The 66894-nt window shown below is 55.2% G+C and overlaps 6 protein-coding genes across 8 annotated transcripts; 3 read left to right on the forward strand and 3 right to left on the reverse strand.

The window, feature by feature from the left end:
• The first annotated feature begins 917 nt into the window (after window positions 1-917).
• Window positions 918-12251, forward strand: KHSRP (KH-type splicing regulatory protein). 2 transcript variants are annotated; one of them, XM_058281991.2, is made up of 20 exons: window positions 918-1294; window positions 3059-3155; window positions 3804-3842; window positions 4177-4216; window positions 5092-5141; window positions 5436-5507; window positions 6424-6481; window positions 6772-6946; window positions 7130-7228; window positions 7609-7707; window positions 7818-7920; window positions 8521-8621; window positions 8706-8850; window positions 8929-9089; window positions 9175-9284; window positions 9549-9637; window positions 9747-9947; window positions 10041-10118; window positions 10212-10372; window positions 11471-12251. In XM_058281991.2, the coding sequence occupies exons 1-20, from the start codon at window positions 1037-1039 to the stop codon at window positions 11477-11479; spliced, it is 2145 nt and encodes a 714-aa protein (XP_058137974.1). In that variant the 5' UTR covers window positions 918-1036; the 3' UTR covers window positions 11480-12251. The 2 variants fall into 2 exon arrangements, with proteins under 2 accessions (XP_058137974.1, XP_058137973.1); XM_058281990.2 differs by having other exon boundaries at window positions 10212-12251.
• LOC105746089 (adenylate kinase isoenzyme 1-like) lies at window positions 11496-33580 on the reverse strand. The gene is made up of 6 exons (XM_058281995.2): window positions 33296-33580; window positions 32049-32247; window positions 31463-31576; window positions 14167-14358; window positions 13255-13324; window positions 11496-11753 (listed from the first exon to the last, which is right to left on the reverse strand). The coding sequence occupies exons 1-5, from the start codon at window positions 33388-33390 to the stop codon at window positions 13256-13258; spliced, it is 669 nt and encodes a 222-aa protein (XP_058137978.1). The 5' UTR covers window positions 33391-33580; the 3' UTR covers window positions 11496-11753; window position 13255.
• Window positions 33581-33884: 304 nt separating this feature from the next.
• GTF2F1 (general transcription factor IIF subunit 1) lies at window positions 33885-46869 on the forward strand. 2 transcript variants are annotated; one of them, XM_058281993.2, is made up of 13 exons: window positions 33885-34131; window positions 34211-34257; window positions 34507-34579; window positions 41301-41494; window positions 42819-42989; window positions 44894-45078; window positions 45172-45325; window positions 45400-45461; window positions 45539-45658; window positions 45749-45822; window positions 45905-46043; window positions 46291-46381; window positions 46528-46869. In XM_058281993.2, exons 1-13 carry the CDS (start codon window positions 34120-34122, stop codon window positions 46730-46732), a joined length of 1527 nt encoding a protein of 508 aa, XP_058137976.1. In that variant the 5' UTR covers window positions 33885-34119; the 3' UTR covers window positions 46733-46869. The 2 variants fall into 2 exon arrangements, with proteins under 2 accessions (XP_058137976.1, XP_058137975.1); XM_058281992.2 differs by having other exon boundaries at window positions 33886-34131; window positions 46288-46381.
• Window positions 46870-49680: 2811 nt separating this feature from the next.
• Window positions 49681-50220, forward strand: PSPN (persephin). Its single transcript, XM_058281065.1, has 2 exons — window positions 49681-49795; window positions 49845-50220. Exons 1-2 carry the CDS (start codon window positions 49681-49683, stop codon window positions 50186-50188), a joined length of 459 nt encoding a protein of 152 aa, XP_058137048.1. The 3' UTR covers window positions 50189-50220.
• Window positions 50221-50240: 20 nt separating this feature from the next.
• On the reverse strand, window positions 50241-52079 carry ALKBH7 (alkB homolog 7). The gene is made up of 4 exons (XM_004450543.5): window positions 51789-52079; window positions 51080-51253; window positions 50867-50991; window positions 50241-50678 (listed from the first exon to the last, which is right to left on the reverse strand). The coding sequence occupies exons 1-4, from the start codon at window positions 52062-52064 to the stop codon at window positions 50516-50518; spliced, it is 738 nt and encodes a 245-aa protein (XP_004450600.2). The 5' UTR covers window positions 52065-52079; the 3' UTR covers window positions 50241-50515.
• A 2867-nt stretch (window positions 52080-54946) lies between these two features.
• CLPP (caseinolytic mitochondrial matrix peptidase proteolytic subunit) lies at window positions 54947-60835 on the reverse strand. Its single transcript, XM_058281996.2, has 6 exons — window positions 60594-60835; window positions 60421-60492; window positions 59745-59841; window positions 56969-57156; window positions 56654-56759; window positions 54947-55305 (listed from the first exon to the last, which is right to left on the reverse strand). Exons 1-6 carry the CDS (start codon window positions 60792-60794, stop codon window positions 55145-55147), a joined length of 825 nt encoding a protein of 274 aa, XP_058137979.1. The 5' UTR covers window positions 60795-60835; the 3' UTR covers window positions 54947-55144.
• Between the last annotated feature and the right edge of the window lie 6059 nt (window positions 60836-66894).

Consider the following 66894-nt stretch of genomic DNA (forward strand, 5'->3'; position numbering starts at 1 on the left):
GAGACGGGGTGGAGATCCTTAGGTTTCCTCCCGCTCTCAGGCCATCCTCCCCCCTTCCCTCCAGAAAAACCCGAACTCCAAGGCCTCAAGTAGGCCACGTGCCGGGCTTGTCCAGCCAAGCTCCTGGGGCGCCAACCCAGACAGTCAGGCCACAATTCGGGGCCCGGGTGACCATTGCCCACGCCGGCTGCCATTCACACCCGCTCGGACTAATCCCCATTGGCCATCTGGGGGCCTGCCCCGCCCCCCACGCAGCTGTGCCGCCACTGGCTCCCACCAAAACGGGGCCCTTTTATTTTCCCCATTACCACTGGTCCGCAGTGGTGTCAGTCACCTAAGGCCCGCCTCCGCCATTCAGCCATTGGTTAGGTTTGGAAGTCCGGGCTGGAAAAGGATTCTGGTTAACTGGGAAGCGATCAAGGCCAATCAACCTCATCACCCACTCGTCGGGAACTGGTTAAGTCGCCTGACAATCTTCACAAGAACCGCCTCCCGCCCGTATTCATTGGCCTGGGGAGCACGACCATCGCACCGGGTGCCCACCATCCCGTTCAAAGGGGCTTTTCGGTCGGCCCACCCTTCCAGTCCATTTGACTCTTCGGGGGTCTTCGATCTGGTCCCGAAAGCCGCCCGGCGGTTCTGGAACTCCCGCTTCATTGGGCCTCGCGCTCTCTCGAGCCGCCTCGATTTGCCCGCCCAGCGTCGGCAGCCCGCCGCCCATTGCTCCCGACAGCTGTCGCTCACCGAGCCCTTCCCGCCTACTTCCTCTCGCGGCACTCCGATTGGCTGGTGGCCTCCGGAGCCCGCGATTAGTGGCCGGGCAGCAGCGGCCGCCTTCCATTGGCCGGGCGCCGCCGTCCGTCACGCCGGCGGCTGGAGGGGGCGTCCCCCTCCCCCGTCGTCGTCTTCCCAGCCGCTGGGTTCCCAGAGTGCTCCGCGGCCGTGTGGAGCGAGGCCTTGTTCCCGCGTTGAGCCGCTGCCGCCGCCGCCGCCTCCTCAGCTTCAGCCTCCGCGCCAGGCCCGGCCCCGCCGCGCCATGTCGGACTACAGCACGGGAGGACCCCCGCCCGGGCCGCCGCCGCCTGCTGGCGGGGGCGGGGGCGCTGGGGGAGCCGGGGGCGCCGGGGGAGGCCCTCCGCCGGGCCCGCCGGGCGCTGGGGACCGGGGCGGCGGCGGCCCCGGCGGCGGCGGCCCGGGCGGGGGTTCGGCCGGGGGCCCCTCGCAGCCGCCCGGCGGGGGCGGGCCAGGGATCCGCAAGGACGCCTTCGCCGACGCCGTGCAGCGGGCCCGCCAGGTGAGGGAGGCCGCGGGCCTGAGGGGCGCGCGCGCGGGCGGGGGAGGGGGCGGGGGTCACGTGCGCGCGCGCGGGGTCGCGGGCGGCGGGGGAGGAGGTCGGGGCCGCGACGGGGTCACGTGGGGCAGCAGGCGGGGGCCCGGCGGCGCCTCGAGTGGGCTCCCCGTGGGTGAACTCTCCCTACCCCCACGAGGGGCAGGGGGCGTGCGGGGGACTCCCGCGAACGGCCCCGGGGTGTGCAGGAGCCCCGGGGCTTGGAGACCTACTTTGGGACCCTCTTGCGCTCTCCTGGAAGCAAAGGGTCTTCCTTTCCGGGCGGAGGGGCTTGCTTCCCCTCCCCCGTCATCAAGCCCCTGGGGCTACATTTGCCCCGCCAACCCAGTCCTATTTCCGCCCCATCTCTAGAAAGAAAAGATTGGGGCTGATGCTGTTGCTAAAAAGTCCTTCCTCTTGAGGCTGGAAAGTGGAGAGGGCTCCCCCCCTCCCCTTTTTTTTTTTCTTCCTGCCAAAGTAGCCAAGCGCTTTGTGAAATGGGAAAGGTGGGCTTAGGGGCTGCCTCCTTTGGATGCTTGGGTGCCCGGGGGAGGGTCCCGGCACAGTGTTTTGAGGCGTGATGACAACAGGGACGTGTCTGTCATAGGCTGGCGTGGCTGACCTCCTCAGCTCCATTCTCAGCCGCCCCGCGGCCTGGGGGTAAGAAGCGGAGGACTTTGCCGCTCTTTCAGGAAGCAAACCGGGCTCAGGGAGAAAGAGAGAGTGCCCCGGGGTTGTCCGATTGCCTGGGGCTGGACTAGCTCCTCCCAAGGTGGGAGGTCCCGTTAAGTTCACGCCCGGGTTCTTGCCTAGGGTGGCCTGTAGCTGCCGCACCTCTGGAGTGGGGCAGAATTCCCAGGTGCCTTCGTCTGGGTGCCTGCCTACTTGTCTTGATTCTGAGGCAGCTCTTCCTGCCCCTGTCTGTGTAGTGCTTTGTGTTTGGGGTGGTTTGAGGTCCCCTCTGGGCATCCCAAGAGCCTTGGCTCAAGGTAAGCCTTTTTTTAAATTAAGGGATAAAGAGAAAAGATAGATCCTTAGCTCAGGGTCTGTTTCTTTGGGAAATGTGTAAAGTCCCACAAACAGGCCATGCTCTTAAGTGTGCTGGATTGGGGTGTTTTTGAAGTTGTCCTTAACATGACTAGTATGTAACATATAATTGCAAGAGGGGCCTTTGTTTTGGCCCACATGAGGATTTCAACTACCTTGAAGCAAAAACTTCCCTAAGGTTAAATAAATCCAAAGATTTTGAGAGCGAGGTAGAGAAAAGGCAAGTCGTGTAGTCTTCAGCATTGCAGAAGAATCACACTTTCTCATTCTCTGCACTGGGGCTGCTCTGATGAGGGATGGAAATATCTGGAAGCCCCGCCCCCCGTGACCTTAGGACCCTCCCTGGCATCAGAACGTCTGTTCCTCTTACCTCCAAAGTCAAGCCATTGCAGCTTATCCTCAGAGCTGCAAACGGTTTTCAGGCACAGATTCCAGCAAGAGCAGGAAAAGGGGAATTTTGAGATTGCTAGATGCCTCTTGAACCTTGAAGCCTTGGGTAAAAACTTCTTCTAGGACAACTTAATCAACAGGCTGCTCCGGAAGTTGATAGGAGAAACTGCTCTCAGGCCCGCCAGCAAGACTGACGGGGGTCTCATAAATGGCAGGTGCTCTTGAGTTGACCTGCGCGCTGAGGAGGGTTGTTTTTGGTAGTGGTTCTCTTAAACTTAACTACTCTATTTCTAGATTGCAGCCAAAATTGGAGGCGATGCTGCTACAACAGTGAATAACAGCACTCCTGATTTTGGTTTTGGGGGCCAAAAGAGACAATTAGAAGATGGAGGTAACCACCTGCTGCTGCTATTAGCTGGGAAAGAGGGTAGAAAGTTTGTTTGAGTGTGTTTCGGGGCAAGAGAGAGGAAAAAAAAACCTTGTTGCTATTCGGTCTTTTAAAACCTCAGCAATCCCAGCTTTGTTAATTCTTTTTGTTTGGTTCAGCCATCCCGAGGTATCAGGTGGCTGAGAGGCGGGCAGATGGGTTGTGACTAGGTCTAGTTTAAGGTCTCAGGACCATTCTTCCTTTCTGGTTGGCTGGGAAAATGTGGGCGGTTTTATGGAGGCCTGATCTGAAGTTTGGCTGGCCCTAGGGCATGCAGCATTGTCCACAGTCGCCAAAATAATGGATTCGGTGATGGGCTCTGGCTTCTTTCAGCCAGATCCCCCCTGACGAGGCAGGTCTGGTCCTAAGCTGGAAGGCTCGGTTGCCGCCTTCTTTGTTCACTTATTATAAAGGGCTTTTTCACTCTGGGTGTTGGTGGCAGGATTGATTTAGTCTGGCCCTGCTCTGGGGTTGGTCTCTTCTGGTCTCTCAGCTCTGGTGTTGGGGGTGGGGGAAGGGGGATTGTTTGCCCAGGACATGTGGTACCAGCATCAGGGCTGAGGCAGCCGTGGGTGGGTAAGTGCTGCATCTGACATCCTTTCTCTTCCACAGACCAACCGGAGAGCAAGAAGCTGGCTGCCCAGGGAGACTGTAAGTCCACTGGGTGCCTTGGGGTCTTTGGAGGATTTTAGAAGTTAGGAGCTAGAAACACTGAGCAGGTGGCAGCTCTCTTACGGGAACTCTGCATGTTCATAATCTGAGTACCTTGCTATAGGGGTCCCAGAGCACCCCCCGTGATTGAGGCAGAAATGCTGTGTACGTGAGCTTTTCTGAGGAGGGTGTTGATAGGGCTCATCAAGCACACGGGAATGTTTAGAACCACTGTGGCAAGTGCTCAGTGTCCCCTGGTGGGGTCATCTGGGAAGGGTTTTCAGGTTCCCCGAAGGAGCCATCGCAACTGTTCGTTTGAATTTTCTCCTTGCAGCAATCAGTTCTCAACTTGGACCCATCCATCCTCCCCCGAGGTGAGTTGTGATTTGGAAAGCATGTCAGTTGCCAGCTGTCTCCAGCCTTTCTTACTGAGTTGAGGGAGAGTTTTTTTCTGTCTGGGGGCCGCACCATTCAGGGACTGATTCCTCGTATTCGCATGTCGGGTTACGGTCGGGAGAGGGTGGGATCAGCCGTCAGGAGGGCAGGTCCTCCCTCTCTGCACCCTGTTGCATCCTTCACTGGGGTGGGGATACTCAGCAGCACAGGCGTCTGTCTTCCTAGTAAAGGCTGGGAAGGGACTTGAGTTTTCTCTCCTCCTTTTTCTTGAAATACTTGTCCACTGAGTGTTGCTTGAGTCTGGAGCTCTTTTCTACCTTTTTTCCACCCCCTGTAGCCTTTGGTGACCCTGATATTCACTTGTTTGCAAAGGACCCCATTCCTTATTCCTCTTTTTTAAGATGGGCCGATGGTTTTGTAAAATACAATAAAATAGATTTACTAGAAAGATGAAACAGGAAAGACTTCAGACCGAGTTTAGCATCAGGAGATGTAGCGTTACTTTCAGAGTGCTTTGGAAGTGCCTGGCTCTTGCTCTTGGCCTCTGGATCAGTGGAACAGCACCAGTCCACAGACTACACTGACCCAGGGCCACCCTCGCGAGGCACAGGTGGGGAAACCGAGGCCTTGAAGCAGAGCAACTTGCTGTGAAGAAGGGGAGCCCTGTGCTCCTTTTGGGCACTGCAGCCTTGGAGTCTTGACCCCCGTGTTGTAGAAAGCAGGTCCGAGGCCAGAAATACCAAGGGCTGTCCTGCAGGGCCAGGGCCTTTCCTCTAGGGGGCCGTGTAAAGCTCTCATCTGCTCCTTCCCTCTCACCCCCACTTGAGACTGACTTCTGTGTCTCTCCTTGCAGGACGTCAATGACAGAAGAGTACAGGGTCCCTGACGGCATGGTGGGGCTAAGTGAGTGTGGACTGGGGGCCCATTCACCCTTACCTTGGCCAGGGATGCCCAGTGTCCCCTGTTCTTGGATGGTATCCTGTTAGTGCCAGCCCAGAAGTGTTTGGCCTGAAAGAGCCTCTTGTGTGCCACTCTTGCTGGTCACCCCTTTGTCCTCTCTGGACAGAGGTGCACAGTGGAGCTCCTGAGATGACTTCCGCTCTCCTCAGTATCAGTGGGGCAAGGGACCCCCGCCACAGTCCCCTGAGCTCTGGGTTCCCTCCATCACCCTCTGTCTTTCTCCTTTTTCTCCCCCAGTCATTGGCAGAGGAGGTGAACAGATTAACAAAATCCAGCAGGACTCGGGCTGCAAAGTACAGATCTCTCCAGGTATGGGAGAGCTGGGTTCATGCCAGAATGGGGCTGGGAGGTGGGGTGGATTTTGGCTGTTTACGCTTCTGTGCTCCCTTAACTCCCCTGGTGACGGTGTAGAAGTGGAATGACTTGATATTTATTGAGCGCTCACTGTGTACCAGGTTCAGTACAGTATCTCAGCTAGTACAGTTCTGTGAGGTATAGCTGTGACTGCTTTTTTTTTTTTTAAATTATTTATTTATTTTTTTAAATTACATTATGAAAATGTGACTGCTTTTTTCCCTCTTTTCGCTTTGCAAAGCTGGGGGAGGCAGAACTGAGGTGAAAGCTCTGTAGAGTTGGACATGGAGAACCTCATTCCAGACACTTCTGAATCCTTCGTTGCCCCCTAAATTAAATTCCACGTGGAAAACAAACAGCTAGATGAGGCAGGGTGGGGAGTTAGATGCAGTTGTGGTAGCTTTGAGGCCAGGCCTAAGTTTGCATCCCCACTCTGTCTGGTTGTTGATCTGATCTTGCACAAGTTGCTGACCTCCCTGGACCTTAGATTCCTGAGCTGCAAAGTGCCTGCTTTGCAGGGGGTTCTGGAGGATGCACCCTATTCAAGGTGAAGTTTCGCAGCCATAGAGGAGGCTCCTGTGGGCATCACTGGTAGTGGGGGCCCAGGCCGGTGGCTCAGCCTTTGGGTTCTTCCTCCTTCCACCCCTCTTCTCCCCTAGAAACTCTTCCTTCCTTATTGGGCTCTAAGTGCCTTGGCCTTGGCTTTGCATAGAGCAGCCTTCCAGGCATTTGGAGAAAACTTATTTGCCAGACTGCTGAAGGGTGGCAGAGTTGGCTGTCGGTTGTTCTGACAGGTGCCCCTGTCCGTGGAGGGCTGTGCTGCGCTCTGCAGACCAGAGCGAGTGTTGACCCTGTCTCCTCTTCTCTCCAGATAGTGGTGGCCTCCCTGAGCGCAGCGTGTCCTTGACCGGAGCCCCAGAATCTGTGCAGTAAGTCCCAGCTGGCCCTGTCTTTGTGCTGAAGGGATGGGCAGAGGCCCTCTTAGGCCTGGGCTTCTGAGTTTCATCTCTTGGAGGACGTACCATGTCCTCAGCTCCTGGCTATACTGACATGTCAATTCCCCAGAAGCCTCTGGGATTGAATAGCCACAGCAGTCACCCTATTTTGGGTCGTCTCTCAGAAACCATGTTGGGGTCTCTTTTTCTTCCCTTTGAGCTGGGTGGGGACACCAGATCAGTACCTTTTTCAAGTGGTGGCACCCCTTTCTTCCCCTTCCCAGAAAAGCAAAGATGATGTTGGATGACATCGTCTCCAGGGGCCGTGGTGGCCCGCCAGGACAGTTCCACGACAACGCCAATGGAGGCCAGAACGGCACCGTGCAGGAGATCATGATCCCAGCAGGGAAGGCCGGCCTTGTCATCGGCAAAGGCGGGGAGACAATTAAGCAGCTGCAGGTGAGGGGGTGGGGAGAGCGGGAGGCTCCTCCTATCCCAGGAAAGTTTCCTCCTTGTGCCTGTGTGCATGCGCAGGCTGCCGCTAGTGCCTCCTATCCTTTTTTATCGTGCCTGCGCCCTACCTGCATTAGGCCCCAACACTTGCTGAAAGTCTGGCACTAACAGTTAACCTTGATTGTAAAGGAACGAGCCGGAGTGAAGATGATTTTAATTCAGGATGGTTCACAGAATACAAACGTGGACAAACCTCTCAGGATCATCGGGGATCCTTATAAAGTGCAGGTGCGTGCACCCTGAGGTGGTGGTTGATGTGAGGGAGGGGAGGGCCATCGGGTGGCCTGGGGCCAGGTGTAAAGGGGAGCATTTTCAAGAGCACGGCTGTGAAGTTGGCCTTGGATCCATATTCTCAGGCTAGACTACATCCCTGCTGCTCCTTTGTATTTGAGCAAGTGGCCTAGACCCTCTGACCTTGCATTTTCTTCACATTCTCATCTGGAAAGTGGGTGTGCTCTTCAGTACAGGTTTCCAGGCACGTACTTGCAGGTTCTCTTAGGCCGGCAACTCAGGCAAAGCAGCACCGCTGGGTGCTCGGTTGGCCTCAGCTGAGGCCTGCAAGGGTGCGGCAGGGGCAGGGTGTGCTCACACTGACCTTGTGTGTGCAGCAAGCTTGCGAGATGGTGATGGATATTCTCCGGGAGCGCGACCAAGGCGGCTTTGGGGACCGGAATGAGTACGGCTCCCGGATTGGTGGGGGCATTGATGTGAGTGCAGATCCTCCCTGGGGTGGGCGGGGGGCTGTGGGAGGGGCTGGCGGGCAGCGGAGCTGTGGGAACAGAACCAGCACTGACCCAAGGGCTCGCTCCCTCCCCAGGTGCCAGTGCCCAGGCATTCTGTCGGGGTGGTCATCGGTCGGAGTGGAGAGATGATCAAGAAGATCCAGAACGATGCCGGTGTGCGGATACAGTTTAAGCAAGGTCAGGGGCCTCACCCGAGAGGAGAGATTGGTCGGGCTCCTCCCCCGCCACCCACCCAGTACCCCACCAGCTGCCCACCTCTGGGAGGCCTGCTCTGAGGCGGCTGGCACCACTTTTAGCCCATGGGGGGCCTCGATGCTCCTCAGACGGCCATCAGAACATTCCTTGTCTCTTCCTTTTCCCTGTAACAGCTGGAGAGATTTGACGACTTGGGGTCTTTCAAGTCTCTCGGGATTTGTTTTCCCCTCCCCATCAGCTCTTGCCCACCAAACAGCTCGTCCTGACAGGGCAGGCCGGGCTCTTGCCAACCCTCAGCAAAGCATATCTCAGCAGCAAGTCTGCTGGGAGGAGGGTCCCCTTTTACTGTCAGGGATCGTTCCTGTCATCCTCAGTTCCGTAAAATATGTGGGTTGGCTCTGGCGGGTGCCTCCTTCCCGGCTCCTCAGTGAATTGAGTGTGGAGAGCGGCACTTCGAGCCTGAGATTTCACAGCCCTCGGGTGGCACGGCCTCTGCCTTGCAGAGGCTACGTGTAGGGTTTGGAGTTCTGCTTCTGCTTTTCTTCTAAATGGGTCTCTCTGCCTTCTTGGTGCTGGTCCTAGATGATGGGACGGGTCCTGAGAAGATAGCGCACATAATGGGGCCCCCGGACAGGTGTGAGCACGCAGCCCGGATTATCAACGACCTCCTCCAAAGCCTCAGAGTAGGTGGCCTTGGGCCCCAGAGGAGGGCTTGGGCGGGGGGAGGGCAGGCCCCGTGCTCATGCTCCCTCCTCCCTGTCTTGCAGAGCGGTCCTCCAGGCCCTCCGGGGGGCCCTGGCATGCCCCCAGGGGGCCGGGGCCGGGGCCGAGGCCAAGGCAACTGGGGCCCGCCTGGCGGGGAGATGACCTTCTCCATCCCCACCCACAAGTGTGGGCTGGTCATCGGGCGAGGTGCGTGCAGCCTGCTCTTCCCCCTGCTCTCCCTGTCCCCTACCCTTGCCCTTCCCTCACCCCCTGTCACTCCTGCAGGTGGTGAGAATGTGAAAGCCATAAACCAGCAGACAGGCGCCTTTGTTGAGATTTCACGGCAACTGCCGCCCAACGGGGACCCCAACTTCAAGTTGTTCATCATCCGGGGCTCGCCCCAGCAGATCGACCACGCCAAGCAGCTCATCGAGGAGAAGATTGAGGTGGGCCCAGGAGGGTGCTGGGGAGCTCGGGTCCATGCTCCTGTCTCCCAGCCCCTTACCTTGGCCTTGTTCTCCTTCTCTCCAGGGTCCTCTCTGCCCAGTCGGACCAGGACCGGGGGGACCAGGCCCTGCCGGCCCCATGGGGCCCTTCAACCCGGGGCCTTTCAACCAGGGGCCACCAGGGGCTCCCCCTCAGTGAGTATTCCTTTCAGCTCCCCGGACTTGGCGTGGGGGCAGCAGGACAGGACCTCTGAGGCCGGCCCCACCTTTCCCCTGAGGGCTCTGCTCCAGCCTCCTGGGTTCGTTGGCTCTGCTGAGAAAACACCCCACCAGTGTTGCCTGATCCCACCCCCTAAATGTATACACACCATGTAGAAGACCAGCCTCTGGCCCACAGCTGCCCTCGGCCGGCCGTGACAGCACCTGAGCTCACCTGTTCCCCTCTTCCTCCTCCTGCAGCGCCGGAGGTCCCCCTCCTCACCAGTACCCACCCCAGGGCTGGGGCAATACCTACCCCCAGTGGCAGCCACCTGCTCCTCACGACCCAAGTGAGTAACCGACGGTCTGGGTGAGGGGGTGGCCTGGGGGTCTGGGGGGAGGGCAGGCCCAGCACCCGGACTCCTCTGAGAACGGAATGCCCCCCCCTTCGTCCTGCAGATAAAGCAGCCGCGGCAGCGGCGGACCCCAACGCAGCCTGGGCTGCCTACTACTCACACTACTACCAGCAGCCCCCGGGCCCCGTGCCGGGCCCTGCGCCCGCCCCCACGGCTCCGCCTGCTCAGGGCGAGCCCCCTCAGCCCCCACCTACCGGACAGTCGGACTATACCAAGGCCTGGGAAGAGTATTACAAAAAGATTGGTGAGTGTGGTACAGGCGGGGGTGTTGGAGCCCTGTCAGAAGGGGTGGGGCCACGAAGCCGCCCTTTGACCTTGCTCTCCCGCCCCACTGCAGGCCAGCAGCCCCAGCAACCCGGAGCACCCCCGCAGCAGGACTACACGAAAGCCTGGGAGGAGTACTACAAAAAGCAGGGTGAGTGGGGCGGGGCGGGGCGCAGCCGTCGGGGGAGGCGTGGGCGGCCCGTGCCTGCAGTCCCGCCTAACGCACCTTCTGCTCCATCCCCAGCTCAAGTGGCCACTGGAGGGGGGCCGGGAGCACCCCCAGGCTCCCAGCCGGACTACAGCGCTGCCTGGGCTGAATATTACAGACAGCAGGCCGCTTACTACGGACAGACTCCAGGTCCTGGCGGCCCCCAGCCACCACCCACACAGCAGGGACAGCAGCAGGCAAGTGGGAACTGCCACCCTCCTCCTCCTCCTTTTTCCTTCCAACCCCCGGCCACCGTCCATCCTGCCTTAGTGGGTAGCGCCGGAAACCCCTTCCCCTGCGGGGTGTGTCCTTGATGCCTGCAGCGGGGGCCGTGTGGCCAGAGGTCTCCGGGAGTCCCCAGGAGCCGGGGACGTGTGCGCTGGGTCCAGAGGTTAAACGAAGAGGCCTCCCTCCGCCGGCCTGCTTGTTCCTGTGTAACGCTGTCGTGATATTGGGGGAGCACGAAAAAATAAAAGGCGGAACTTGTGAACTGGTGGGTAGTCCTGGGGTGGGGGGTAGGCAAGTAGCTCAAGTGTTGGTCGCCATCCTGGCTGCTAACTCACTCAAAATCTGGCCACTTGGGGAAAAAAAAAAATGTATTTTTTCCTCTGCATTACTTTCTTGGTTTTTCTTCTTTTTCTTCTTTTATTTTTAAACCCATGGTATTTTCCCGTGTCCAAGTGACTGTGTGTTGCAGGCGGCCCCAGTGTGGGGTCAGCAGTGGCTCAACGGGGATGAGGGGAGTTCACCAAGGGGCTCGGCCCGGCCGCCCCCCGCTTGGGCTCCCCTCTCCTCCTGCCAGCCGCCACCTCCGCTCGCGCGCGCCTCTGTGTCCTGGGCTTGTCTGTGAAGTGGGCATGACGATCGTTGCCACCTTCCAACCTACCTCACAGGGGTGTTGTGGGGACACCGTGATCTTTGGAAATTGTTTGTGTTGTGCTGCGCCGGGAGCCGCCCGCCTTCCTGAAGACAGAGGGCACCCCCTCCTCCCCTCCAAAGCCTGAGCGCGCTTCTCTTCCTCTGCAGTCCCGCTTCTCTCTCTCTCCCTCGCTCTCGTGCCGCTTTCTCCTCCTCCACCACCCAGGAGCCAGCCTCGACTTCTGCGAGGCCCCTCGAGCACTGGCCTAGGCAGTCCACACACACGTCCTTCCAGCCTGAGCTGGCCGCAGCCTGGGAGAGGGCCTCCTTGCGCCCGCCCCACTCGGGGCTGCTCTGGCCCTCCTTTCCACGCCCCTCTAGCCCCCACTCCCTCCCCTCCCGGTAGTGACCAATTCCTATCTCTTCCCTCTCCGCAGGCTCAATGAATCGAATGAATGTGAACCTCTTCATCTGTGAAAATCTTTATTTTTTTTCCATTTTGTTCTGTTTGGGGGCTTTTTTTTTTCCGTTTGTTTTTTTGTTTTTTTTTTTTTTTTTTGGGTTTGGCGAGAGCGCGATGGCTCCGGAGTTTGTGGCCCCAGCTGGTCCTGCTCTGTGCTCTCGCACTCTCGCTCATTCTGTGTGTCTCACATGCTTTTTCTTTCAAAATTGGGATCCTTCATGTTGAGCCAGCCATAGAAGATAGCAAGAACTAAATCTCTGCCAAAAAAAAAAAAAAACCACAAAAAACAAAACAAACTTATAAAATTATATATATATAAATATATATAAATCTTTATACCCCCAGCCTTCCTGAAACTGCCTCTTTCAGGGTAATGCGATTCATTTTCTCCCTACCACCCTTGGCCCTCTTCTTTGTTTTTAAAATAAACTTTTCAAAAGGAAAAAAAGTCACTCTTGCTATTTCTTTTTCTTAGTTAGAATTGGAACATTCCTTGGACCAGGTGTTGGTATTGCAGGACCCCCCCCGCCCCCCCACCGGCTGGGCCCTCCACCTTTCTTCTCTCTCGCTCCTCCTTGCACCCGAGCTCAGCTCCCCGCGGCCTCCCCTGTCCCTCTACTCCCAGGACTGCTCTGTCGTGTTTCATCTGTTCAGAGGAGATTGAAACTGAACACAAAATGGAAAAAAAAATGTATGGCAGTTTTTACTTTTTATCGCTCGTTTTTAACTTCACAAATAAATGATAACAAAACCTCCCCATGTCTGCCGGGTGCCGTCTGTCTCTGTCCGTAGGGTTTTGAAGGAGATGTTTGTTCTTTATCACTGTTGTAAGACTGATAATGGTGGTTGGAAATTACAAGCTTTGTGTCTTTGTTTTTGTTTTGTTTTTTAAGAAAAATGAGAAAATGGTTTTCTGGAGGTGCGTTGTGCTTTAATTTTTTTTTTTTTTTCGTTTGTTTTTGGTTAAATAAAGTGCTTTTTGTTTAAAAACTGCGTGCTGGCCGCAGTTATGTTTGTAGGGGGTGAGGAGCACGGCCTAGCCAGTGAGAATAAGGTAGAGTCCCCCCAAACACTTTGCTGTCTGGTTCTTTGCAGGGGATGGTATCAGGCCCAATCCCAGCAGTGCTGTATTCCCCGATTTCCCCCCCTGGGAACTTGGGAGTAAGGTACCCAGGAGCACCCTCCGGGACCAGTGTTCCCATGGATGCAGCCTGCCACCACAGCATACCGGCCGGGCCCGGGGCCTCCAGGGAACCAGCCTGACCCAGCGTGGGCCGGCTTTGGCCTATTTCCTTAATGCTCAGAGCCCTAAGGTGGGGCCAGGGTATGTCAGAGAAAATGGTGGTTTGCTGCAGCCACCCAAGGCTGCAGAGATGGTGCAGGAGGCAGGAGGGACCCCGCCTGGGCGGTCTGGCCTCAGGGCAGTCGTCTGGAGGCACCTTGCAAATGGCTGAGGTGTGCCTTTTGTAATGAGGGTTGAGTCCCAGGGCTTAAAATGCAGAATTCACACTTGCAACCGGGATACCTGGACCAGTGTGCCACAGGCGGGGAGCCGGTCCAGGCTGCTGCCTCTAGGTGGGGCTGTTGAGAACCTGTCCCTGGGGGCATGGGCATATGTATCTGACCCCTGGCTCACCCTGCTCATGGACCACCCCGGAAGGGGGGAAAGCAGCTGCCTTGCAGGCACCACACCCCCTTCTGAGTCCTGTACAGGTCCTGCGGTGAGGCAAGGGGCCAGGGGCCCCAGCCCCTGCCCACCTTACTGCAGACTTTCGATGACAGAGGAGCACTTGCCAAAAATGTTTTCTGGAGCTTCTTCTGCCAAGATCTGGAGAAGGGGGAGCAGAAGGGGTTCGATTCTGAGTCACAGCAGGGACATTGCCCTGTACCCCTCAGACAAGCCTGGGAAGCAAATCGAGGCTCGCCAAGTATCAGTTCTTTTACCAGAAGTGCTATCCCAGGGCAATGTGAGTGAGGGAAGAGCAAGCCGAGGAAGGAAGGATGCACCAAACACAGGTCCCTAACCCCTGCTTTATGAAGGGCACCGCTGGCGGCCACTCAGCCACCCGGGACCTTGCTGCACAAGCCACCCAGAAATGCTGTCCCTTGGAGCGGCCACAGGAGGGAGGGGCGTGCAGGGATCTATGCCGCTGCTCGCCCCTGCCCGCACCGGCCAACGCGAGCGCCCCACTGCTGCTCGGGGCCCCGCCGCATCTCCACCTGCAGGCAGGGCTGAGGGCCGCTGCCAAAGTTCTTGTTTCATCCTCATTAATGGAAAAAGTAGGAACAAAGTCATTTGAAGAACATCGGCTTCCCCCCTTGAGAATAATTTTGTGACTGGATTTGAGTCGAGCCATAGGTGGCCATTGCCTCAAAGTCCTGTTGGTATTTTCTAAAACTCGATTTCCTTTAATTCTGCAATATTCTGGAGCAAGTAATTTTGTTTAGGCATTGTCATAGCCCGTGGGCCCCAGGCCAATGACCAGACGGGCCCATGGAGAACATGGGTCTCAGCCAGGGAGCCCCCCCACCCCGCCACGATGGACAATCGAAGGCCTGGAGAGGGACAGCTTTGGAACCAGGCCCACAGCCTGGCCCCTGTGCTGCTGTCTCAGCTGGACTTGCCCTGGGACGCCAGCGTCGGGTGAGTGGCCAGTGTGGAAGACCCACGTTTCGGAGCAGGTTCTTCTGGTAGAAGGCGAGGACAGGCTCAGCCAAGGTGTAGTGCGTCTCCAGGCGCCGGCGGATGGCTGGCTCCGAGTCGTCCGCCCGCTGCTCCAGCCGCCCGCGGTGCAGCGCCCTGCGCACCATCGTCTCCATGGAACAGTCAAACCCGATCATGACGTTGGGGGCCCGGCCCACCTGTGGGAGGGGGCTGGATGAGGAGGAGGCCGGGAGGGGTGGCCCCAGGGCCCTGTCTTGTCCCCACACTGCCCCCCACTCCCCAAGTTCAGGGATCTCCAACTGCAGGCTGGCAGAGAATAAGTGGGGCCCGGATCCGTTTTGAGTTCTCGTGTTTTATACAAAAAGGTTTTGGACGAGTAGGACCTTCACATAACTCGAAAGTCAAACCACCAAAAGTCAATCGATGAAAAGAAAAGGTCTTTAAAAAGAAAAAAGTCAGAGCCCCCCCCATCCACCCAGGTTCACGCTCCACGGAGGCAGCCAGAGTTCCTTGTTTCTTGTGTCTTCTTCCTTACAAGCAAATACAGACCTGTGTTCTGTTTCCTCCTGTTTTATACAAATGGTGAACACGCTGCTCTGCCCTTGACGTATTCATTTCGTGTAGGTGGAGATCATTCCATATTGGCACGCAGGATTCTCTTTACTGTGTAGTCTCCTGTTGTGTGGATGCCCCGTGATTGGTTTAACTGGCTCCTCACTGAGGGATGTTTAGATTGAAATCCTTATCTTAGAATGGCTTGAAGCTGTCTTCACCTGCCTTTCTCGAGCCTAGACGAGAGCCCTCAGCTGGCTGCTGCACGTGCGCCGGCTCTGCCCTCCCTGCCTGATACCAGCTCCAGGAGGCCTTCCTGGAGGGAGCCTTCCTGGATGGCTCAGCCACCCACTGAGCTCCGCCTCCTCTTGGTTCCTCCAGAATGTCATTGTAAAAGAGAAGCCAGCAGCAAGTTTTAAAAAAAAATCATAAAATGAACCTGGGGTTCATTCCAGGAAAGCAAGGGTGGTTCAATATGAATTATTGTTTTAACATTTAAGTAAGGAAAGAGTCCTGCAGTCATTTGCATAAACAAAGGTCAATTGACAAAATCAACATGCATTCCTGACTCAAAACAACACTAGGAATTGATAAATATTTCCTTGGCCAGCATATTTTTGTTTCCCCACTAAGCAGGAACAGGGCAAGGTTGCCAGCACTTGCCACTACGACTTAGTATATGGTATGGGAGGATTAGCTAAAGCAATTAGATAAAAAAGCAATTCAAGAAATCAACTGGAAAGAAAAAGAGGCAGCACTGTCTGTTGGCAGATGTGACTATTTCTGGGAAACCTGAGAAAATTAACAGATAAACTAGTACAGAGTTTGATGAAGTAACAGGATATAAAATTAACATGCCGAAATCAGTAGCCTACATGCATACAAAAATCACCAGTTAGAAGACAGAAATAGGAGGCTTCATTTACAAGTGTACACAAAGCTTAACAAAAATGTGTGAGATCAGTGAGAATTCATGAAATATCCCTAAGGAACACAAAAGGGGACCTAAACAATGGGAATTTATACATGTTTGTAGATAGGAAGATAACAGTATAAAGGGGCTGAGTTTTCCATGTGATCCAAATGCAATGGGAACATTTTCTTTAGTGGAGTTAGGGTTGATTGAAAGGTTCGTGTATGAGAATAAGCAGGAATGGCCAGGAGAATCCTGGGAAAGATTAATGGATGGGATTGGGGGTGAATGGGGAGAGTTCCAACCCTACCAGGTAGTAAAACAATCTAAAGAGCAGATGTAGCTCGTGGTTGAGCACCTGCTTCCCAAGTACAAGGTCCTGGGTTCAATCTCCAGTACCTCCTAAAAACAAATGAGAAAACCACCTTTCATTGGGGAGCAGATGTAGTTCAGTGGTTGAGCCCTGCTTCTCACATACAAGGTCATTTTCTGATACCTCCTAAAAAACATGTAATCTGTAATTAAAACAATTTGAGGTACAAGTGGATAGACTCCAGAGCAGTATAATAAATCCAGTAATAGACCCAAGTGAATATGGAAGGGTAATGTCTGGCAAGGATGACATCTCCAATTGAGGTATCAGGGGCTGGAGATTGAACCTGGGACCTTGTGTGTGAGAGGCTGGTGCTCAACCACTGACCCACATGGGCTTCCCTGAGTTGGTTTTTCTGTTTGTTTTGCTTGTTTGTTTTTTTCAGGAGGCACCGGGAACTGAACCCGGGACCTCCCATGTGGGAGGGCAGGCACTCAACCACTTGAGCCACATCCACTCCCAGGACAGACTTTTAAATAAATGATTTTGGGACAACTGGACTGCAATTTGGAAAAAGATAAAGTCAGATCCTTCATTCCGAAACACCAGGAAATTTTCAAATGAAGCAGAGGTATACATATAAGAAATAAAATGATTCAAGTACTAGAATAAAACATGGATGAATTCCATTTTAATCTATGAAGAGAGGAAAAAAAAACAAAAATTATGTTTCAAAATCCAGAAGCAATAACAGAAATAGTTGACATATTTGATAAAGTTTATAAAGTAGTTTTTGCAGTGCAAATACACATACTTAAAAACACAATAAGCAAAGTCAAAAGTTAGAAGAACTGGGAAAAAATACTTGCAACCCATGTCACAGAGAAAGGACTAATATCCCTAATATATAAAGAGCTTATAAAAAAGAACAAAAAGTCCAACATGTTAGGGGAGAAAAATGAGCAAAAGATAAGAGGGTTTTCACAGATGTAGAAATAAAAACGGCCCTTGAGCTTTGGAAAAGATGCATAACCTACCCCACTCATGGTAAGAAATTTCTTTGAAAACTACACACCATTTCTTGCTTAAATCAGAAAGAAACTTAGTAGCATCCTCTGCTGGTGGGGCTATGAGGAAATGGGCACTCCTACAAATTGCTGGTGGCAGTACAAAATGTAGAGGAATTGGGGGGCATCTAACAAAACCACCTATGCATTTATTCTTTGATCCAGCAATTGCTACTCCTAAGATTCTATCCCAGACATACTGGCAAAATGAAATAGCACATTTCCTGGTTTGAGTCTCTTGTGGACTCCACAAAATTATGCTTGTAAAGCCAACCCATTCCTGTGTGTGTAAGCCTGTTCTGTGTGGGGACTTCTGGTTAGATGCAGTTGAGGGGCCTTTTGAGCAGATTACTGTTGAGTAGATCACTTTAGGGCCTTCGATTAGATGACCCAGGGTGGGTCAGGGTGAGTCCTAATCCTTTTCCACTGGAATATCATCTAAACTAATGACTGAAAGCAGACACACAGAGAAAGGGAGCTGCCGGCTTCTCACCCTCCAGGATCACCTATAGCCACAGAAAGAGAAACCCTCGAGCTGCTAAGAAAGAGGCCAGAGGCTGACACCAGCCGAGCATCCCAAAGCTGAAGAGAGGAGCTGTGCCTGCTGGTCCACAGCTGAGCTTGGGGAGAAAGTGAGCCTGGAGGAGAAAGCAGAGCCCTGCCACCACTGTGCCTTGCCACGTGGCAGGAGTCCAGGATCACCAGCAGCCAACCTTTGGCGAGACAGCCTCTCTGCTGATGCCTCGACTTGGACATTTTCACAGCCTCGGAACTATAAGTTTTTATCCTAGTAAATCCCCATTAGAAAAGGCAACGCATTTCTGGTATTTTTTGCATTGGCAGCCTTTAGTATACAAAGGTTATTTAGTGTGGCACTGTAAGAGCAAAAGATTAGAAATAAGTTATTGCCCTTCAGTAGGAGACGGGTTGAATAAATTATGGTACCACTACCCAGTGGAAGACTATGCGGTTGTAAAAAGGAACAAGGGACAGCATGCTTCAGAGGTAGAGCCAACTCCAGAACCATCTCTAGCACTACCTCTGTAAGTACAGCCAGCCCATTCACTAGCCCCACAGCTAAAGCTAGCACCAGATACAGCGCTAGAAACAACTCCATTGTCAACTCCTGCACCAGGACCAAAGTTAGGATTGGTCCAACACCTCTAAAATCAACTTCATTGCCAGTTTCTGCACCACTTTGGAGCTAGAGCTAGTATAAGGTATAACAACAGCTCTAGTGCCACCGCCAGGACTAGTACCAGGTCCAGAGTCATATCCACAGTTAAGAGTCATCTCTAACACCAGCTCCAGAGCTACAACCAGCTTCAGCGCCAGCTCTAGTACCAGCTCCAGAGATAAAGCCAGCTCTAGCCACAACTCCATCACCAGCTCCAAAGCTAGCACAAGCTCCAAATCTAGAGTCAACTCTAGAGGCCAATCTAGCAATATCTACAGACCTAAAACCAGTTCCAGTTTCTGTGTGAGCTTCTACAGTTGTTTCAGGCCAAGCTCTAGCCTCAGCTCTTGCATGAGTTCCATACGTAGAGTCAAGGCTAGGTCCATTGTCAGCCGTAATGCCAACTACAGGGCTCAGACCACCTCATACCAATTCCCTTGGAACCACCGGTTCAGGAGCTTCAACTCCATAGGTGGAGTCAGCTCCAATGCCAGCTCCAGCGGCACCTCTACTGCCAGCTCTCGAGCTAAAAACAGTTCCAGCACTAATTCCAAAGTTTTAACCTGTGATGTCTACAGAGCTAGAGCCAGCCCCATCCCCAGGTCTAGTGCCAACTCCAGAGCTGCAACTTTAGCATCAGCTCTACCACCACCCATGGACTACAGCCAGGCCCAGCACTAGCCGCAAAGCGAAAGCTAGTGCCCTCTACAGAACTAGAGGCAATGCCAGCATAAACTCCAGCCCCAGAATTAGAGCTAGCTCCAGCACCCACCCTAACGCCAACTCCAGAACTCCACCCAGTCCCAGTTCTACCCCCAGCTCCTTAACTAGAGCCAGCCCCAGCTCTAGCACCACCCCTACAGTCAAACTCAGTGCTAGCACCAACGCTCCAGAGTTGAAGCTCTGGCACCAGGCCAGAGCTAGAATTAGCTCCAGCCCCAGCTCCAGCACCAGCCCAAAAGCTAGAGCCAGCTGCAGCTCCAGCTCCCCCTTGCCTGTAAAGGCATCTCTTTCTTTTCTTTTCTTTTGCAGGTTTTTAAAAAAATAAAATACACGTAAAATAAATTTTATCCTTTTTTGGGGGTTTTCTTTTAAAATGCACAGTTCAGGGGCACAAAGTACCTTCCCGGTGCTGCACAGCCACCAACACCATCTAGTTCCACGATATTGTTATCACCCCACACGGAAACCCCGTACCCATCAAGCCACCACGCCCCGCTCCCTGCTCCCTTTAGCACGTGGCAGCCCCTACTGTGCCTGCTGTCGCAGCACATTTGTCTCTTCTGGAGTTTTCATATAAATGGAATCACATTAAAAAAAACAAAAACGAATGCAGATATGAACTTCAGGATATAGTATTGCCTAGTGAAAATATAGAATCGTATGAAGAGAATGCTAATTTTTGAGTGAGAATGAAGGGAACACAAGCACCCTCCTTAGATTGCAAAAAGACCCTGAAAAGGGCAAACCAAACCCTAAGAAACATGGCGGCCTACGAGGGAAGGAGGGCGCAGGTGGTCCGGGGCCGACAGGATGGAGGGAGGCAAGCTCTCTCTGGGTACACTTTTACCTGGGACCTTAGCCAGACGAAAAAGAAGCAGCCCGTAAATCATGAAGACCAAACGGAAAGAAATGAACCCCCTGTGTATCAATTTCATCACATAGCTACACAGAGAAAGCCATTATGTCAGGGGACCCGGTTTGTTTTCTCAGGTATTGGGGGCCGGGGATCAAACCCGGGACCTCACATGTGGGAAGCCGGCATGCAACCACTGAGCCACATCAGCTTCCCTGAGATGGTTTTTGTTTGCTTGTTTGTTTTTGTTTTCAGGAGGCACCAGGAACCAAACCCGGGGACTCCCAAGTGGGAGGCAGGCACTCAACTGCCTGAGCCACATCTGTTCCCCTGGTATTTTATTGCACATCCATAGGGGAATGTATCCTAAGGAAAACTGGAACTTACAGTCTTAAACTCCATTTGGTAGTTCGTTTTTTTTGTCCATGGAGGCATTTTATCTGCATGTATGTTCTACATCCCTAGAAAAAGAATCCCAGGATCTGTCCCCCTGTGTGCTTTCGCCTTGCTTCCTCGTGGTCCATGATGCCAGCTGAGGTCGTCGTCGATACAATTAAACCAAGCTGACAGGATGGGAGCAGATTATTCTGCCATTTTTCTAGGTCTTTGAGTTGCACATCAAATCTGGGACTAATCACCCCACACTTATTTAACCTCCCTGTGAGGTTCACAACAATTTTCCCAGCTCTGTGATGATCAATGATTTCAAATTCGCCAGTGTGACCGTGCTTCATCACCACAGTTAGAAACCTGACGATGACTTTGGAGCACGGCCTGAGAAGAACCTGGATTTGCCTCTCTTCTCGGCGTGGTCGATGCTCTTGGGAGCGTCAGCCAGGACGTTCCGGCACACCATGGTGGCGGCACAGAGAGATGGCTGAAAGAGTGGTAGTTTTATTTTTAGTAGTAATATTGGTGTCTTAGTTTAAAAGCATTTTGTATCTACTGGAATAATGCAAATAAATATGTTAAATATAAAGAACCAAAATTTTCAGGGAAGGAGAAAAGAGAAATCAAAACACTGTAATGGGGAAGCGGATTTGGTTCAATGGATAGAGCATCCGCCTACCACAAGGTTCAAACCCCGGGCCTCCTTGACCCGTGTGGAGCTGGCCCATGTGCAGTGCTGATGCACGCAAGAAATGCCCTGCCACGCAGGGGTGTCCCCCGCGTAGGGGAGCCCCACACGCAAGGAGTGCACCCCATAAGGAGAGCCACCCAGCGCGAAAAAAGCACAGCCTGCTCAGGAATGGCGCTGCACACACGGAGAGCTAACACAGCAAGATGACACAACAAAGAGACATATTCCTGGTTACAAGCAGACACAGAAGAACACACAGCGAATGAACACAGAGAGCAGACAACTGGGGGGCGGTGGAAGGGGAGAGAGATAAATAAAAAATAAATTTTTTAAAAAAACAACAAGAGAACAACATTGTAATGTTAGGGAAGCAGATGTGGCTCAACTGAGAGAGTGTCCGTCTACCATATGGAGAGTCCAGGGTTCGGTCCCAAGGGCCTCCTGACCCGTGTGGTGAGCTGGCTCATGCGCAGTGCTGCTGCAGGCAAGGAGTGCTGTGCCACATAGGGACATCCCCGAGTAGGGTCCCCCCACACACAAGGAGCGTGCCCCTCAAGGAAAGCAGCACTGTGTGAATAAAGCACAGTCCACCCAGGAGTGGCTGTGCACACACGGAGAGCTGATGCAGTAAATGATGCAACAAAACAGAGACACAGTTTTCCAGTGCCGCAGGGTAATGCAAGTGGACACAGAAGAACACACAGCAAATGGACACTGCAGACAACAGGGGGGGAAGGGGAGAGAAATAAATAAAAATAAATCTTAAAAAAAAACACTGGGAAGCAGACTTGACCCAGTGGTTAGGGCGTCCGTCTACCACATGGGAGGTCCGTGGTTCAAACCCCGGGCCTCCTTGACCCGTGTGGAGCTGGCCCATGCGCAGTGCTGATGCGCACAAGGAGTGCCGTGCCACGCAGGGGTGTCCCCGCGCAGGGGAGCCCCACGCGCAAGGAGTGCGCCCCGTAAGGAGAGCCTCCCAGCACAAAAGAAAGTTCAGCCTGCCCAGGAATGGCGCCGTACACAGGGAGAGCTGACACAGCAAGACGACGCAACAAAAAAGAAACACAGATTCCCATGCCTCTGACAACAACAGAAGTGGACAAAGAAGAACACACAGCAAATAGACACAGAACAGACAACTGGGGGGGTGAGAAATTTAAAAAAAAAACACTAATATTAAGCGTGAATTGGGAAATATTAGAATGACTTAGGATTTTTTTTTCCTTTCACAGTTATGTGTTTCCTAGCTCTGTCCGCTGGAAAGGCCTAGAAACAATCAGTACAACCCCCCCCCCCCCCCCCGCCGTTTTTTATCAGTACCCCTTGAGCCCAGATCACTAAAACAGGGTTGCACTGAGCTAATTGTACTGCAAGGACATTTTGTGGACTTAAGTCATCAGTGAGTTGATTCAATCTACAGCTGATTGCATCTCCTATCAACTGAGGCGCTTGACTTCAGCAAGGAGGGAGGTCAGCTGTTGAAGGCCTTAAAAAGGAGAAGCGATTTCAGCATTCAGAGAGAGAATTCCCGCCTCTGCTTGAGACAGCCAGCGTCTCCTGGGGAACCCATCATGGACCTTCTGCAGAGCTCCTGGCTGGCAGCCTGCCCTACGGAATTTGGACTCGTGCACCCACCCCCGCGGCTGTGTGAGACAGTTTTATAAAATCTCATAATATTTACTGATCTCTCCTGTCACTTCTGTTTCCCTAGAGAACCCTGACTAATACAGCTCTCAAGAGTGGGAAGTCTCGTACCAGAAAGCAAGGAAAGCATTCAGTGTGAAATGGGGGCAGTGTCCAAAGGTCCCAGGTGTCCACAGAAGGGGCTCTTCTTGGCCAACGATGTGACAATTTGATCATCAGAAAGACTAATGAGGAAGGGGATGTGGCTCTACCAGCTGGGCGCTCGCCAACCACATGGGAGGTCCTGGGTTCGGGTCCCGGGTCCTCCTAAAGAAGACGAGCAGATGCCGCAATGAGGTAGGCGCTACATTGCCGCCAATGAATTAGATGCCACAGCGCAGCAACGAGCAGACGCCTAGGTGAGCAGATGCCACAAGCCAGCAGGCACTGCAGCCCGTGGGGAGCGGATTACGCTCAGGTCGTTGGGCACTTGCCTTCCATGTGGGAGGTCCCGGTGCCTCCTGGAGAAGGCGAGCAAACAATGAGCAGGCAGGCAAGAAAACCATCTGGGGGTGGGGGGGACAGGAATGAAAATAAATAAATCTTAAAAAAAAAAAAAGAGGGAGCTGATGAGGCTCAGTGGTTGGATGTCCGCTTCCCACATAGGAGGTCCCAGTTTCAATGCCCAGCCCCAGTACCTAAAAAAAAAAAAAGACTAATGATTGCAGGGAAGCGGATGTGGCTCCAGTGATAAGGCCTCTGCCTACCATATGGGAGGACCCAGGTTTGATCCCTGGGCCCTCCTGGTGAAAAAGAAGAAGAGAAAGCATGCCTGCACAGCGAGCCAGTGCCCACGTGGTGAGCCGAATGCCCGTGCGAGTGCCTGTGTAGTGAGCCGGTGCCTGCTCAAAGTGAGTAACAGACAGATGATGATGGAACAAAAGAGAGACAAAGGGGAGTGTCAAAGGGAAGTGCAGTAGAGACTGGGAACCAAGGTTACGGAATTGACAGGGAACCTCTCTCCTCATCAGAGGTTCCCAGGATTGAATCCCTCTGAATCCTAGAGGAGGAAGATGAGAAGACAAAAAAGAGAAATAGATACAGAAGTCATACAGCAAATGGACACAGACAGCAGAAACAGGAGGACAGGGGCGGGGGAAAAAATAAATCTTAAAAAAAAAAAAAGGCTACTGATTGCAATTGCTTGAGACACAATAAATATATCAAAACCCCTGATGGGAAGCAGATGTGGTTCAAGTGGTTGCGCTCCCACCTACCACATCGGAGGTTCCAGGTTTGGTTCCCGGTGACTCCTAAAGAAGACCAGCAAGACAGAGAGCTGACACGACTAGCAGGCATGGCAAGCTGACACAATAAAATGACACAAGAGACACAAGGAGGGAAACGTAATGAGAGACACAATAAAGCAGGGAGCAGAGGTGGCTCAAGTGATTAGGTGACCCCCCTTCTACAGCGGAGGTCCCAGGGTCAGTTCCCAGTGCCTCCTAAAAGAAACGCGAGCATACAACAAACAGACAGAGCAAATGCAAACAATGAGGGGGTGAGGAGAAATAAAACTGAAAAAACTAAAAAGCCCTTGAGTTCATAATGATCTGAAAAAGAGAGGGACAAAGTGAGTAACAGACAAGGACAGAGACAGACAGAAGAAAAAGAAGCAGACAAAATAACAAACCTCATTGTCACCACTGGCGGTGAGGAGGGCGTCAACTCCTTGGTCTGAAAATTGGCCATAATGGGGAAGAATTAAGCATTTAAGCCACCGTCTTACAGGAACTATATTTCACCCAATAGCCTTCATCGAACAAAGGCGAATTCTTTTTTAGGGAAGAGTTCCAGCTAATACTTGAGGAAGAAAAAAATGACTGAAATAGACAATTACAAATCAGCAATATCTAATGAAATAACTGGTTCAGATCAGCCACGAATGAAAGCTTTAGCTAAGCGATGGAGGGGGCATTTTAAGCAGACCACTGCCCGACCCTTTACTAAGAGGGAGGCAACCCAAAACTTAGGATGCAATCCAATAAGCATTGAACCAGAATCTAATTAAGCCTGTAAGGTGCACAGGAAAAAGGAGGGCTATCGAGGGACAAGTTAAGTGAAACCAGGAGGAAAGGGGTAGATAAATCCCAAACATGGGACTCTCTCTGCACAGGACAACTGACCCAGGTCCTTCAACAAGTCGAGGACAGAAGAAAAGCAAGTGGAGGTGAAGTCTGCAATGATTAGGAGCTAAAAGACACCTGCCACATGCAATGCGTTTTACTCCGATGTCCAACAAAAATGACCTTAAAAAGAGACCTTTGTTCAGACACTGGGGCTATGGGAAGGATGGGCTGGGCATTGGATGGGATCAAGAAATGATGATTGGGGAGCAATGTAGCTCAGTTGTCAAGCACCTGCTTCCCATGTATGAGGTCCCGGGTTCGATCCCCGGTACCTCCTAAAAACAAAGAAACCAACTCTCATTGGGGAGTGGATATAGCTCAGTGGTTGAACACCTGCTTCCCATGATGAGGTCCTGTGTTCAATCCCTGGTACCTCCTAAAAAATTAATAACGATGAAAAAAAACAAAAAGAAATGATGGTTAACCCTATCCGATGTGGTCATGCCCTTGAAGTTGGGTAAGAAAATAACCACAAAGAGAACTGGGATGTGCTTTAAAATACACACCCGACAATGACACCTGAGACAGGAGCTAGCACAGAGAAAGCCAGACTGTGATAATGGTTCAATCTGGGGGTGCGGGAATTCCTTATACTGTTCCACTCTTGTGTGTGTGTGTGTGAGTGTGTGTGATCTCTCACAAAAGGACTAACGATGGCCTGATGGCTTTTCCACCCCTTGGAGCACTGAGCAAACAGAAATGGCACCAGCATTTCTCCTTCCTGGTGAAGACAGTGACTGTGATTCCTCGCGCAGAGCTTTTCTGGGTAAGTGATCATTGATCAGTTTCAGTGTTCCCCCAAAGTAGGCGATTTTTGCCAGGACTGTTATTGAAGGATGTACAGTCCCTCGACTTCCTTTTTCCGTGTAACTTTTTTTTTTTAGGGCAACAATATTCTGGTAAATGCAAAGTTAGTTTTACTTGCCATGGAGGTAGCTGCAAAAATAAATACATGCCATTGTCAATTTCCTGGCTTTGATATTGTATGGCAAACGAGACATTAGCCTTGGGGGGAGAGGGTGAAGTGTACGAATACTAGTTCTGCATTTTCCTGGGAGTAGAAGTTATTCTGGAAAAAAAAGCGTATAATCATGGAAAAATGTTCTTCCACGAATCCCCTAAAATCTTTTTGTTTCTCAAAACATGTCACCCAAATGGAGCAGGTGTGGCTCAAGCGGTTGACCTCCTGCCTCCCACATGGTAAGTACCACGTTTGGTTCCTGGCACCTCCTTAAAAAACAAACAACAAACAACAAGCAAAAGAAATGTAAAAATCAAATCAGCTGATATGGCTCAGTGGTTGAGCGCCAGCTTCCTGCATACGTGGTCTAAGGTTCAACCCCTGGTCCCCGGTGCCTCAAAAAAACAAAACAAAACATGTCACACTTTGGGAAGCATGGATCCCGCATCATCCCACCTAACCATAATCATCGTAGCTCTATGTGCCTTACATCCCCCTCCCTGCTGCCCTTCCAGCAAAATGCTTCCTGGCGGTTCGAAGGATTCATTTGGCATGTGCTCATCCATAGCCTGCCGTGAGCCAGTCCCCGCCCTGCACAAATAGCCACGGGCCTCCGCTCCTTGGGGTCTTGCATTCTCCCGGCAGGTGCCACTGCAGGGATAGACAGACGGCCACCTGCCTTCATCGGGAAGGAGCTTGCAGGACCTCTGTCCACATTTGCTGACCAAGGCTCAGAGAGTTGAGCCATTTGCTCAGGCACCGTGCTCAGGCAGTGGCAGAGGGGGATTTGAGCCCAAGCCCGGCCTCCTCCCAAAGGGCAGGGGGCGCCCTCAGGACAGGGCACCAGAAGGCCTGTACTCTGCCCGCCCCCTGGGTAAGCTTGCCTCCCCGGGCCTCAGTTTCCCCATCTGACAAATAGGGGTGTCGATCTCCCTGGAACAGTGAGTTCGCCTCCAACCTTGGCTCCCTGTGAATTTTCAGCGTGCTGGTCCGGAAGATTCCAGTGACGGTATCTCGAGTTGCACGGTGAGAGCAGGAATCGTCAATGGAATCAGCACTTGCTTCCCAGGCACTGCGATCTCCAGCATGGAGATTCCTCTATGGAGATCCATCTTCAGACCAGACCGGTTGCAGCAAATGGCACCAAACAAAGACAGCCTTCAAACAGCAGGCGTATGAGCCCGGCAGGGTCAGGGATGGCACTTCCCACGGCCTGTGTGTCGGGGTTGAGGGCCTGGGCCAGCTGGCTTCTGGGGACGCCTTCCCACTCAGAACCTGTACAGTTTGGGGGACCCTTGGGGCCAGGCCAGTCACGGAGACCCAGCCAGTTCTCTCTTCCACAGAGAAAACAGGCTCATAAAATATAGCCCTGGTTTGTTTTCATCTTCTCACTTCTGACAGCCTCACGTCCCTCTTAACGTGAAACAAGCATGTCCAACTGTCAAGGACGGGTGGCAGTCGGCCTCCAAGGTTGAGTGAGAACTGGGTGAGGGGGGCACAGTGGCAGAGCGAGACGGCACCCCTCTTCTCCCCTGGTCGAAGGCTGCATGGTAGAGGGGTTAAAAGCAAATACTTGGCAGCCAAGCTTAAGACTAAGAGGGGGAAGCGGAAGTGGTTCAAGCGATTGGGCTCCCGTCTACCACATGAGAAATCCAGGGTTTGATTCCCGGGGCCTCCTGGTGAAGATGAACTGGCCGAAGGGGAGAGCTGGCCTGCGCCACAGTGCTGGCCTGCTCAGGAGTGCTGGCCTGTGACAAGCTGGCCCACGCAGAGAGCTGGGGCAGCAAGAAGATGTAACAAAAAGAGACACAGAGGAGAGACAATAAGAGACGCAGCAGACCAGGGAGCTCATGTGGTGCAAGAGATTGAGCGCCTCTCTCCCACTCTGGAAGGTCCCAGGATCTGTTCCTGGTGCTTGCCTAGAGAGAAGACAAGCAGACACAGAATGCACAGCAAATGACACAGAGAGCAGACAATGAGGGGGGCAGGGAGAAATAAATCTTTAAAAATTAAGATACTATGAGGGAATTGGATGTGGCTCAAGTGATTGTGCTCCCGCCTACCACATGGGAGGTACCTGGTTTGGTTCTCGGTGCCTCCTAAAGAAGACAGCGAGGTGGTGTGACAGGTAGGCACAGCAAGCTGATGCCATAAGAGACACAAAAAGAAAAACATAATGAGAGACACAGCAAAGCAGGGAAATGGAGGTGGCTTAAGCGATGAGGCGCCTCCCTCCCACATTGGAGGTTCTGGGTTTGGTCCCCCGTACCTCCTAAAGAAACCAGGAAGGTATACAGACACAGCAAGTGCAAACAACGAGGGGGTGGGGAGAAATAAATCAACAAAATAAATCTTAAAAAAAAAAAAGTATTACTACTCAGGGCCAGTTGAAAAGGTGGGATACTACCAGCGCCGAGCAGTTCGTCCACGCAGCGCTGAGAACAGCTCTTGGCCTCTGGCCCCGCGCCCTGTAAGTGTCCACGCTTGCGTTGCCATGGGGATGCGTTGCCAAGTCAGCCGATATTTTCAAGGGAAGCCGGGAGATTGGCTGTGGGATCTCCCGATTTCTGGAGGTTGGCTACTAATTCAGAAACCAAGACGGGTTAAGGCCATCTGGTCCAAACGGAGCCCAGCTGGGGACCAGGTGGGTAGGTCACAGGGGCTGTCAGACTCGGAAGGCACCGTGGGGCCCACAGAGCGGGCGTTTGAGGTTGATCGGGTGCCTCTTTAAGGCCAGGCCCTGGGCGGAAGCCGAGGACGGCAGAGAAATGAATGAGCCAGGCCAGGAGAGGGAGCCCACGATTTGCCCTTGAACTTCATCCCAGGGAACCTGGCCCCACGGCTTCCTGGAGGTGCAAGCCAAGGGAGCACCCCGGCCCTCTCTGACCTGTGATCGCCTCAACACACTTGGGCTTCTTGGAAGGGATTTTCATGTTGTTGTGGTTGTTAATATTTATTTATCATTCTCAAGAGTCCTGGTTTGTTTGTTTTTTTCAGTATCAGTATTGACTTTTAAATTTTATTTTGTTTTTAAAAAAGCTGTAGATTACAAAAATGTTACATCGAAAATATAGGGGATTACCATATACCTCACCCCTCCCCCTCCCCCACTCTCCTCCATTAACACTTTCATGAGTGTGGCACATTTGTCACAACTGAGGAACACATACCGAAGCCTTGCTACTATCCATGGACTGTAGTTTACATTATGGTTTACACTTTGCACCACATAGCCGTATAGGTTTTGACAGAATGTGTAACCGTCTGTATCTATCATTGCAATGTCATGCAGGACAATTCCAGTGTCCCCAAAATGCCCCACGTTCCACCGATTCCTCCCTCTCCCTGCCCTTAGAACCTCCTGTGACCACTGCCTTTGTAGCAGTGTTACAAGTTCTTCTGTTACTGGAATAATAATGTCTACTTAGTCCACATTCTACTTTCCCCTCTTATGTTTGTTCATTCCTCAGTCTTGAAGATCTGGGCATGGGGATGCCCACTCAGCTTCCGAGTCAGAGGGGGCTTGGATTGGGAAGGATTTTAACTGGAACCCCCGCCTGCCGAGGCTTCTCTTTTCCTGCTAGCCGGTTCCAAATGGAATCCAAGCAATCGCAGCCGCTGCGGCCCGCAGTCTGGCCGATGAGGTGCTGGGCTGGCTCCTCACGAAGTCAGCGCTGACGTGGGAACATCACCTGAAGAAATCCGCTCCACTCCAGCTGGCTCTGTCCCCTCGGCCTGCAATGCCATTCCGCCACCTCTGGGGACCGGCTCCAATGCCATCGCTCCATTCCTGGAGGCCCGGAACACCCCAACGTCCAGTAGCGGCTCCTGTTTTGTTCCTCATTGATCTAACCGCTACCAGAAGTTTCTTTTTTTTTTTTTCTTCAAAGATTTATTTATTTCCCCCCTTCCCCTCCTCCCACCCTGCTGTTCTTGCTGTCTGTGTTGTCTTCTCTTCTCATTTTCTCTCCTCTAGGATTCACTGGGATTCGATCCTGGGGACCTCTGATGGGGAGAGAGGTTCCCTGCCAATTGGGCCACCTCAGGTCCTGGTCTCTGCTGCGCTTCACCTCGACTCTCCCCTTGTCTCTCTTTTGATGCGTCATCAACTTGCTGTGTGACTCACTTGCGCGGGTACCAGCTCACCACACGGGTACTCATGCAGGCACTCGTGGGCACTGGCTCACCACACGGGCACGTGCACAGGCACTGGCTCACTGCGCAGGCACCGCGCAGGTCCTCCGATATGGTGGGTGAAAGCCCTATCACCTGAGCCACATCCTCTTCCCTACCAGAAGTTTCTTTGTTTCATTTTGCGTGTATTGCTGGGTGACTGCTGTCCCCTCTGGGGTATTAGCATCTTGAAAGCAGGGCCCATGCCTGTCTTCTGGCCTTTATCTTCAGTCCTGAGAACAGTGCCTTTTCTCAATAACCATTGGGGGGGAGGGTGGCTGAGTAAATCGGTGAAGGACGACTACATTATATCTCTTTTTAAAAAATGTCTTTTCTCTTTTTTTTGTTCTACATTCCATCTTTATCTCCATGAGATGATGCAAAGCCCACCTGCTACTCGCAGGGGAAATATTTTATCTCCCAGTTTCTAGGAGCTGGGGCAGGAGGAGAGTGAAATGTCCTCAGAGAGCTCTCTTGCCAGCCCCCCAGGTTCTAGAAACTTCCTGACAACTTGACTGTCCTTTTTTTCCCCTTCCATATAATAAACTTTATTTTTTTTTTTTTTTTTTTTTTTTTTTTTAAAGATTTATTTATTTATTTAATTTCCCCCCCTCCCCTGGTTGTCTGTTCTTGGTGTCTATTTGCTGCGTCTTGTTTCTTTGTCCGCTTCTGTTGTCGTCAGCGGCACGGGAAGTGTGGGCGGCGCCATTCCTGGGCAGGCTGCTCTTTCTTTTCACGCTGGGCGGCTTTCCTCACGGGCGCACTCCTTGCGCGTGGGGCTCCCCCACGCGGGGGACACCCTTGCGTGGCACGGCACTCCTTGCGCGCATCAGCACTGCGCATGGCCAGCTCCACACGGGTCAAGGAGGCCCGGGGTTTGAACCGCGGACCTCCCATATGGTAGACGGACGCCCTAACCACTGGGCCAAAGTCCGTTTCCCAATAAACTTTATTTTTAAAGAAGTTTTAGGTTATAGAAAAGTTACTTGGAAAAAATAGGGGATTTCCATATACCTCACCCCTCCCCCTTTCACATTTTCACCTATTAATAACATCTTACGTGAGTGTGGTATATTTGTTAAAATCGACGAACAAATGTTGAAGCATTGCTACTAACCAAGGTCTATAATTTGCTTTATGGTTTACGCTTTGCAACGTACAATTTTATAAGTTCTGACAAAACGTATAATGGCCTGCATCCGTCATTGCAGTGTCATGCAGGACAAGTCCAATGCCCCCAAAATGCCCCACGTTATACCTATGCTTCTCTCTCCTTCTCCTCAGAACCTCTGGTGGCCACTGCCCTTACATCAGTGACACAAGTTCTTCCTTTGCTAGAATAATGATGAGTCTACTTTAGTCCACAGTTGCTCACCCCCTGCTGTGTGTTCATTCCTCAGCCTTGAGGATTTGGGGATGGGGATACCTGCTCTGCTTCCGACTGAGAGGGGCCCGAGATCCCGTGGGGCAGACGGATGGGACTGTCTCGCTTGCAGCTGTAGGCTCTCTCTGTTTTTTGGGCTGGGCGTTGTCCATCATCATCCTTTTGTCAGTTGCCCTGGGCTGACTGCCCCTTGATAAGACATGTCCCCCTCGTCTTCTCTCCCCCAAGGCCCCCCCTCCACCCCACTCTCCTCGCCACGCCCCCATACTCACACGCTTCGGCGGTCACTCACAATGCGCTCAAACTCCTTGGCCTGTGTCAGCTCCCGGGGGAAGCCGTCGACGAGGAAGCCCCGGGTCCCCGGGCGGGACAACAGGCTGTCGCTGACAATATCCAGGATGACACCCTGGGAAGGAAGCGGGCGGGTCTGGCGTCTGGGGCCGGGGGAGGTAGTGGGGACCTGCCTGTCCTGCCCCCACCCTGGGGAGGCCGTTTTTCAAATCTTCCTCGGTCTGAGCCTTGGTTGAAGGTGGGGTGACCCTGGACCCGCCCAGTGGCCTCTGAAACCCACTTCTGAGGATGGCGCCCACTTCCCCCACCTCCCCCTGCCGACTGGGCAGGTGCCGGCCATGTGCCGGGTACCACGTAATCGTCATCACGGCATCACCGGGTAGGTACTGGTGTCACGGAGAGGTCAGCACAAGGACCGGCTAATGTTACTGAGTGCTTCAGAGATATGACGTCACCCCGCCCTCAGCCCGGCCTTCGGATGTGGGTCCAGCTGGCCGCCCCGTTTCACAGATGAGGAAGTGGGGGCTGAGCGCAGCCTCCCTGGGAGGCCCGCCCCCTCTCCCCTCTCCCCCTGCCCGTGCTCTCACCGTGGGCACCAGGAGCCCCTGCAGCATGATGTCCCGGATCTGCTGGCCCGCCAGGTGCCCCGCTGCGCCTCCTGCCGCAGCAGCTGGCCCAGCCCCACGTGGCAGAAGCCGTATTTGCTCGCCATGTTCTTGCACTGCGTCCCTTTGCCACAGCCGGGGCCGCCCATGACGAAGATGATGAGGGGGTACTTGAGGACGTCTGTGGTGCCCAGGGGGAGAGGGAGGAAGATAAATTGGGGCCTGAAAGGGCCACTGAGTCCCGACCCCTTAGTGCGTGTTCTTGGGTGACATTGTTCACAGGCCTCTTGGCATACCCTCTTTTGCCCTAGGGTGGCATCTAGGGTCCACCTGGACACTCCCGGGGGGTATATCCAGGCATGTTATGTGTTGGCCTTGCCACGGGGGGCTCTGGAAGAGCAAACGAACTTGAGCAGGCCAAGCCCCTTTGCCCGCGGCATCTCCTCGAATCAGCCCTCCAGCTCCATCATCCCATTTCACAGCTGAGGAAGTGAGGCTCAGAGAGGGGCGGGGTCCTTGCCCAGGTCCCCAGAGTCACACCACCCTCCCCTCCCTTCACCCTTCTTTTTGTCCCTTTGAACAGGCCAAACTCATCCCTCCCCAGGGACCTCTGCCTTGGCCGATCCCTCCACCTGGAACATTCTGCTCCAGTTCCTTCAGGCCACACATCAGCTCTCTTCTCACCTCCCCACCCCTATCACTCCCTGTCTCACGACACCATTTCCTCCACAGCAGGCCACAGTCTGTAACTATTTTGCCCGTTTTCTTGTTCTTGTTTGTCACCCCGGGCTAGACTCTGTACTCCACGGGGGCAAGGACTATTTCTGTCATGGTCATCCCTCTATTCCGAGCGCTTGGCACACGTCCTGACACACAGCGGTCGGAGGGCCATAAATGAATGCCCAGGGCTCCCCGGCCCATCCGCGGAGTCTGTAGTTTACCAGCGATTTTTTGCGTCTTGCTCCCCTCCCCCTTTGCTTGGCCACTCCTCCTCCTCCCCTCAGGGCCCAGCTGAAACCTCCCCTTTTCCCTGAGCTGGGAGCAGGTTTGGCCCATTCACCGCCGAGCCCTCCAAACCCGGCGCAGAGCACCCAGAGGGCGCCCAGGGATTCCTAAGTGGATCAATGAATGAAAGGCTGAGTCGTGAGCATGCGCAGTTGTGGCGGTGAGCGCGTCTACCAGCACCTCCCTCCTGCCCGCCAGAGAGCCAGCCACCCCAGCTATGGTACCCTTCTCCTGGGGCTTCAGGGGCCTGCCCATCTGGGGCAGCTTGGACCTGCACAGACCTATCCCGCCAGAGGCCCGAGAGGTGGTCGCAACCCATCCCCACCCAGGCCCTGACCCCTCCTGGCTCTGCTCAATGTCACAAGGGCCCCTGGCCCGACCATCTCCCGAGATGACGGGGTGTCCCCGGGGTCTAGGGGTGGGTAGGAAATGAACCCCAAAGAAGCCCTGGTGGAGCCGCGGGGGTTCTGCGGGTTAGAGTGGGTCTGGGTTGCTATGGTGACGCGGCTTCCTCAGACTCACTTCCGGAGCGAGCTGACGCAAACGCAAAGCTCCTGGGAACCCGCGAGGAGGGAAAGCGTCTGACCCCACCCAGGATGCCGCGCGGCCATTGAGGGCTGACCTCATGGAAGGGGGTCGTTCCCAGCAGTGATTAAATTAACTATTTTATATAAAGTAGAAACAGATAAAGACGCTTTTATTAGCTCAGGTTCGGTCTGAGAAGAGGAAGGCGAAAAGTGGAGGGACCCGTGGACGTGGAGGGGGTTGCCATCGCGACGCGGGGCGCCGGAGAGTTTCACTTCCGGGTCAGGCGGCAGCGCAGGCGCAGATAGCCCAGAGTGGCCGGCGGCGAGCCACCCGAGCGCAGAGCGACCGGTTCGAGAGCCGGCAGCGCTGAGGATTTGGGGTTCTCCGTCAGGGACCGCTGCCCGAGACCGAGAGGGCTGTTTGCCCAGGATTGAGGGACGCGGGCCCCGGGGGAGGCGAGAAGGCGGAGGCCCGACTTTTTGAGCGGATCGGACCGGATCCGAACCACGGATTGTTGCCCATGGCGGCCCTAGTGAGTACGAGGCGGGCTTGGGGGTCCCCGCGGCGGCCTCTGTAGCCCCGTGCTCATCACCCCGCCTCTTCTCTCGCAGGGCCCCGGCAACCAGAATGTCACTGAGTATGTCGTCCGAGTTCCCAAGTAAGTCCCGACCCCACCTCCCATCCCCCCACCCACCCCCTACTGGATTAGAAAACCTTCACGAGCGCCTAGACGTGCCTGCTTCCTTCTAGACCGGGAGCCTTTGAGGACAGGGGTGGGATGGAGATGAAGTCTCTCCGGAGATCTGGAAAACTCTGCAGTGTTTTATGGGTCCCCGTCATTGCCCCGCAGAGTTTGTGGAGTGAAGGAATGATTGAATCAGCGCTTTCTTCTTTTTGCCCATTCTAGAAACACAACCAAAAGGTATAACATTATGGCTTTCAATGCAGCCGATAAGGTCAACTTTGCTACGTGGAATCAGGTAAGTCCTGGGTTCGCGGGAGGAGGTGGGGGAGGGATGTGAGGTGGGTGGGGGAGGGAGCGAGAACTTGATCCTGGATTTGCTGATGGTAACAGCTCAGTAAGAGGCTTAGTCTCTTGAGCTTCCCCAAAGTGGAGATAAAATGACCACAGCCCCGGCTGAGCTTCTGGACAACTCTGTAATTAGGATTTGTCAGGCTCCGCAGGAAGATTTCTTAAAGGAGAACATGTAAGATGGGTGCCCCCTTATGGGCATTTGAGCCCCAGATTTGACTGGGTAGTGGAAGGAACTGGGCTGGGCCTGCCTCCCACACAGGGGTCCAGAGCCCCCTGCAGGAGAGACTCTAGAAAGGACTTTGAAAGCTGTGGAAGGGTTTGAAATAGGGAAGTCACAAAGAGATCTGGACACTGTGGGGAGACAAACTGTAGGGGATGAAGGAGGCTGCACTAGTCCTGGCCAGCGATGGTAGGGGCTGGGAGCAAATGGAGGTGACGAGAAGTGTTTGGACTCTGATGTGTTTCGGAAATAGAGCTGGCGGTGTTTGTTGACAGATTGGGTATTGGCTAGTGAGGGGAAGTGAAAAATCACAGGTGATTCTGTTTACTAATATAGAGAAGCCTGGGGAAAGTGCAGTTTTGGGTGGAATATTCCAGAATTCTATTCTGGACATTTTACGTTTAAACTCTTGGTGGCCTATCAAAGTGGAGATGATTAGTTAAGTAAGCAATTGGATACGTCAGTTGGAGTTTGGGGTCGGGAGGTCTGGGCATTTGGTGTGTCATGGAGACTGGGCGGTTGAGCAGCGAGTTGGCTGCAGGTTTATAGAAGGCAGCGTCAGGCCTTCGCAGTGCCGGATGGCTCTGAGTGCTCATGTAGTTTGTGAGTGCAAGATGGTCTTGACTGTTTTCAAATATAGCTGCATCTGGTTGAGCTGACGAAACTGGGTCAGCGAGAGGGGAGTGGGTGACTGCCTGAGGCACTCGCTTTCCAGAGATTTGGCCCACGCTCCCTTTGTAAGCTTGCGTGGGGCTGGCCTGCAGGGCTCTCCAGGTACACACTTGTGTACATACTAACAAGCTCAAAGGGGCGTGCGGTTCACTTCCTGCATTTCCCTCCCCAGCCCCCAGTCCAGGCTAAGTCGTGTGAAGAGGATACAATTCCAAATTCCCAGTCACTCAGTGGGGGAGGGATGCTCCCATGCCACTCATCCAGGAGAGAGCTACAGCCTACCCACAGAGGGCACCCTCCTCCAAATCCTTGACCACCCAGGAGAAGCACTCGCTAATCATCTGTTCCCTCCTCGACCAGGAGGACACCCCTCCCTCCACCCACACACCTAGAGGAGGATTCGCCCTTGGAATAGCCACGCTGCGAGACACTAGCCCCTTTGAGGAGTTGTTGCCCCAACACTGATCTTTCAGGACAGCACTTGAGAAGTGAGCACATGGGAAGTACGGGAAACTTGGGGGGTTCCATGTACCCCATTCACTGGTCACCAGGGAGAAGGACATAGCCCCTCCTGCCAAGCAAAGAGGACCCTTTGTTTCTAATCACCCGGGGTCACACCTCCTCAAAAACCTAATCACAGGGGAGTGGGTGTAACTCATTGGTTGAGCACCTGCTTCCCACATACGAGGGCCCAGGTTCAATCCTTGGTACCTCCTAACAAACAAACAAATGAAAACCTAATCACTTTGTTGTGGGGGGTACAGCCTCTAAAAAATCTCATTGTCTGGGACCCCCCCCAAATAAAACTAATGGGAGGACCCCAAACTATATCCCTTGGAAGAAACTAATCTCCTGGGATAGACGCTCCTTTAATCACTAATCATCCTGAAGAGAGGGGATGGGTACAGCTATCTAAGTGCTGTCAGCCCAAGGGGCACCCCCTTTCCTAACGCTCATCACCCCTGGGCAACATTTGGGCAGGAACACCCTCCAGATTCATCCATTCAGCAACAGTCCCTTGCTCCTCTCCTCTGAGCTGATGCCGAACAAGCCAGGTGGGGTCCCTGCCCTCCATGGACTTGCCACCCCCAGCGCTCAGGGCTGGGGTGGGGGGGGCCAGTGGCCCTGGGAGCAAGTTCATTACTCCAGCCCCGCCCACTCCCTCATCAGATGATGGCTCCCCGCCTGTCCCTCCGTCTTCCCAATAGACTGATAGGATTTTATTTTATTTTATTTTATTTATTTATTTCTCTCCCCTTCGCCCCCCCCCCCCCGTTGTCTTCTCTCTGTGTCCATTTGCTGTGTGTTCTTCTGTGACCCCTTCTATCCTTATTAGCGGTACCAGAAATCTGTGTTTCTTTTTGTTGCATCATCTTGTGTCAGCTCTCCGTGTGGGCGGCACCATTCCTGGGCAGGCTGCACTTTCTTTCGTGCTGGGCGGCTCTCCTTATGGGGCGCACTCCTGGCGCGTGGGGCTCCCCTACGCGGGGGACACCCCTGCGTGGCAGGGCACTCCTTGCACACATCAGCACTGCGTGTGGGCCAGCTCCACACGGGTCAGGAGGCCTGGGGTTTGAACCATGGACCTCCCATGTGGTAGACGGACGCCCTAACCACTGGGCCAAGTCCCCTTCCTCTGATGGGATTTTAAGTCCATTTTCAGTTGTCCCCTGTGTTAGGAATGTGCATATTTACGTTTGTCGTCCTCTATGTTCTTGGCATCAGTTCCGTCCCAGCCTCTTCCCTACCTCTTAAATCTCTCAGGATATTCGAGAACATTAGGTATTAGAGAGCCCCTTGACAGTATCTCTGTGGGAACCTGCTGACCTGCTCCAGTCCCCACTGGCTGTGCTCAGCTGTGCTGGCCTCCGGAGAGATGTCTTCATCGGCCTTTGTGCTAGGTATTCCCACAGCACCCCTCTCTCTTGCACTGACTTCTCATTTCTTGGGTCCCACCTTGCCCTTCTTTTTTGTTTGTTTATTTTTGTGTTTAGGAGGTACCGCGGATTGAGGCTGGGACCTCATAAGGGAAGCAGGCACCCAACCACTTGAGCCACATCCGCGTCCCCACCTTGTCCTTCTTGTCTGTCCTCCTGTTTTAATGAAGTTCCTCTTCGGGGAGCCCCCTGGAAAGGGGCTTCAGAAAGTACATTTGGAGCCCTTTATTTTTTATTTTATTTTATTTTTTTATTTTTTTAAAGATTTATTTTATTTATTTATCCCATCCCCCTTGCCGCTTGCTTGCTGTCTGCTATGTGTCCATTTGCTGCGTGTTCTTCTGTGTCTACTTGTCTCCCTTTGTTGCATCATCTTGCTGTGCCAGCTCTCCGCGGGCACGGGCCGTCAGCTCTCCGCGGGCGCAGGTCAGCTTCCCTTCACAAGGAGGCCCTGGGAAGTGAACCCAGGGCCTCCCATATGGTAGACGGGAGCCCAATTGGTTGAGCCACATCCGCTTCCCTGGAGCCCTTTATTTTTGTTTTTATTTTTAAATACTTTTTTTTAAAAAAGCAGTTTTATTGAGATACATTCACATACCATACAGTCCATCCAAAGTGTCCAGTCATTGGGTCTAGTACTTATTACTATCACAGTGTTATGCATTTATCACCACACAAAAAATTTGAGAACAATTTCATTACTCTAGGAAGAAAAACTCCCCACCCCTTAGCAGCCACCTCTCAATCCCTCTCTCTGTCCTTCCCCAGCCCTACCTAACCACTGATCTACTTCCATCTTTACAAATGGATTTATATTTACATTTCATATAAATGGAATCATACAATATGTAGTACTTTGTGTCTGGTTCCTGTAACTTTCTTCTGTCCTCACGGTGGCTTGATGGCTTGTCTGGGTGTAGAATTTGAGGTTGGTAATCACTTTCCCTGGGAATTTTGGAGCCTCCATTGTCATCTGGGTTCGCTGTTGAGGAATTCATGCTGGGCTCATTCTTTTTTTTTTAAATTTATTTATCTCCCCCACCCCCCACGCTGTCTGCTCTCTGTGTCCATTCATTGTGTGTTCTTCTGCATCTGCTTGCATTGTCAGGTGGCACCAGGAAACTACCTCTCTCTCTTTTTTTTTAAATTTGTTTCTCCCCCCCCCCAGTTGTCTGCTCTCTGTCCATTTGCTGTGTGTTCTTCTGTGACCGTTTCTGACCTTATCAGTGGCACCAGAATCTGTGTTTCTTTTAGTTGCATCATCTTGTTGTGTCAACTCTGTGTGTGTGCAGCGTCATTCTTGGGCAGGCTGCACTTTGTTTCGCGCTGGGCGGCTCTCCTTACGGGGTGCACTCCTTGAGCGTGGAGCTCCCCCTACGTGGGGACACCCCTGTGTGGCACGGCACTGCTTGCACGCATCAGCACTGCACATGGGCCAGCTCCACACGGGTCAAGAAGGCCTGGGGTTTGAACTGCATACCTCCCATGTGGTAGGCGGACGCTCTATCCACTGGGCCAAGTCCGCTTCCCTGCCTCTCTGTTTTGGTGCATCATCTTGCCGCATCCGCTCTTCGTGTGTGCAGTGCCGCTCCTGGGTGGGCTTCACGCAGGGCGGCTCTCCTTGTGGGGTGCACTCCTTGCGTGTGGGGCTCCCCTATGTGGGGGCGCCCCTATGTGGGGGCGCCCCTACGTGGCATGGCACTCCTTGCGCGTGGCAGCACTGCGCATGGGCCCGCTCACCATATGGGTCAGGAGGCCCTGGGTATTGAACCCTGGACCCTCCATATGGTAGGCGGACGCTCTATCAGTTGAACCACATCCGCTTCCGCATTCTTGATTCTTAATATCAGGAGTCAGCAAAGCCTTTTCCTAAAGGGCCCACAATAAATATGTCAGGCTTTGTGGCCGTACAGTCTCTGGGAGGACCGACGATTATGGTAGATGATTATGGTAGATGAATGGGCATAGCTGTATTCTAAGAAAACTTTATTTACAAGAACAGGTGCTATCCTTTAGGCTGTAATTTGCCAACCCCCGATTTTTTTTTTTTAAGAATTATTTATTTATTTATTTCTCTCCCCTTCCCCCCACCCCAGTTGTCTATTCTCTGTATCTATTTTGCTGCATCTTCTTTGTCTGCTTCTGTTGTTGTCAGCGGCACGGGAATCTGTGTTTCTTTTTTTGTGTCATCTTGTGTCAGCTCTCCGTGTGTGCGGCACCATACCTGGGCAGGCTGCACTTCTTTCACGCTGGGTGGCTCTCCTTACGGGGCACACTCCTTGAGCGTGGGGCTCCCCTACGCGGGGGACACCCCTGCGTGGCACTGCACTCCTTGCGCGCATCAGCACTGTGCATGGGCCAGCTCCACACGGGTCAAAGAGGCCCAGGGTTTGAACCACAGACCTCCCCTGTGGTAGACGGACGCCCTAACCACTGGACGAAGTCCGCCGCCAACCCCTGATTTTTATGTAACCTCTTTTTTTTTACCCCCTCACTGGATCGTCTTTGTCCCCTGTGGTCTGAAATCTCATCTTGCCTTTTTAAGTTAACATCCCTTGGCAGTTGTTCCTTAAAGTTGCCTCTCTTTTTTGGCTGCAGAATATTCCATTGTCTGGAGGAACCCCAGCGTATTTAACCAGTTCCCTGGCCAAGTGCATTTAGGTTTGCTTCCAGCAGTGCTTCAATAAATAATAGCCTGTGTGTATATCATTTCATCCTGGGGTATCTAAAGGAAGAATCTCTAAGGCAAAATGGTAACGTGCATTGTGAGTTTTAATGCCAACTGCTAAAGTGCCTGGAGATTGAAATTTGGGAAAACCCAGCTTGAAATGGCATCTGAATTCATGGGGCAGTTCCAGAGTTGAATGCAGAGAGAGAAGGAAAGAGGACCAGCTCCAAAAAGCTAGTTTTTATCGTCACTGGTTTTAGTTTTGTTTTACTGCTACAGTGAACTTGTTTTGTCGTCTTCTTTTTTTTAAATTTCGAAATAATTTAAAATTTACAGGAAGTTACAAAAATAGACATAGCACTAAGATGGTTTCATGAGTAAGGTCCTTATTTTTAGGAAATGTACATGGAAGTGTTAAGCATTAGAGGAACATGATGTATGCAGCCTCCTCTCAGATGTTTAAGAGGCTGGATGAATGGATGGACGGATGGATGGGTGGATAAATGGATGGATGGATGGATAGACATGGACAGACGGATGGGTAGGTAGGTGGATAGACATGAATGGGTAATAGATGGGTGGATAAATGGACAGATAGATAAGATGGATGCGTGGATGGGTAGGCATGAAGGATGGATAGATATAGAGACATGATGGATAGATAAATGGATGGATGGATTAGATGAGTGGATAGATGGATGGATAGGTAGGTAGATGGATAGACATGATGGATAGATGAGTGGATGGATGGATGGGTAGGTAGATGATAGACATGATGGATGGATGGATAGACGGACAGACATGATAGAAAGATGGATGGATGGAGAGATGGTCGGTAGAATGATATAACAAATGTGGCAGAATGCTCATAGCTGGGAAATTTGGGTATCTGGGTGGGGGGGTATGTTGGAGTTCTATTTTTTTGTATTATTTTGTACCTTTTCTGTAAGTTTGAAGTTATTTTTTTTTAAAAAGGAAGAAAGCCATAGGCTTACCCATACTCCCTTTTCCTGATTTAGCAAATGTTAAGATAGCGCCCCCTTCTTGCCAAGCAGTTAGTTGGCTCTGAGCGTCTGGGGCTCAGCCTGGGAGTGTGACAGGTGCTTTTTGTGGGGGCACAGCCCGCGCCCAGGCAGGGACCCTAAGAGGCTTTGTTTCCTGGCCCCAGGCCCGGCTAGAGCGCGACCTGAGCAACAAGAAGATCTACCAAGAGGAGGAGATGCCGGAGTCGGGCGCGGGCAGCGAGTTCAACCGCAAGCTCCGGGAGGAGGCTCGGAGGAAGAAGTACGGCATCGTCCTCAAGGAGTTCCGGCCGGAGGACCAGCCCTGGCTGCTCCGCGTCAACGGCAAAGCGGGCAGGAAGTAAGTGGTGGCGGCCGGGGGATGCCAGGCGAGTGCGCGCGCGGCTCCTCAGCACACACACTCTGCTGGGAAGCGCAGCTCCCGTCTCTCCAGTGGGGTGGCGACACTTCCCTGGTAGGGTGTTTAGTTTTGAAGACGTAACTGAGTTGACCTTTGTGCCTGGCTGCGCAGGAAGTCCTGGGCAGCCATTCTGGTTGTACAGAGAAAGGGGCAGGGCATTTGGGCCTAAGGACTGCTCGAGGGGGTGGCCTGTGGCTGCGCGGCGTTGGGTAGAGTGGAGACGTAGATGAAGGGCCTTCCAGGTGAATCAGCAAGCGCGAAGGCTTGAAGTCGCCCGCTGAGCTGTAGGGACCATCCTAGTGCAGGGTGGGCAGCTCCTGGGGGCTTGCGGCTGGAGGCTGTACTGTGCAGGGCTGCGGATGTGCAGGCTGGGACCAGGGCACTTGAGGAGGCCTATAGGTAGGGGAGGGCACTCAGAGAAAGACCGCCCGGGATTTGGGTGGAGGTCAGGGAGAAGGGCGGGTGGGCATTCAGACTCGTGTGACGGTGGCCTGCATCCAGCCACGCCTTCCTGTCCCTCCCGCGTCCCCCTGCCCAGCTCCTTAGGCATTGGCGGCCGCCCTGGGGTGGTGGAGCAAGAGGGAGATCCAGATGGGGCGGGCTAGGCCCATGTTATTTATTTATTTATTTTAAGATTTATTTTTATTTATTTATTTCCCAGCCCTCGCCCCCTCCTTGCTTTGCACTCGTCTGCTGTCTGTGTCCATTCGCTGCGTGCTGTGCCTGCTCATCTTCTTTTTAGGAGGCACGGGGAACTGAACCCAGGACCTCCCATGTGGGAGAGAGGCTCTCAGTCACCTGAGCCACCTCAGCTCCCTGCTTTGTTGTATCTCTCATTGTCTTTCCTCTGTGTCTCCTTGTTGTGTCATCTCGTCATGTCCACTCACCACCCTTGCCCGTTGCACCAGCTCACTGTCTTGCTCATGTTCTCCAGGAGGCACTGGGAACCAAACCCGGTACCTCCTGTGTGGTAGGCAGGAACTCAATTGCTTGATCCACATCTATTTCCCTGGGCCGGTGTTCTTAACAGCTGATCTCAGCCATCTCTGGAAATCATCAGTGTGCACAAAGCGGCAGCCCTTGGCCAACCCGCTCGGCTAGGCGGGGCGTTCTGGCCGTTGTTCAGATGCAGAGATGGAGGCTCAGGCAGTGTAGGGACCGTCCACAGCCCCCACTGCTCCCTCCAGGCACAGCCCAGAGGCAGCTCGCGATGGAGGGCCCTGGCGCCATCCCTGGGCCAGACCGTGACTATGGCTCCCTGCAGGTTCAAGGGCGTGAAGAAGGGGGGCGTGACGGAGAACACGTCCTACTACATCTTCACCCAGTGCCCCGACGGAGCCTTCGAGGCCTTCCCGGTCCACAACTGGTACAACTTCACGCCGCTGGCCCGCCATCGCACGCTCACCGCCGAGGAGGCCGAAGAGGAGTGGGAGAGGTGAGCGAGCCCGGGCAGGGGCTTAGTGGGGGCGCACGACCTAAATGCTTGGAAACGGGCCCAGTCACCCCGGGTGACTGTGCTGGGAGCCGGGGTTTCGGGTGGTCGGCCACGGAGCCCACAGCGCTCACAGTCCAGCAGGATGACGGACGCACGAGCAGCAGGAACAACGGGGCGCTCGCTGGGGGAGACAGAAGGTGGCGGCTGCGCTGGGCCCCACAGCTTGGGGGGCAGAACTGGGGAAGGGGCACATTTGTCCCCTCGGTGCCGTACAGGCCGGGGGTCATTTGCTGGGTTTACGGCCAGACACAGCCCTCGGCTGCCTGCTCCGTGTGCACAACAGGCCCCCTGGGTGGGGGGTCCTGGGTGGGGGGCTCTCTGAGGTGGGGTAGACATGACAAAGGTCCCCACGGGCAGGGAGAAGCAGTGCCTGAGGCTGGAGCAGGGGACGAACCTGGGAGACCACAGGGAGCCAGGCCCCCCAGATGCGGGAGGGGACCCCAGACGCCTCTGCAAAACTGGAGGCTCGCACGTGGCCCGGATTAGCGGACTCTCAGAGGAGCCCCGTGGCTCCCCAAAGCTTAAGGACTTTGCCTGCCCTTTGCCGAGCCCTCGTCTTCAGGTTTTTAATTTGCGAATGAGTCAGACGTTGGCTCAGTTCCCACAGCGACCCCAGGAGAGGGCTGCGGGGACCCATCGTGCCAACGCTAGGATCCCCTTCTAGAAGTTCTGCTGGCCTCGTTGCCTGCTCCACGCCGTGCGGATGACTGAGTGTTTATTATACGATGGGGCCGCGCGGGGCAGCCACCCCCTCTTGGCTCCTCTCTCCCGGAACTCATCTGGCCGGTCCTCTTTGCCTCGCTTTCTGTATTTTCTGTGAAATCTGCTTTAAATTTGGCAGGGAATGACTTGGTGTTTTATTGCCTTGCGCTCTTCTGTGCGTTACCCAAGGGAGGAAGCCTATGTCTTAATCAGAGGTTTGTGTCTACTGAACCGAGAACATAAAACGCCTCCCCACCAATCCCGTTGGTCTTTTCTGGGGCCGGGGAATCTGCATTTTCATCCAGTTCTCCGGGTGCTTCCGTCCTGCAACCGGGTCCACTGGAAGCAGAATTTCCCACTAGCTGTTAGAGCAGCACCCGTGAAGCCTGCATGTGCTGTTGTATAGAATTTTGACATTTTTTGTTGAAGGCAACCACGTGGTCTTTTTTAAATTTTTTTAGGAGGTACCTGGTAGTGAACCCCAGGACCTCATGCATGGGAAGCAGGCGCTCAACCACGGAGCTACATCCCCTCCACCCCCAGGTTCTTTGAACTTCTCTGACTGCAGTTGTAGCATCCCTTGCTGCAAAAACAAAGGGACTCATATAAACTACAGTGAAAATAGAATATTAACCTGTCTCGGCCAGAGTGTTGCCTGAGCCCATGAGCCTGAGAAAGGCTCCCAACAGTGTCCCAACGCTGCAGGTATAATCAGCGAACACCACTGAGTCGTGTATTGAAAGTGGTTAACATGGGAAATTGCACGCTGTACGTGTTACCAGCTTAAAAAATAATAAAACAGAAGACCCAGCATCCCACGGGAACGTTCTCCTGGAGGGGCCCGGGCTGGAGAGTGACCTGCCGGAGGGCCAGCTCTCCGGGGTGTTCCGGGCCCCAGGCTTGAGTGCCCCGTCCATGGTCTCTGCTGGACCCCCCCCCCCCCCCCCCCCCCCCCCCCCCCGGGAGCAGCAGGTGGAGGCCTGGGCTGCCGGGTGGGGGAGGCGCTAGGTGCTGAGGCCCGGCGCCCTGGAGGCGTCCAGGCGGGTGGGGCGGCCCGGCCTCAGCGACCCCCTCCCCGCCCGGCCTCAGCGCCCCCCCCAGCCCTCCCTCACTGCCCCCCCCCCCGCCCGCCCCGCCCGCAGGAGGAACAAGGTCCTGAACCACTTCAGCATCATGCAGCAGCGGCGCCTCAAGGACCAGGGCCAGGACGACGAGGAGGAGGAAAAGGAGAAGCGCAGCCGCAAGAAGGCCAGCGAGCTGCGCATCCACGACCTCGAGGACGACCTGGAGATGTCGTCTGATGCCAGCGACGCCAGCGGCGAGGAGGGTGCGGCCTGGGCGGCGGGAGCGGCAGCCCCAAGTCCCCCCCCCCACCTCTGCCACCGCCCGCCGCCCCCTGACGGCTCCCCGCTTGGCGCAGGTGGCAGAGGCCCCAAGGCCAAGAAGAAGGCGCCGCCGGCCAAGGCAGGTGGCAAGAAGAAGAAGAAGAAGGGGTCGGATGATGAGGCCTTCGAGGACAGCGACGACGGGGATTTCGAGGGCCAGGAGGTTGACTACATGTCGGACGGCTCCAGGTGAGGGCCTCGGGCGGCGGGCGTCCCGGTGGCCCCTGGACGGCGCCCTCACCCCCGCCCCCGTCTGCCTGCAGCAGCTCCCAGGAGGAGGTGGAGAGCAAGCCCAAAGTGACCCAGCAGGAGGAGGGCCCCAAGGGTAGGTGCAGGTAGCCGGGGCGGGCAGGCGGGCAGGGGCGCGGGCGGCCCCCCTCGCGCTGACCCTCGGGCCCGCAGGCGTCGACGAGCAGAGCGAGAGCAGCGAGGAGAGCGAGGAGGAGAAAGCGCCCGAGGAGGAGAAGGAGGAGGAGGAGGAGAAGAAGGCCCCGACCCCCCAGGAGAAGAGGCGCAAGAAGGGTGAGGCCGGCGGGCCCTCTCCCCTCCCCGCCTCCCAAGGCCGGGCGGGGGGCGGCTCCTGACTCCGAGCCCGCCTCTGTCCCCGCGCAGACAGCAGCGACGAGTCGGACAGCTCGGAGGAGAGCGACATCGACAGCGAGGCCTCCTCGGCCCTCTTCATGGCCGTGAGTCCCCGCGCGGGTGGGGCGGGCGGCGGGCTCCTCGCCGGGCCCGCTCACAGCCCCGTCCCGGTCCCCGGCTTTGCAGAAGAAGAAGACGCCCCCCAAGAGGGAGCGCAAGGCGTCGGGGGGCAGCTCGCGGGGGAACAGCCGGCCGGGCACGCCGAGCGCCGAGAGCGGCAGCACCTCCTCCACGCTGCGGGCGGCCGCCAGCAAGCTCGAGCAGGGTCTGCGCCCCCCGCCGCGCCCCCCCCAGCCCCGCCCCCCCCCCCCCCCCCCCCCCGTTCAGCGGCGGGGTTCTCGCCCCCGGGGGCGCGGGGGTCACTGCCGCCGCCCGCAACAAGGATATTGAGGCGTGGAAGTTGGGTCATCGCCCCCAGCCGTCCAGCCAGCCCCCCTCCCCGAGCCCCTGTGCCCATCGTCCCCGGGGTCCCCCCGCGGCCCCCCAGGCTCACCCCGACTGCCCCGCAGCAGGGAAGCGGAGCAGCGAGGCGCCGGCGGCCAAGCGGCTGCGGCTGGAGCCCGGGCCGCAGAGCCTGTCGGGGAAGTCGACGCCCAGCAGCGGGTGAGCGGGCGGGGGGCGGGGCCGGGGCGTGGGGGCGGGGCCGGGGCGAGGGGGCGGGGCCGGGGCGTGGGGGCGGGGCCCGGGCGAGGGGCGGGGCCGGGGCGTGGGGGCGGGCCCCCCTGGCAGACACCCGTCCTCCCCCCCAGCGACGTGCAGGTGACCGAGGACGCCGTCCGCCGCTACCTGACGCGGAAGCCCATGACCACCAAGGACCTCCTGAAGAAGTTCCAGACCCGGAAGACGGGGCTGAGCAGCGAGCAGACGGTGAACGTGCTCGCCCAGATCCTCAAGCGCCTCAACCCCGAGCGCAAGATGATCAACGACAAGATGCACTTCTCCCTCAAGGAGTGAGGGCCCGCCCGCCCCCTCCCCCGCCCCCTGCCCGGGGAACGCTGGCCCCCAAGGCGCTGGCTCCCTGTCCTGCTGTCCCTGCGTCAGCCTGTCCCCCATCCGAGGATTCCGGGTTGATAAATGCTGCAAAAACCTGAGCAGTGTTCTTGGTTTACTTCCCACATTATCTTTTACTCCTCCTTCTGGAACTTTCCGTCGCCTGTCCGACCCGCTCGTCCTCTCCTCCGTGCTGCTCAGCCTCCATCACATCCACTGTCTGTGTGGCTTTCTGCATAATTCTTCCAGGTCTGTCTTCCTGTGCTCTTTACCTGGACTTTATTTAACCACAGGGTAAACCATCAGGTATCTAATTTCAATGACCGTTCTCCACTTGTTTCTTTCGCCAGATCTGCCCAGCTCTTTTGAGAGTGTTTTTGTGTTTAGGTTCCAGATCGCTTTTCCGTTTTCAGTTTAAGCAGCCTTGTTTTCTAGCTGCTGCCCAACACCCTGTCACCTGAAGTTCACGGTGGCAGCTTCTCAGGCCCACTCGTGATGGGCGAGTTCCTTGCGTCCTGTAATTCAGGACCGTGAATCCGCACGCAGCACAGAGGCTCTTTATCTGTGGGAATCCTGCACCCGGCTTAGAGGCTCGCCCGTCCTGGATGGCATTGCCCAGTGTCGAGGGCGGCAGCACCTCCTCCGTGCGGGCGCCCCAGGAGCCCCGGCCCAAGGCCCTTTCCTGTGCTGCTCTCAGCCTGGGCCTCTGTCCCCACGTGGCCATGCAAACCACCCCCCTCGCTGCCTGGCGTTGCCAGCCGGGGCCCTGTTTCTCTGTTACCCCATGATACCTATGGGCTTCCCTTTCTTACAAGCTTGGTTCCGCATTTATTTTACTCAGCGCTGCTAGGTCTTCTGTAGGGGAACGGCTCTTCTAGTTCATGGAGTCACGCGGCCGGGGATGGAATTTGGCCAAAGGTGCTACTTTGGAACCTGTGTCCCCAGTGACAGGAACGGGACAGCACCTCCCGTCTTGTCCATGGCTGGCAACGGCGGGTGGGACGCCGCTCCCCACCCTGGTCCCAGCCTTGGCTGCCATGCGGGAATGCCTGAGCTGACAGGCTAATTCCTAGGAATGCTCCAGGTTGGTCCAACTGCTCTCCCCATCCTTCCGCCCCACCTTTCTGGGGCAGCCGGAAAGAAGCACTCACCCCTCGTCCTGCCAGTTTCACTCTTGCCCTCCCCAGCCACACTGGGCCACGTGGCTACGGTACCGGCTCTGTAGCCATTTGCTGCCACCACACCACGAGGCCACATGGCCATGGTCTAGTCCTAGCCACATAGCCACAGTCTGCTGCCACCACATTGGGAGGACCAAATGGCCACGGTCTGCTGCCACCATACCAGGCCACGTGGCCATGGTCCCAGCCACGTAGCCAGTCTGCTGCCACCACACCAGGCCACATGGCCATGGTCCTAGCCGCGTAGCCAGTCTGCTGCCACCACACCGGAAGGCCAGGCAGTGTGCATGATGGTTAGGAGCAGGGGCCTCACGTTCAGGAAGTCTTGTGTTCAAATCCTGATTCTCAGGTGACTTTACCTTTCTGAGTCTCTGTAGTGCCCAGAAGTTGCCTAAGTGCTGCCCATACCGAAACAAATTCCTCACCCAGTCCAGGAGTGGAGTGCAGTTCTTTTTACAAACAAAAAGGCAGTGACTGAGCCCTGTACTTATTTTTTAGGAGGTACCTGGACTTGAACCTGGGACCTCATCTGTGGGAAGCAGGTGCTCAACCACTGAGCTACATCTGCGCCTGTGTCCCTGTGCTCCTTCACTCACCTGTGAAAGATGACGTCCTGAAGCGGATTTGCTGGGTCAAAGGGTGTAATCTGCAATACCAATAGCCCTTGCTCCACCGTCACCCTAGAGCTTCCACGTGTTCCCCTGCGCCAACGCCCCCACGGCCCAGTAGTGTATTTATGGGGAGTTTTAACCTGCCTTTGCTGTGTGAGGCCGAGCACCCCTGCACGTGCAGACAGGGTGCGGGTGTTTCCTTGGCCCCCAAGGCTCTGCTCTGGGAAGTGCCCCGGTGTCTGCCGCTGTGTAAAACACTTTAAACGCGTCACCCTGGTCCAGGGAACCCTGTGTGGGAGGGACTGAGAAGCGCCCTCTTACAGGAGAGGGGACAGAGGCGCCATTCCCTGGGCTTCCTGGGCTTCCGGACCGGGGCGCAGAGGCCACTGTGACCTGCTGGCTGCCCTTGAGCTCCAGGGGTTCTCGGCCTTCCCCCTCCCGGCTCCTGATCACGGAGTCCTCAGGTGGGCTTCCAGAGGCAGGAGTCCCCGCGGGAGGGCGCTTCCCGGGCCCTGGCGGCCCCGGGCCTCTCCCATTTCCTGTCTGGAGGCAGGCGCAGCCAGGCCCGGAGACAGGGGCATGGCATCTTAATCCCCGAGGCCCGAGGCCCGGGCCGTCCTCGAGGCTGGGGCCACCAGCTTCCCCCTTCCCGGCATGCACATCTGCTCCCACCTTGCTGGCACAAGAGGCGGGGGGCTTCCGAGCCCAGGCACTCTGCCCTAGTGAGGGCAGACCCCGCTGGGGGGCCCACGAAGCTGCCCCTCCTTCCAGACCGGCAGGTGGGGTGGGGACGTTCCAGTCCCCCGTCTGGGCTGGGTCCTGGCTGCCGGGACAGTGCTTGTAAATCAGGGGCTGAGGGGGTGTCGGAAACGTTGTCTGTGGAATGTCTGGACGGGGCGGGTGGGTGAGGCCTTAACTCTTGGAAGGTGGGGGCAGAGGGAGCTGGATGGCCCCGATCCCAGGGGCCTGGGAGGTGGCGCGGGACGCGGGGCCCTTCTCCAGGCTGTGGCGCCTGGCAGGGAAGAGGTTAACCCCGCCTCCCCCCCCTCCCCAGCCCAGGCAGGGGGATAAATGGAGGGCCCCGGGCCGGGGCGCCCCACCTTGGGACCTGCCAGCCACGATGGCCACAGGCAGTGCCCTGCTCCGCTGCCTGCTGCTCCTGTCGCTGTGCCTGGCCCCAGTGTCCCCAGGGCTGCAGGCAGCAAAGGCCGGAGGCACCCAGAGGCCACAGCTGGGTAAGGACCCCCAGGGGCCCCCGTCTGACTGCCCAGTTCCTCCCGCCAGCCCTCCTGCCACCAGCAGCCCCTTCTCTCCCCCCAGGTGCCCGCCTGCGCCGGGCCCCAGCCAGCCCGTGCCAGCTCTGGAGCCTGACCCTGCCCGTGGCGGAGCTGGGCCTGGGCTACGCCTCCGAGGAGAAGGTCATCTTCCGCTACTGCGCCGGCAGCTGCCCCCGTGGCGCCCGCACCCAGCACGGCCTGGTGCTGGCCCGGCTGCGGGGCCAGGGCCGGGCCCATGGCGGGCCCTGCTGCCGGCCCACCCGCTTCACCGACGTGGTCTTCCTCGATGACCATCACCGCTGGCAGCGGCTGTCCCAGCTCTCGGCGGCGGCCTGCAGCTGCGGCGCCTGAGGGCAGCCAGCCTGGGGGTCCCTGGAGCCTGGAGGACCCACGACCCCTGGGCGACTTGGCTTACTTATTTATTGGAGACTTGGATGAGGCAGAGAGGGGAAGGGGAGGTGGGCTGGGCAGGCAGCCCTCAGCACAATAAAGGAAGCGCTCTGGACCTCAGCGGGCCGTGACTCTGCAGCCACTTTGTCATTCAGAGGACAGGTGCCACGGAGGCTTCCCCTCCAAAGTCCAGCCCCGGCCAGCAGCCAGTGCCAGCAGGCCATCCGTGATCCAACTTTATTCACGCAGGAGGGGTCTGTGAGCCAGGGGGGCAACAAGGCCTGAGGGTCAGCAGGCTGTGGGGGGCTGCCCAGGCCTCCCCGGCCCCACCTCCTCAGGGAGGGAGCGGCAGATCACAGAGATGCGGCGGCCCCGGGGAACCCGTTGCTCCCCAAAAAAAGATTCCTCGTCCCGAAGGATCTCATGGGAGAAGTCATATCGGGCGGAGCCCCTGTGAAAGAAGGCAGGCGAGGGTACCAGTGGGTGGGCAAAGGGCAGCCCCAGGGTCCGGGCCCATTTGCTGCCTCTGCAGGATGGGAGTCTTGGGGTTTTGGCGTGAGGCCTGAGAGAAGACGCTGGGGTGGGGGGCCTGGCTCTGGAGGGGTGGGGTGGGATGGGGAGCCCCGGGCTGGGCAGTACCTGAGGATGTAGAGGGAGCCTGGCTCCAGCAGGAGTTCCAGCCACTCTCTGGGCTCCTGGGCGTGCACCAGCCTCATGACACTGGGAGACAGGAGGGACAGGCCGGCGATGGTGGCTCCGCAGAACTGGAGGGGGGGGGGGGCCGGGGGGGGAATCAGGGCACAGCCAGGCCCGGGGGCTAGCCCACCCCGCAGCTGGGAGCTCCAGGCCCACCTTGACGCTGTCCACGTGCGGCTTGATGTAGCCCCGCGGCTCCAGGTCCAGCACGTGCACAGGAGAGAGCAGCGCCTGGTCCGGGCCAAAGGCGGCCGCGCGCACGCGCTGCAGGATGGCCCGGCTGGCCTCGGACCAGCGCGACTTCTCGGTCTCGCGGAAGCCGTGGATGGCCTGCGCAGAGGGCTGGGGGTCAAGGCCAGAGGCTTCCCCGGAGGCCTGGGGAAACGGAGGCACGCGGGGAGCGGGGCGCAGAGCAGGGCAGGGGGTCCGGGAAATGGGGGCTCCCACACACCCTGGGCCTCTCCCTCAACTCACAACTGCGGGTCCCCTGCCCCAGGCCGCACCCAGGTCTGGCCTCCGTCCCAGACCCTTCCCCAACCGCGGCCCCACCTCGATACTGCAATTGTCGGTCTCCGTCCCCGACTTGGCCCCACCCACCCCTAACTCCGCCCCCAGTCCTTGGCTCCACCCCCAGGCTCAGTCGGTCCCCAAACACCCCTCAGTTCCAGGTGTGCGGCTCTGGCCCCGCCCTCACACCATAGAGCCTCCCCGCCCCACAGGTCACGGCCTCGCCCCCGCGCCAGCCACGCCCCCTCCGCACTCCAGGCCCCGCCCACCACAAGCGCTCCACGCCCTTGTCCCCGCCCCCTCCGCTAGGCCCCGCCCCCGCCCCGCCCCGCCCCGCCCCAAGCGCCGCCGGCCGTACCGCGTCCCAGTGGTCGTATTCGTAGCGGCGGCGGCGCAGCTCCGGCTCCAGCTCGCGGCTCAACGTCTCTTCCTCGGCCGCGCTCAGGAAGCCGGGTCGCACCACGGCCTCGTCCCGCAGGCGGCTCAGCACGCCCGGGTCGGAGCCCCGCACCCAGGCCGGCCCGGCCAGCGCCCGCAGCACCAGCCGCCCGCTCCCGGCCATCGCCGGGTAGTGGCAGCGCCGGGGGCTCTGGGGAACGCCTCCGCCCAGAGCCATTGGCTGCGGCTTCTCCATCTCCTTTCGGCTATTGGTTGTCCTCTGAGTCCCGCCTCCCGCCTGTCGCTATTGGTTGCCGATCGGGTCGCATTCTCCGGCTAATGGCTTCCCTTGAAGCCCGCCTTCCCTCTAATGCTATTGGGCGCCATCGTTCGTGATCACTTACATGCTACTGGCTGTACTGCGAGTCTGTCTACAGTCCTTGGCTCTTTTGGAGGCCTGCTATTGGCAGTTGTTCTGCAGTCCGTTCAGACATTGGCGGCCGTGGCACTAGCCCCGCCTCTTCAGCCAGCAGCCCGCCCTCCTCCCGGTCTTCGGCGAAATATGCCTCAAACTCGGGGGAAAAGGGTCCAAACTCGAGAGGTCCGGGGCGGGACTATTGTGGAGGGCGCGAGGGCAGGGCTCGCGCGAGGGCTCGGGGTCAAGACTAAGGTTATCGTGTTGGCCAGGCCTAGAGGTTAAAGGTAGACTCCAGGCAGCCTGGGATTACGAAGTCAAGGGTATGGAGTCAGGGCCTGTGGGCCAGGGCAGTTTGGGGGTGGGGCCAAGAATGCGGAATCGGAGTTGCAAAGTGAGGCATCGTGGGTTTGCCCCTCTCCAACCACCTACGACCGGGCAGGCAGCTCTCCCCGCTCAAAACTGAAAACCAAAGACCTTGCTCAGAACGATTGATTGGGAGCATCACCATTCTTCAGCCCTTACTGATAAGGGAATGGAGCTAGACAAGCTCATCGTCCCCAAACGACACACAAAAAGAGGGACCACTAGACTTGATGTGCCTCTTTAGGGAAGTATAAATCACCAGCTGACAGGCCAAGGAGCTGGACCTAAATCGAATCCAACTTTTCTAGATGGACATGCTAGTTTAGTGAAAAAACTAAAGGATGCATAATACCAGCCTCGAGAAGGCATTCTTCAAAATCCAGGCATTGGGGGTAAAGAAAAAATCCCTAAAAAACAGGAGGGGGGACATCTACAATGAAAAGACTGCGAGACAGACAAATTAAAAACATATGGGCGGCGGACTTGCCCAGTGGTTAGGGCGTCCGTCTACCACATGGGAGGTCTGCGGTTCAAACCCCGGGCCTCCTTGACCTGTGTGCAGCTGGCCATGTGCAGTGCTGATGCGCTCAAGGAGTGCCCTGCCACGCAGGGGTGTCCCCCGCGAAGGGCAGCCCCACGTGCAAGGAGTGCGCCCCGTAAGGAGAGCCGACCAGCGTGAAAGAAAGTGCAGCCTGCCCAGGAATGGCGCTGCCCACACTGAGAGCTGACACAGCAAGATGAGGCAACAAAAGGAAATAGATTTTCATGCTGCTCAGAATAGACACAGAGAACAGAACCCAGGGTGGGGTGGGGGAGAGAAAGAAATAAAATAAATAAATCTTTAAAAAAAAACATGGGCCTTAATCAATATTAAGTACTGTTAATTCTTTTAGCTGTGAAAATGGTACTGGGTTGTATTTTTAAAAGATTCTTCATCTTTCAGAAATACATGCTGAAATATTAACAGATGAAATAGCTGGGATTTCCTTCAAGACAGTCCAGGCTGTGGGGTGTGATGAGTCACAACTGGCCATGAAGCGATAACTGGTGAATTGGCAGAATGCAGACTTGGGGCTTCACGAACCTATTTTCTCTAATTTTGTATATATTTAGAATTTCCCAGAATGAAAAGTTCAAACAAATGTAACCAATAGCTATCCAAATAAAAATGTGCTCTGCATTAAAACAAAAATGCAAAAATGGACCCCTATTCCCTCCAGCTATATCCTCACAGCCTCTGCTCCGCTTTCCAGCAAAATTCCTTGAGAGATTGATTTGTCTCCAGGATCTTCTCTTGCATTCTTCTCCGGATCACTTCAAACAGGCTTTTGGCTCCCACTATGTGGAAAGTGCTTCTATTTAAGGCCAGCAGTGACCTGACCCTGCCAGATCAATAGCCAATTTTGCCTGACTGCTAATTCATCTCTATGCTGATGTCGCTTAGTTTTATTTTCCAACCCCAACCCCAGACTCACTCATCCTCTGTGATGTCTAAAAGGCATATCAAACATCAGAGATCCAAATTAACTCATCTCTGCCCACTCGACCTGCTTCTCCCCAGAGGCTTCCCCACCTCAACAGCTCTTCACCTTTCTAGCAGCTTTGGGTGGACACCTGGAGATTGCTTTCTCCCATCCCACACACCCGTAGCTCTGCCCTTAAGTTAGATTCTGACCACATCTCACCTCCAGGGCTCGAGCCGCCATCATCCTCCATTTGGATAAATTCCAAGTCTCCTAACTGGAACCCCAGGTTTGTTTTTGCTGTGCTTGGCCAGGAGCTAGAGCCTCCATGGCTGACCTCCTCCCCGCTAAGCCCTACAAGCCTTTCCTGACTTGATCTCTTCCCTCGTTCCCCCTTTCTGTTCTCTCCTGTCCTCTTTGCTCAGTGCCCTCCCACCACTGGACTCCTCCGGGCTCCACCTGGCGGGCACAGTTCTGCCCCAGGGCCTTTGCACTCTCTGTGCCCACAGGCTGAACTGCTCTTTTCCAAGACACCAACATGGCTGGCCTCGTCCCTCCTTTGGGTCTTAATTCAAATGTCGCCTCTGCAGCATGGCTGCCCATCTGAAATTGTAACAGCACTCAAACCTTCTTGATTTTTTTTTTAAACTGTACCCTCACAAGAACGTAAGATCCTTAAAAGCACGGATTTGTGCTTGTGTGTGTTTCCTTCGTCCCTAGGACGGCGCCTGATGCATCGTCCATGCTCAGCAGACGTCTGCTGGAGGAAGGGATGGCCAGAGACTGGGGTCGAGGTGGAAGTGGGGGAGGGGGGGGGCGGGGAGGGGTTGGGGGGGACCGCGCACACACGAGCACTCGGCTGGAGCGGCGAGGCAAGGTGCCACAGATGGGGAGTGAAGACCACGAAGATTTAATTTAAAAGTCACAGTGTCTCAGTCAGGGTGCCCCACCCTTAGGAGCACCCCCAAATCCAAAAGTTCCTCCAGGGCCGCTAGGCCCAGCCAAGAAGGGCAGGTGGGGCTGGAGCCTCCAGGTCTGGCTGGCCGGCGCCTGGCCCCTCAACTTTCCCCTGGAGGGGGGGGGGTCCCGCTCTCAGGTGCTCACTGGGGTGGCACTGGCCGCCGCAGGCTCCTTCTGCACCAGCTCAGGCTCGTCCTCCCCGTCCTGGGGTGGGTGAACCAGCACTTTGTCCAAGATGCCGAACTCCTGCGCTTCCATGGGGCTCATGTACCGGTCCCTCTCCATGGCTGACTCTGGTGGGGGGAGCGGAGCCAGCACGCGTGGGTTAAGAGCAGGGACCCTGCAGCAGGATGGCTTCCCCGACCTGCCCCCTCTTCCCTCTGTGACCTTGGCCTTCCCCCTCTGTGCCTCACTTCCCCTATCAGTAAAATACTGATGGCAATGATGATTATTTTTTTAAAACTTTTTACTCCTTGTATAATATCCATCCAGGAAAGGGGATTAATCTTTAGAGTATCAGGTGATAAAATTTTGGACTGAAAACCTAGATGGAGGGAAGCAGATTTGGCTCAACTGATACAGCGTCCGTCTACCACATGGGAGGTCCGCAGATCAAACCCAGGGCCTCCTGACCCGTGTGGTGAGCCAGCCCTTGCGCAGTGCTGATGTGCGCAAGGAGTGCTGTGCCACGCAGGGGTGTCCCCCGAGTAAGGGAGCCCCTTGCGCAAGGAGTGCGCCCCATAAGGAGAGCTGCCCCACACGAAAAAAGTACAGCCTGCCCAGGAGTGGCACCGCACACACAGAGAACTGACGCAGCAAGATGACACAACAAAAAGAGACACAGATTCCCGGAGCTGCTGACAAGAATACAAGTGGACACAGAAGAACACACAGCGAGTAGACACAGAGAGCAGATGGGGGGGGGAGAGAGAAAAAAAAAAACTTAACAAAACAAACAAACCTAGGTGGAGACCACTGTCAGGCCTCCCAGACCCAGCCCTCAGGCCCACACTTCCGGTCACTGACCGTCCCCAAGAGTAACCGCTGTCCCAATATCACGTGTTAGTCGTGTCTATTTTTGTGCTCTAAATACATGGAATTAAAGAAGAGGATTTTGGCGGTGGACTTGGCCCAGTGGTTAGGGCGTCCGTCTACCACACGGGAGGTCCGCGGTTCAAACCTCCTGACCCGTGTGGAGCTGGCCCATGCGCAGTGCTGATGCGCACAAGGAGTGCCCTGCCACGCAGGGGTGTCCCCTGTGTAGGGGAGCCCCACGCGCAAGGAGTGCACCCCATAAGGAGAGCCACCCAGCGCGAAAGAAAGTGCAGCCTGCCCAGGAAAGGCGCCACACACAGAGAGCTGACACAACAAGATGACGCAACAAAAAGAAGCACAGATTCCCGTGCCGCTGACAACAACAGAAGCGGACAAAGAAGACGCAGCAAATAGACACAGAGAACAGCAACCAGGGTGGCGGGGAAGGGGAGAGAAATAAATAAATAAATCTTTAAAAAAAAAAAAAGGAATACTCCAGTCCCAGATGTCGACAGCGCCGAGGCTGAGAAACGTCAGCTCAGGCCCATGCCTGGGCCTTCACTAAAGGGAAGCAGAGCGGCTGGGGCCCGCGGGGGCGGCACTCACCAATCACCTGCAGGCTCTGCTTGGTGTGCTTGGCATAGATGCTGTAGAGCTGCTTCTTCAGCTTCATGATCTCCTCAGCCTGGATGGCGATGTCGGTGGCCTGGCCCTGAGAGGTGACGCCGCCAAGGGGGAGCGAGAGGGCGGAGGCTGGAGTCGGCGGCAGCCCCTCGTGGGGCGCCCTCGGCTTTCAGGGCGACTTCCCGAGCCCCTCTGCGTCCTCCGTGCGCTTCGCCCCACCCCCAGGAAAGCTTCCGTACGCCTGCACCCGTGTTCCCCTCAGCTGGATCCCCGCCCCCCGCCTGCCCCCCCACTCACCCGGGCGCCCCCCGAGGGCTGGTGGATCATGATGCGGGAGTTGGGGAGCGAGTGGCGCATGCCCGGGGAGCCGGCAGCGAGGAGCAGGGAGCCCATGCTGGCGGCCTGGCCCACGCACCACGTGCAGATGGGGTTGAGGATGTACTGCATCGTGTCATAGATGGCCAGGCCTGAGGTCACCACGCCGCCTGCAGGTGGGGGCGAGAGAGGCTGGGCCAGCAGCTCCCGCCACCTCTGTCCTATCTCCCCACTCCTGCCCGGTCCCTGGGGTGAGCTGGGGGAAGAGGCAGCCTTTTCAAGTAGGAGCTGTAAATGCAAATGTGGCCGACTCAGGTGGGGCGGGAGCAAGAAGGAGAGCCTTTGGCTCCAGGGCTCGCCAGCTGACTGGTGCAACGCAGGTACATAGGTCCAGGGGAAGCCAGAGATACCAAATGTACCAAACTAGAGGGAGCGGATATGGCTGAAGTGGTTGGGTGCCTGCCTCCCACATGGGAGGTCCCGGGTTCAGTAGTGCTTCCTGAAGAAGACAAATAGACAACAAGCAAAATCAACAAGCAGACAACAAGGAAAAACAACTAGCAAAAAAATACAAGCAAAAACAAGCAGGGGGAAGCAGATGTGGCTCAAGTGATAGAGCTTCTGCCTACCATATGGGGAGGGACCAGGGTTCAATCCCGGGGGCCTCCTGGTGAGAAAGAAGAAGAGAAAACATGCCCGCACAGTGAGCCAGTGCCCGAGCCAATGCCCGTGTGGTGAGCCAGTGCCCTGTGCAAGTGAGTCACGCAGCAAGAGGATGACGCATCGAGAGAGAGTCAAGGTGAGAGTCAAGGTGAAGCGTGGCAGAGACCAGGAACTGAGGTGGCACAATGCAATTGACAGGGAACCTCTCTCCCCATCAGAGGTCTCCAGGATCGAATCCCAGTGAATACTAGAGGAGAGAAAATGAGAAGAGAAGACAACACAGAGAGTGAAAACAGCAGGTTGGGAGGAGGGGAAGAGGAAAAATAAATAAATAAATCTTTAAAAAACAAAAAACGAGCAGGGAGATGTGGCTCAAGGAGTTGGGTGCCTGCCTCCCACATGGGAGTTCCTGGGTTTGGTTCCTGGTGCCTCCTAAAGAAGAAACAGACAACAAGCAAAAACAATGAGCAAACAGACAAGGGAGCCATCTCAGGTGGGGGGAAATAAAATAATAAAAAATAATAATAATAAAAAAGAGAAACTAGAAATCAGGAGCACATGGCTATTAAGAATACAGGCTGGGATGTACCCCAATGCTCAGACTGACATTCTAAGTAGCTAAAGGGTGAAAACAACCCATCACCAGATGAAGGGATCAACAAAGTCTGGTCCATCCAGGCAATGGAATATTGTTCCGCCCTAGAAAGAAATGATGTTCTCACACACACGACAACATGGGTGAACCTGGAAGACATGCTAAGAAAGAGGCCAGGCGCAAAAGGCCAACTGTCGTCCGAGTATGCTTCTCTCCAGAATAAGCAAAATCATAGAGACAGAAAACAGACTGGAAGATACCAGGGGCTGGGGGTGGAGGGGGGAATGATTGCTTAAGGGGCGCAGAGTTTCTGTTTGGGGTGATGAAAAGTTTTGTTTATGGATGGCAGTGATAGTAGCGAAACATGGAGAATGCAATTAATACCAGTGAATTGTATGCTAAAAAGTGGTTCAAATGGAATATTTTGTGTTATATGCCACAATAAAAACTAAAAAAAGAAAAGAAAAGAATGCAGGTTTTGGAACCAGCCTACCTGTGTATGCACCCTAACTGGGCCATTTATCACCTGCTTGTGACTGGGGCGAGTGGCCCAGCCTCGCTCGGCCAGTTTCCACACATATTGGGGATAATTAAATAGGATCTACCACGAATATGAGTTAAAAACATATAAAGGGCTTAGTAAAATGGCTGGCATTGTAACTTCTCGATCAAGATGATTTATTGGGAAATGGATGTGGTTCAACCAACTGGGCTCCCGTCTACCATAGGAGGTCCAGGGTTCAATGCTCAGAGCCTCCTGATGAGGGCGAGTTCGCCCAAGCTGGCCCATGCGGAGTGCCGGCCCATGTGGGAATGCTGCCTGCCCATGAGTGCATGCAGCCCAACGTGGAATGCTGCCCAGTGAGGGAAAGCCGCCCTGCACAGGAGCGCTGGGCGACGCTGAGAGCTGGTGCAGCAAGATGATGCAAAAAGAGGCACAGAGGAGAGAATATAAGATGTAGCAGAACAGGGACCTGAGATGGCTCAAGAGAGTAATCACCTCTCACCCACTCTGGAAGGACCCAGGATCGGTTCCCAGAGCCGCCTAATGAGAATACAAGCAGACACAGAAGAACGCACAGCGAATGAACACAAAGAGTGGACAATGGGGGGAATGGGGTGGGGGGAGATAAATAAAATAAATCTTAAAAAAAAAATGGGTTATTATCTTTTGGGGGATGGAAGAGAATCTACCAATTTTAAAATGTTGACAAGGAGGTGTAATTTGTCCTCTCCCTCAAAAAAAAAAAAAAAAAAAAGGTCTGTTTGGGATGAAAGGTGAATCCAGCTTCCAGTTTGGAATCCTAGGCTTAACACAAGGAACAGGTACCTTTTGGCTGTTTCAAGGTACCTTTAGGATCCTGAAGAAAGTGATGCACTGTTTCCCCCGGAGTGAACATCAGCCACCATTTTTTCAGGGTCCGTGGAAGCCCCCTCCGCGCCCCTGACTTCCTGAGCTGGAATCTCGATGCCCCACGTCACCAGGTGTGCCCTGCTCACCTGGGCTGTTGATGTACATGTGGATGGGTTTCTTGTTGCTTTCAGACTGCAGGAAGAGGAGCTGCGCAATAACCAGGCTGGCGAGGCTGTCGTCGATCTGCAGCGGGAAGGACGGGGTGTCCCGGGATTGTGGGTGAGAGGCTTAAGGGAGGGGACCCCAGGGGGGGCTAGGAATGGGTCGGGGAACTAGGAAGCGGGTCAGAGCCCAAGTAAGACGGGTCCCGTAGAACTCAGGAGCCAAGAGGGGATCATCGGACCCCAGGGGCTTTGGGGCACGGGAAGGGGGCGGTCAGAACGGCTGGGGAGAGGGGACACTCGGGGAGGCGGGGGGGTGGGGGGGGGCGGTGAGGGACTGGAAGGCAGAAACGGGGAGGGGTGAGGAGGTCGTTGGAGCTCAGGGTGGGAGGAGCAGAGACCTTGGGGAAGGGATGCAGGAAAGGGGTCGGGGGGATGGAGGGTTAGGGGACGGGGAGAGAGTTAGAGCCCAGGAAGGGACGTGTGTCAGAGGAGGAGGGACAAGAGGGGGTGTCAGAGGGGCAGGGGAGGGGACTGGGGCCAGAGAGAGGCCTGGAAGGGAAAGCCAAGGGGGAACGGCCAAGGGATATGGGGGGCCCGAGAAGGAGGGAACACAGGGTCGGGGCCGGAGCAGAGGGGCATCCCGGCGCGGGACTCTCACCGGACCCATGACGCACACGATCCGCTCCCGCAGCAGCCGCGAGTAAATGTCATAGGCGCGCTCGCCGCGACCCTGGCGGGAAAAGATAGAGGTGAGGGTCGGGGTGGGGTGGGGGTGCCGGCTGCACCCCCAGCCCGGAGCCTCCGGCGCGTGTCCCCGCCGGGCCGCCGTACCGTCTGCTCCACCACGATGGGAATGAGGGGCAGCGCCCGGGCCGCCGTCGCGTGCAGGCTCCGCTGCGGGGCCAGGCGGGGCTCGGGGGTCCGCTGCAGCGGCCGCTGCTGCGAGGGGAAGCGTGCGGCGAGGAGAGGCCCCAGCGCAGGGAACTTGCCTGCCGCCACCCGGGGCACCCCCACTAATATTCCGGGCCACATTCCGCCGCACGTCCGTCTCGGCTTCCGTCCGATGGCGGAACTACAACTCCCGTCGTGCCTCGCGGTGACGGCGCGCGTTGATTAGGCCGCCCACTTCCGGGCAGGTGGGCGGGCACGGTCAGGGGCGGGGCGGGGCGGGGCCAGGGGGGGCGGGGCCGCTGGGGTGAGGCCGGCGTGGTAAAGTCCTGGTTCGAATCCCCGTCCTGACTAATTCTTCCTAGTTTTTGGCTTTTCACTCCTTGCTTTTTTTTTTTTCTTCTATTTAATCTGCCCCAATATGCCCACACCTGAGCCTGGAAGTGGGGTCCGGTGAAGAATCAGCCTGAGCACGGGAATAGAAGAGGTTTTTTCCTGATGGAAACCTCGAGGATCCTGCATTCCCGACTACCTCTGCCACAGATGGGACAGAGGGGTGTTGTGATCTCTGCTGAGAGACTGGTCTGGAAAGCCTTCCTAAGAGGAGTGGGTATTGAAGCTGGGTTTTGAAGGATAGGTAGGAGTTTGCTAGGTGAGGCATGGCATTCACAGGCAGAGAGAAGAGAATGGACAAAGGTGCAGAAATGGGAAGGTCCCTGGTAAAAGACTTTGCTTTTCTCCCAAGATTTTCCCAAGGGGGACTCGATTCTTTTTCAGCCTTCAGGTCAAATGTCAGATTCTCAGAGATGTCCCCCACTCTGTCCCGAGAGTAGGTGCCCCGGCACACACAGATCTTCACTCATCGCTTACCCCTTCTGAGCCTGAAGTTCCACATCTGCAACCGATAATCAAATCGAGCTCCCAGGGAAGGATTTAACGACAACTGCTGCCGATGCAGCGTGGTGAAGGTTTGAATTTCAGGTCTGTTATTTACTAATCGTGTGCCCTCAAGCCTCAGTTTGCCATAAGGAGAATGGTAATAAATATAATAACCTACCTCTGAGGGTTATGTGTAAGGTCCTTAAAACAGGGCCTGGCAAAAAAACACACGAAGAAATGCTCCACATCACTAATGATTAGGGAAATGCAAATCAAAACTACAATGAGTTATCATTTCACACCTGTCGGAATGGCCACTGTTTAAAAAGAGAACTACAAGTGTTGGAGAGGATGTGGAGAGCGAGGAATGCTTCCTCACTGCTGGTGGGAATGTAAAATGGTGCAGCCACAGTGGAGGACTGCTGGGCAGTTCCTAAAGAAGCTGAATACGGGCAGTGGACGTGGCCCAGTCGTTAGGGCGTCCCTCTGCCACATGGGAGATCCGCGGCTCAAACCCTGGGCCTCCTTGACCCGTGTGGAGCTGGCCCATGCGCAGTGCTGATGCACGCAAGGAGTGCCGTGCCACGCAGGGGTGTCCCCCGCATAGGGGAGCCCCACGCGCAAGGAGTGCGCCCCGTAAGGAGAGCCACCCAGTGCGAAAGAAAGCGCAGCCTGCCCAGGAATGCTGCACACACAGAGAGCTGACACAGCGGGATGACGCAACAAAAAGAGACACAGATTCCCATGCGGCTGACAACAACAGAAGCAGACAAAAAAGACGCAGCAGATAGACTGAGAGAACAGTCAACCAGGGGGGAGGAGAGGGAGAAATAAATAAATTTTTAAAAATAAAGAAGTTGAATATAGGCTTGCCACATGACCCTGCAATACCACTACTGGGTATATGCCCAGAAGAACTGAGGGCAGTGACACGAACGGACATCTGCACACCCATGTTCACAGCGGTGTTATTCATGATTGCCAAAAGTTGGAAACAACCCAGGTGTCCATCAATGGAGGAATGGATAAACAAATTGCGGTCTAGTCACACGATAGAATATTATGCAGCAGTAAGAAGAAATGAAGTCATAAAACATGTCGCAGTGTGGATGAACGTGGAAGACATTATGTTGAGCGAAGCAAGCCAGACACAAAAGGACAAATATCAATTGATTGCGTTACTATGAACCAAATATATTGTGTAACATATTGTATGATTAAAAAAAGCAAAAGAGGGCGGCGGACTTGGCCCAGTGGGTAGGGCATCCGTCTACCACATGGGAGGTCCAGGGTTCAAACCCTGGGCCTCCTTGACCCGTGTGGAGCTGGCCCATGCGCAGTGCTGATGCGCGCAAGGAGTGCCGTGCCACACAGGGGTGTCCCCCGCGTAGGGGAGCCCCTCGCGCAAGGAGTGTGCCCTGCAAGGAGAGCTGCCCCATGTGAAAAAAGTACAGTCTGCACAGGAATGGTGTTGCACACCCAGAGAGCTGACACAACAAGATGAGATGACACAACACAAAGAAACACAGACTCCTGTGCCGCTGACAACAACAGAAGCTGACAAAGAAGACACAGCAAATAGACACAGAGAACAGACAACTGGGGTGGGGGTGGGAGGAAGGGGAGAGAAAATAAATAAATCTTAAAAAAACACACACACACAAAAGGTTATATGTATCTGGTACATTCAAATGAAAAGTGTATGGTTTTATTCAAATAAAAAAGGACAAAAGTTAAAAAAAAAAAAAAAAGCACAGGGCCTGGGATGGAGTCAGTCCCTGATGCATTTTAGTTACTGATGCGTAGATCAGGAACCAGGGGGTCTGAGATGTCTTCCCAGATGAGGGTCCATTTCAAGTGGGTTTTGAAGGCTAAGGAGGAGTTCCCCGAGCAGAAACCATCTAAGTGCTGGACAGTGAACTTGATGTCCTGCGTGTCCTGTAGGGGCTTCCAGTCTGATGGGGCAATAGAGGCAGACGCAGGCGGTCCCAGCCTAAAGGGCTCAGGGCTGGGGCAGACGGGCTTGGAGGGGGGCTGGACGGCAGAAAGCGCCGATGCAGGTGAGCCCTTGCAGCCACCAGCTCACCCGGATCGCCAGCGTTTTAGGACAGGGAGTGGTGCTCCCCGGGTTTGGAAACTTCCCTCTGCTGTCCTTTCGCCCCGCGAGGCCCGAGGAAGTGGGTGGACAGCGCGGCTGTCCCAGTTTCTGCTGTGAGTCAGGAGCTGGCTGTCTCCCTTTTCCAAGGAGTCTGCAGGCAAGGCGGCTGGGTCGCCCTGTCCTGCTGGTTCCCCCAGCTCCTGCCCACTGGGGAGCAAGGGACAGACACCGGCTGCTGCCGCCACCTCCGCAGCCTCTGCCTGGGTGCTTTCCCACGCTCCGCCGCCCTCCCTGCCTCTGACGGGGGGTGCTCCTCTCAGGCTCTTCTTCCCTGCCCTCTGTCTGCCTGCCTTTCCTCCACGGCCATTTTTTCCCCACTCCTCCTTCCCTCCCTGGGTCCCCAACAGCCTCCTCGCGGATGTCCCAAGCGTCCCCCTTGTCCCCGCACCCCCCCTCGCTCTTGGTCGTTCAGCAGCCCGAGCGAGCCCCGGGCCTCTCCTGCTTAAAAGCTCTCCCCGGGGTCTCCCGCACGCCCGCAGCTCGGCTGTCATCCTCCTCCTCCTCTCCCACCACCGCCTCCTCCCACACACACGACCCCGTCCTGCCTCTTCGCGGTTTCCTTTGCGTAGGGCCCTGTTCTCGAGCGCCTTCTAGAGTGTGTGCCCCCTTCTCAGCTCCGTGTCACCTCCTAAAGAAACCTAACGCAGGAAGTGGACTTGGCTCAGTGGTTAGGGCGTCCGTCTACCACACGGGAGGTCCGTGGTTCAAACCCCGGGCCCCCTTGGCCCGTGTGGAGCTGGCCCATGCGCAGTGCTGATGCGCGCAAGGAGTGCCCTGCCACGCAGGGGTGTCCCCCGCGTAGGGGAGCCCCACGCGCAAGGAGTGCGCCCCGTAAGGAGAGCCGCCCAGCGCGAAAGGAAGTGCAGCCTGCCCAGGAATGGCGCCACACACAAGGAGAGCTGACACAACAAGATGAGGCAACAAAAAGAAACACAGATTCCCAGGGCCGCCGAGAATGCAAGTGGACACAGAACACACCGCGAATGGACACAAGAGAGCAGACAAGGGAGGGGGGGAAGGAGAGAGAAATAAATAACACTCAAAAAAAAAAAAAAAAAGAAACCTAACCTAGCCACACTTGCCAGGTTCCCAGGGTTCTAGAACATTCACCCTGTTGAATTGTCTCCCCCCACATGACCCCCTTCCAAGCACAATGCTATGAATCCCTCTGCCCCCTCTTTTTTTTTTTTTAAGATTTATTTATTTATTTATTTCTCTCCCTTCCTGGCCCCCGCCCCAGTTGTCTGTTCTCTGTGTCCATTCACTGCGTTTTTTTTTGTCTGCTTCTGTTGTCGTCAGCGGCACGGGAATCTGTGTTTCTTTCTGTTGCGTCATCTTGCTGCATCAGCTCTCCATGTGTGCGGCACCATTCCTGGGCAGGCTGCACTTTCTTTCATGCTGAGCGGCTCTCCTTACGGGGCGCACTCCTTGCGCGTGGGGCTCCCCTACACGGGGACACCCCTGCGTGGCACGGCACTCCTTGCGCGCATCAGCACTGCGCATGGGCCAGCTCCACATGGGTCAAGGAGGCCCGGGGTTTGAACCACGGGTTTGAACCGTGGACCTCCCATGTGGTAGACGGACGCCCTAACCACTGGGCCAAGTCTGCTTCCCCCTTTGCCCCCCTCTTTCCTGGAGAACGTGAGGTCCATCAAGAGAGGGGTTCAGCTGGCGTGCTCACCCCTGTGTGCCAGGGTCAGCAGGAGAAATAGATGACCGGTAACAAAAGTTTGTGATAATATAGTACTTATCCTTACGTTCCTCAGTGTCTCCTGGCAGTTTCCATTAGACGATATCCTCTCCTGTTCAAGTTCATGAAAACGGGGGCTTGGTCAACCAGGTGCTGTTGACACATGGAAGCGACCATTCTTTTTTGGGGAGCGGGAGTGGGAGCTGACAGGCGCGTTGTGGGCTGTGGAGCGGTTTTCCTGCTCTCCGCCTCCTAAATGCTCCACTCCCCACTGCACCGGTGACAAGCAAAAATGGCTCAGACCTCACTCTATCCTCTGAGGGGCAGAATTGAACTCAGTGGTTTAAATGGAACCACTGGTTTACATTAAAATGGGTAGCAACCTATAATTTGGGGAAAAAAGGAAAAGTACCTTTGAATGGAGCTTGGAGCACTGCAGGCACTTCATAATATTTAACATCTGTCTTATCCCAAATGCTGTTTCCTTTTTTTTTTTTTTAAGATTTGTTTTATTTATTTCTCTCCCCTTCCCCCGTTGTCTGCTCTCTGGGTCCATTTGCTGTGTGTTCTTCTGCGTCCGCTTGCATTATCCGGCGGCACTGGGAAACTGCATCTCTTTTTTGTTGCGTCATCTTGCTGCGTCAGCTCTCCGTGTGTGTGGCCCCTGGGCAGACTCCTGGGCAGGCTGCACTTTTTTCACGCAGGGCGGCTCTCCTTGCAGGGTGCACATCTTGCGAATGGGGCTCCACTATGCGGGGTACACCCCTGCATGGCAGGGCACTCCTTGCGCGCATCAGCACTGCGCGTGGGCCAGCTCCACACGGGTCAAGGAGGCCCTGGGTTTGAACCCTGGACCCTCCATATGGTAGGCAGATGCTTTAATCATTGAGCCCCATCCGCTTCCCCACTATTTACATTTTTATCCTCAGCCATTAGCACATAATGGTAATATGTAAGTTCAGAATGAGTGAATGAGTGAGTGAATGAGGAAATAGCTCAGCTCTCGGCTGCGAGTCAGCCTGCCCTACCAGTCTTAGATGACTACTCCACAATCAGAGATCGCCTTGGATCACTATTACCTTCTCTGCAAGGATTGCAAAACTGGCCTAAGGTATTGCTGGAAACTGAAATTTTAAAAAAGAAAAGGAAAACCCAGTGCTGAAGAGACCACGGATACTCCCACATGTGGAAGGGATTACTTCTTGATCTGCTCACAGATATTGCTTCAACTTTTCCAGAAGCGAAGTTGACACTATGACCCCCCAACTTCCAAATCTGCACCACCTGCTTCTTGACCTTCATTCTTTGGAAATGGTCAAGGGTGAGCACCAAGTCTGGCCGCTGGGTTGTTTTTAACAGAATTGCTTACACCTGTTGTTTCAGTTAGCTACTGCTCCGTAACAAGCCATCCCTATACTTAGGATTGAAAGCAACCAGTTTATTATTTCTCACAATCTTGCCATCAGAACTGGGCTCAGCTGGGTGATTTGCTGGGGCCTGACATCCACCAAGGAGAT

The sequence above is a fragment of the Dasypus novemcinctus genome, chromosome 19, assembly GCF_030445035.2.
Source record: "Dasypus novemcinctus isolate mDasNov1 chromosome 19, mDasNov1.1.hap2, whole genome shotgun sequence".
In the NCBI taxonomy this organism is placed as follows: domain Eukaryota; kingdom Metazoa; phylum Chordata; class Mammalia; order Cingulata; family Dasypodidae; genus Dasypus; species Dasypus novemcinctus.

Coding starts and splice junctions, on each gene's coding strand:
- KHSRP (XM_058281990.2), top strand. CDS start 1,037: ATGTCGGACTACAGCACGGGAGGACCCCCGCCCGGGCCGCCGCCGCCT. Junction 8,622..8,705: donor ACCTCCTCCAAAGCCTCAGA/GTAGGTGGCCTT, acceptor CCTGTCTTGCAG/AGCGGTCCTCCAGGCCCTCC. Junction 9,090..9,174: donor TCATCGAGGAGAAGATTGAG/GTGGGCCCAGGA, acceptor CCTTCTCTCCAG/GGTCCTCTCTGCCCAGTCGG.
- LOC105746089 (XM_058281995.2), bottom strand. CDS start 33,390: ATGGGTTGCGACCACCTCTCGGGCCTCTGGCGGGATAGGTCTGTGCAG. Junction 32,248..33,295: donor CCTGAAGCCCCAGGAGAAGG/GTACCATAGCTG, acceptor TGGGCACCACAG/ACGTCCTCAAGTACCCCCTC. Junction 13,325..14,166: donor AGAAGAACCTGCTCCGAAAC/GTGGGTCTTCCA, acceptor CCCCTTCTCCAG/ATCTTGGCAGAAGAAGCTCC.
- GTF2F1 (XM_058281992.2), top strand. Junction 42,990..44,893: donor GCCGAAGAGGAGTGGGAGAG/GTGAGCGAGCCC, acceptor CCCCGCCCGCAG/GAGGAACAAGGTCCTGAACC. Junction 46,044..46,287: donor CGCCAGCAAGCTCGAGCAGG/GTCTGCGCCCCC, acceptor ACTGCCCCGCAG/CAGGGAAGCGGAGCAGCGAG.
- PSPN (XM_058281065.1), top strand. CDS start 49,681: ATGGCCACAGGCAGTGCCCTGCTCCGCTGCCTGCTGCTCCTGTCGCTG. Junction 49,796..49,844: donor CACCCAGAGGCCACAGCTGG/GTAAGGACCCCC, acceptor TCCTCCCGCCAG/CCCTCCTGCCACCAGCAGCC.
- ALKBH7 (XM_004450543.5), bottom strand. CDS start 52,064: ATGGAGAAGCCGCAGCCAATGGCTCTGGGCGGAGGCGTTCCCCAGAGC. Junction 50,992..51,079: donor CGCACGTGGACAGCGTCAAG/GTGGGCCTGGAG, acceptor CCCCCCCTCCAG/TTCTGCGGAGCCACCATCGC. Junction 50,679..50,866: donor GGCTCCCTCTACATCCTCAG/GTACTGCCCAGC, acceptor CTTCTTTCACAG/GGGCTCCGCCCGATATGACT.
- CLPP (XM_058281996.2), bottom strand. CDS start 60,794: ATGTGGCCCGGAATATTAGTGGGGGTGCCCCGGGTGGCGGCAGGCAAG. Junction 56,760..56,968: donor AGCCCTCGGGGGGCGCCCGG/GTGAGTGGGGGG, acceptor GTCACCTCTCAG/GGCCAGGCCACCGACATCGC. Junction 55,306..56,653: donor GCAGAGCCTGCAGGTGATTG/GTGAGTGCCGCC, acceptor TCCCCCCACCAG/AGTCAGCCATGGAGAGGGAC.